Source organism: Phycodurus eques, chromosome 21 (assembly GCF_024500275.1).
Source record: "Phycodurus eques isolate BA_2022a chromosome 21, UOR_Pequ_1.1, whole genome shotgun sequence".
In the NCBI taxonomy this organism is placed as follows: Eukaryota; Metazoa; Chordata; class Actinopteri; order Syngnathiformes; family Syngnathidae; genus Phycodurus; species Phycodurus eques.
In genome coordinates this window covers 1,678,636-1,750,724 of record NC_084545.1, presented here as the reverse complement: position 1 = coordinate 1,750,724, position 72,089 = coordinate 1,678,636, and the positions used below count along the sequence as shown (strand labels likewise).

Below are 72,089 nucleotides of genomic sequence, written 5' to 3'. Positions count from 1 at the left end.
TCAAATAAATATTTCAGGACAGTATAAGGGTTTCAAATTAATGCTTCAACCCTCAGTTTGAGTTTTGAACACAGGTGAGGATTTCAAGTAAAGGTTAGGCTTTTAAAGTAGGGTTTCAAGTGTAGGTTAGGCTTTTAAACAAGGGTTAGGGTTTCAAATCGTTTCAAACCTGTGTTAGGGTTTCAAGTAAGGATTTCAAGACAAACGGGTTAGGGTTTTAAAGAAGGATTAGAGTTTAAAATCAGGGATACGAGACAGAGTTTATCTAAATTTTAGTGTGCGAAGCCCGGGTTAAAGCTTTAAATTAGGGGTTCTAACCTGGGGTCATGTTTTACATTAGGATTAGGTTAAATTAGGGTGTAAAATTTGGGTTTTAGGCCAAACCTTGATTAGGTTTTAAATCAAGGGTTAGGGTTTCAAATTGGGGTTTTAAACAATGGTTAAAATTTGAAGTTCTTGTCAATCAATGCATGCAGCTTTAAATACTATTCTTTTGTTTGACCACAAATGAGATTTGTTTTAAAACATTTTTAATCATTCATCGATTCGCTGGATTATTCATTCTTGATTATATATATATATATATATATATATATATATATATATAAAATGTATATCTATACATCATAATGAAGCACAAGTTCATAGGGGCGTTTTCTTATCATAAACTCGATCTCATTTTAATGTGTCTCCTCCTCAATTAGTAAAATTCTTATTAACAATAACATCACCTTTCAACTCATTTTCATGGACGCACTCATTGCTTAATAAAAATAGATACTACAAGCCTATATTGGGTTTGTAGAAAAAATTATTATGCAAACCTGTGAGTGATCAAAAGTGTGTTCCCTTTATCACAACCCTTTTAATATTGCATAAATTTCCAATGTAATCTTATATCTGCGCGGATGAATGTGCATGCTGCGTGCCACACGTGTATTTGCACTGCTTAGGTGGGATCAAAATAATATCAATAGGTGATAGAGCAGATGCGACCAATCCCACGTCACACGACACTTGGGAATGAAAAATCATAAATGCCATCTTTGCGTTGAGCCATCGAGTGCACATAATGAGAGTAAATATGTAGTTTGTGAAAGTTGGCACGCCGACTTAATTGTGTTCATAAAGTGGACTCACCAAGATGACGACATGCACAAGCCAGCACAAGCCTTGACATTATTTAAAAATAAAAAAGTACTTTTTATCCTTGCATTTCCATAACTGTTATTTGTGGTAGAGTCTCCTATTTATGTTTCTCTGACTATGATAACATCAGACTTCTAAATTTGGCTAATATCTGACGCACAACAGGCCAATATCTGACGAACATGCGGCAAACTTAGGTTAGCATCAGGACGATATCAGGCTAATGCCAGGGTAACATGAAATATCAGGCTAACGCCAGGTTAACATCAGGCTAACAGTGTTCTAATGTTGGACTACTATTGCGCTTACATAAGGATAAAAAAATACGAAAAGAGCTAATATTGCACTAGCATGAGGATAATATCCGGGTAACATCATCACAACATTCAAACATTGGGCTACTGTTGCGCTAAGACCATTCTAAATCGAGCTAACATCAGACCACACCAGGCTAATAGCGTTCTAAAACTGAGCTTTCCTCCGAGCTCCTCCAGCTCAGCATCTCTGCTGCCATTTGCCAGAGGATTTAGAGCTTCCCAATGGGCAGGTCACAGCAGGTGAGTCTGGGGTAAAACTAGCTCATCCACACGCACCATCAGCACTGGGGCCCCCCCAAGGATGTATGCTTTCCCCGCTGCTCTTCTCTCGCTACACTCACGACTGCACTTTTACGCACCCAGCTGTCAAACCTCTGAAGTTTGCAGACGACACCACACTCATCGGCCTCATCAACGACGGCGTCGAGTCCGCATATGGACAGGAAGTCGAGAGGCTGTTGCTCTGGTTCCTGGGAAGTGCAGTCTCTCAGGACCTTAAAAGGGAGGCCGACATCACAGCATTTTGAAAAAGGCCCGTTAGAGCATGTACTTCCTGCGGCAGCTGCAGAAGCACGGCCTGCCACAGGAGCTGTCGAGGAAGTTCTATACAGCGGTCACGGAATCAGTCCTGTGTTCACCCATCACAGTCTGGTTTGGTGCTGCTACAAAGGAGGACAAACTCCAACTGCAACGGACAGTCACGATTGCCGAGAGGATCATCAGTACAACCCTTCCCCATTCTTGAGGTCTTGCACGCTGCAAGAACTAAGACAAGACGTGCCTGATGACCCTACGCATCATTTGCACAATTGTCATGCTATCAGCATTACTACTTTACTGGCACCCTACATTGCTTCATGACTCTCTGTACCTACAGTATGTGTTTATGTCCTAAATGTATATTTAGTTATAGCAGCTTGTTTGCTGTAGTACGAGAGTGGCTACAACTACCGGAGACAAATTCCTTGTGTGTTTTTAACATAATTGGCCAATAAAGATGATTTTGATGCTGAAATTGGGCTAACATTAGGCTAACAGTATTCTAACTTGGGGCTCATATTTAGCTAACATAAGTGTAACACCAGGCTATCATCGTGATAACATTGGGCTACTATTAGGCTAACATCAGGCCCGTATCCGGCCAACATTGGGCTAACAGACAAACATTGGGCTAATATCAAACTATAACCAGTCTAACATTAAGTTACTCTGTGGCTAATATGAGGTCACCTCCAGGCCAATATTAGACTAACGTCAGACTAATATTAGGCTAACATTAGACCAGTATCTTGACATTAATGTACACCAGCCCAATATTGAGCTAATTTAGGCTAACAATTTAGGATACAACCAAGGTTAACTTTAGGCTGACATTGGCTCACATTTCTAAGTGAGAATCCATTCAAAGAAAAACTTTGTCTTCCAAATAAGTGAAGTGAAAGTTGTAAACAAATCATTGCTGGCCTTCACCTCGTCACCGACCAGAAATATTCAGTAGACGGCAGAGGTTGAAGGTGGCATCGACGTGTGGGCGTCGTCTGGCAGCATTTGACAGCTGTCACTCTTCGTCACTCGTTGCCGCATCTCCACGGGATCGAGCCTCAGCTGGGCAGCTGGTGTTTTTATTTTCACCAGCAAATTGATGGACCCGCACCTCACCTGTTCCCTCGGCCTGCCTGGTTAGCACCTTAATGTGATTGCCTGCCTGCAGTGATGCACTGTGATGCCACTCATTAGCGCTAACCGATGTTTTGCTGCAAGTATTGTTACTGTTTGGGCCTTATAGGCAAATATTTTTCAACAATTTTCATATTACAATTTTTAATATGGAAAAGATGCCTTTACCCTCTAAATAAACAGGACTAATAGGAGTTAAATTACTGAAAAAAAAGAGAAATATCTGTAAATAAAAGAAAATGAGAATGTTGGAAAATGGCACATGGTGACAGAAAGAAGAACTTCTGACATTTATGTCATTTGTCTAACAAGCTAACCTTTTCTTGTGTTTCCTCACATTAGTGACTTTCTTAACCAGCTTACTAACCTTAAATCTGCTTTCAAAGTGGACAAACTATAAGAAAAATACGAAACGGAATAAGAAACAACGGCATCAATACAAAGTATTCATAATGCTGTACTTTTTCCACATTTGGTAATGTTACAGCCTTATTTCAAAATTTGTACTCAAAATTCTACATGCAAATATTTAAATCATTATGGGGTAGTCTGTGTAGCAAAGTCAGGAAGAAAATACATTTACTATATTAGACCCTAGTTTATATGGTTGATGTCTTGTTTCATGTTAGCCTACAGACTGTTTGCATGTTTGCGTTTGATCAGCTCTCACTGTAGAGTGGCGCAGCAGAAGCGTGCTAGGCCCATAACCCAGAGGTCGATGGATCGAAACCATCCTCTGCTATCTGGAGCTCGTTCTCTGTTATCGTATGTCCGCTCATAGGATGTTGTGGAACGGCCACTACCCCCTTGAGCCGTCACCTTATCGTGGTGGAGGGGTTTGTGTGTCCCAATGATCCTAGGAGCTAAATTGTCTGGGGCTTTAGGCCCCTGGCAGGGTCACCCATGGCAAACAGGTCCTAGGTGAGGGACCAGACAAAGCACGACTCAAAGACCCCTTATGATGACGACAAAAAAAGGACTCAGGTTTCCCTTGCCCGGGTCACCGGGGCCCCCCTCTGGAGCCAGGCCTGGAGGTGGGGCTCGAAGGCGAGCGCCTGGTGGCCGGGCCTGCACCCATGGGGCCCGGGCGGGCACAGCCCAGAAAGGGTAACGTGGGTCCCCCTTCCCATGGGCTCACCACCTGTGGGAGGGGCCATAGGGGTCGGGTGCAGTGCGAGCTGGGCGTTGGGCGAAGGCGGGGACCTTGGCGATCCGATCCCCGGCTACAGAAGCTGGCTCAAGGGACGTGGAATGTCACCTCTCTGGCAGGGAAGGAGCCCAAGCTGGTGTGTGAGGTCGAGAAGTTCTGACTAGATATAGTCGGACTCGCCTCCACGCACAGCTTGGGCTCTGGTACCAGTCCTCTCGAGAGGGGTTGGACTCTCTTCCACTCTGGAGTTGCCCACGGTGAGAGGCACCAAGCAGGTGGGGATATACTTATTGCTCCCCGGCTCGGCGTCCGTACGTTGGGATTCACCCCCGTGCATGTGAGGGTAGCCTCCCTCCCCCTTCGGGTGGGGGGACGGGTCCTGACTGTTGTTTGACACCCACCCGAGGTCGCAGTTCGATGATCGACTTTGTGGTTGTGACATCGGACTTGCGCGTGCATGTCTAGGACACTCGGGTGAAGAGAGCGGCGGACCTGTCAACTGATCACCACCTGGTGGTGAGTTGGCTCCGATGGTGGGGGAAGATGCCTGTCTGACATGGCAGGCCCAAACGTATTGTGAACTGCTGGTAACGTCTGGCGGAATCCCCTGTCAGAAGGAGCTTCAACTCCCACCTCCGACAGAACTTTGCTCATGTTCCGTTGGAGGAGGGGGAAATCGAGTCCGAGTGGACCACGTTCAGCGCCTCCATTGCTGAGGTGGCCGACTGGAGCTGCGGCCGTAAGGTGGTTGGTGCCTGTCGTGGCGGCAATCCCCGAACCGGTTGGTGTACACCAACGGTGAGGGATGCCGTCAAGTTGAAGAAGGAGTCTTATTGGGATTTTTTGGCCGGTGGGACTCCTGACGCAGCTGACGGGTACCGGCTGGCCAAGCGGAATGCAGCTTTGGTGGAAGCAAAATCTCAGGCATGGGAGGAATTTGGTGAGGCCATGGAGAAAGACCTCCGGACGGCTTTGAGGAAATTTTGGTCCACCATCCGGCATCTCAGAAGGGGGAAGCAGTGCACCATCAACACTGTGTATAGTGGGGATGGGGCGCTGCTGACCTCGACTCGGGACGTTGTGAGCCGGTGGGGAGAATACTTCGAAGACCTCCTCAATTCCACCGACACGCCTTCCCATGACGGAGCAGAGTCTGGGTTCTCTGAGGCGGGCTCTCCTATCGCTGGGGTTGAAGTCACCGAGGTGGTTTAAAAAGCTCCTCGGGGGCAAGGCCCCGGGGGTGAAGCCGAAGGGCGAAGCTCTCGATTTACCGGTCGATCTACGTTCCTACCCTCACCTATGGTCACGAGCTGTGGGTCGTGACTGAAAGAACAAGATCCCGGATACAAGCGGCCGAAATGAGTTTCCTTCGCAGTGTCCGGGCTCTCCCTTTGAGATAGGGCAAGAAGCTCGGTTATCCGGGAGGATCTCAGAGTAGAGCCGCTGCTCCTCCACATCAAGAGGAGCCAGATGAGGTGGCTGGGGCATCTGATTCAGATGCCTCCCGGACGCCTCCCCGGTGAGGTGTTCCGGGCATGTCCCACCGGGAGGAGACCCCGGGGACAACCCAGGACACGCTGGAGAGACTACATCCTTCGGCTGGCCTGGGAACGCCTTGTGATCCCCCCGTAAGAGCTGGAGGAAGTGGCTGGGGAGAGGGAAGTCTGGGCGTCCCTGCTAAAGCTACTGCCCCCGCGACCCGACCTCGGATAAGCGGTAGAAAATTGATGGATGGATGGATGGACAGTTCTCACTACAAATAGTGCTTCATTATACCAAGATAAGATGTAAATATCTTCCTTAGCATTTTCTCTACTCAGGTTGCTATCTTACTGTATCTTAGCATACACACAGTTAGCATGTTAGCATCTGGTGTGTGAGATCCTTTTATATCGTGTTCTTGCTTTCAATATAACAAAATAATACCTCAATGTTTAAAGAACACAACAACGGAACATGACTGAAACTTTCACCTCATTCAAAACTGGTAGGACTCCAAAACAAAAGTTACAAAGCTCTTGCATAGAACAGAGTGAAAAATGCATTCATGAATAACTGGCTTAATGTGATGGTAACAACAATAAAACAATCTTTTGGTTACACACTGTATAATAAGCGTCACTCCTGTTGAATATGTTGTTGTCGGGTAGATTTGTCTTCTCGAAGTGGATCTAGTCATGTTGCTGAGTTTTTTTCGCCGCCTGTTTGTCAAACTAATCTGCATGCTGACCTTTACTTCTTGCGCTTGTCATTCAACGCTGGTTCACATCAGATATGAGAACTACAGCTCTATATTACCTTTTTATATATATTTTCCTCGTGGCTGCATGTGAGTCTCCTGTTGCAGTGTGTTCGCATACAGAAGCCATAGCGTGGATACCATCGTTGGTAATCGGGATATTCTGCCATCGATTATTTGTCAGCTTGTCTTGGGATGCAAAGCAGCCACTTGAAAGGCATTTTCATTAGCCTTTAGCTCGCCGTGCCGTATTCATAAACAAAATATGCAGAGAGCTAATAAGACGTCAAAGTATTCTGCTATTTAAACGCTCGGAAAACTGCTGCCACGTGTCAGATCCTTTGACATGACTCGTTTGAAACACTGCAACAACAAAACGTTAGTCTCAAATCGCATGAGGCTAACATCAAGCCGCAATCAGGCTAATATGAGCTAATATCCAGCTCAGATTAGGCCATCATAAAGCTAAGTCAAAAGTTCCTAAGTGTACAGAACTACAAAGTACCTAACCTACCTACCAAGGTCACTAATATGCTCAAGTGACACCGGACTAATATTAGACCGATGTGGGTGCTATCACTAGGCTAACAAAAGGCTAACATCAGTCATCAACATCAAGGCTGACATGAGGCTAACATCAGGAAAACACAGATCATTATTTTTTCTGTGAGGGGAATGTGAGCGTCACAGCAGCAATAGTCACACCTATTATTTATATAGCACCAATCAACATAGTAAAAACAAATATAAGAGAAGCTTTTATTCAGCATTTCCAGCAACTTAATGTTAACACCAGGCTGACATTGTGCTAATATCAGGCAAAAGTCAGAATTATAAGTAAAGGTACCACTGTAAATTGAGAAAAAAAATAAACATCTACTGCATATGTGCACTTTTTTTTAGTGACATTTTCATTTGGTGATAGTCAATGAGATTTTTTTTCATGTCAAATGTGCCTTGGCTCAATAAAGGTAGGCAAAAATGGATGGCTTCCCGATGGGAAATAAATAGTTTCGAAAATCCGGGAAAGTTGAATTTGCGATGAGGATATTTCCCACTTTGCAAATGACAATCATATCACACATACAAAGCCATACAGATGGACTGAATGTAATAGTGTGTGTTTGCGCCATGACTTGTTGCTCCATTAGATTTGTGCGTCAGGTGCTCGCTGACATTGATGGAACGCGTGTCAAAAAGTCCGCCCGGCATGTGCTCGTCTTCATCAGCCGCTAAGTGCCTTCCTTCATTAGCGGCGTGACAGCGTCCCCGCTCGCTTAGCTAAATTGGATTCCAAATAAATGTCAGCATGACATGTAAAAAATACAAGATTACCGTCAGGTAAGGTTTTTGCGGGTGTGACCTTATGATTTCTTTTTTTTTTTTTAGTTCTCGGCCCTGAACATCTGGCGTGCGGTCAAATTAATTTAGACATCCGTAACCACGGTTGACATTTCACTCAACGTATGGGGCCACATAGGAGAAATAGAGATTGGCAAAAAACAAAAACAAACAAAAAAAGTCAAGATGGAGTGTCAAAGGGAAAATAGGTGCGCAGACAGTCTGAATGAGCAAATATTTGACATCGATGCTTTTGCATTTTGTAAAAAAAAATCCACTCCACGGGACATTTGTGGTTTCGGTACAGTATATGTCAGGGGTGTCAAACTCATTTTGGTCGCGGGCCACATCATAGTTAAGGTTTCTTTTGGAGGGACATTATGACTATGGTCGTCTCATATTATTACATACCATAGACACATCAAATTAATAGATGACTACTTGTGAAATCAGAGGCCAGTAAAATTGTTTGTTCAACTATTATTTAATTCATTTTAAAAGAGGGGTTACAGTAGGGGTTGGTAAACAATAAAAAGTACAAAAACCTCAACATTAATAGCAAAGAAAATTTGCAGTTTTGGTATGCTATCAAGAAATGAAGTCAACGCACATGATTTGCTTTCACGGGCCATATGAAATGATGTGGTGACCCAGATCTGGCCCCCAGGGCTTGAGTTTGACACCTGTTGGATATGTCATTAATGATTGGCAACTTTCACACTGACGTCCCAGCTAATTCATGTAATTGTAGACAGGGGTGGGCAGGCGTGGGTCAAAAAGTGCGATCAGCAGTTAGCCTGATATTAGTCGTAGGAACTTGAACTCTGTTGAAAACCGATTAAAACAATGTGGACTCTTTTACCTTTTTGTAGTATTTTCTTCTGTGCACGTACCTTTCTTATGAACACCAATTAAGGCCTGCGGTCAAGAGCGCGCCGGTATGCCCGGACATGCCTGGTAGCGCCGGGATAATTAGGCGAGCAATACGAGGCAAGCTCGCACGTTGCACCGCCGGCCAGGAGGAATTGACGACGACCTTTTACGGAGGAATAAGAAGACGGTATGAGATTGGCGAGAGCGAGAGAGGTGGACGGAGAGAGAAAAATAAATAAATACATTTTTAAAAAAAACTTTCCCACAGGGCAAAATAGCCACGGGCATCCGATGCCCGTGGCAAGATGCTTTTAAGAAGAAATGGTAATACTCGCACTCTAAAAGTCCATCGACCCCCCGGAAGAGTCTCTTACAGTAAATGGGATCGCAGCTGGGGCTTACATTGACATTTGCTATATTTGTACACTTGCAAAAAGTCAAAGTACGAATGGGGTGACGAGTAAAATCATCAACAAAAATAACCGATGGAAGGATGCACAGATAGACAAGCAGTGTAGAGAATAACATTGCAAAGGGAAGATATTCCAGTAACACTTGCTTTTTATATGAAATGCATACAAAGCCAGTTCAAAACATCATTCAAATCAGAGCCTATAAGTACGTTGCGCCTGTGCGCGTTCTCACTCAGCCAACGTGAATTCCCGCATTCAGATAATCAAATGATGTCAGCATCTGGGAAATTTGCGTGTCAACTTTGACCCCCGTTCCTCATCGGCGGTACCCGTCACGCAGGAGAACGAGGTGGGGAAAAAGGCCGTTTTGACGGGCCGTTTATGCGAGGCGCCCCACAAAAACAACAGTCGCCGAGCGCCCCCCTTGATGGTCAGCGTTCAGCGTGAGGGTCCGAAGGGGCGGGTCCTGGTTCTGTCAGATAAGCGTGTGGCGGCTCGGGGGCGCACCTCTGGGATGTGGGCAAGATGGCGGGTGTTATTATTATTCTTGTTGTGGCTTGAATTATGAGTGAGTGTCAGCTGGATGACAACCAGGCTGCTTGATTACTACTATTTTTCACAGAGGAAAAAAAAAAAAAAAAAACACTATTCTGGTAAGATTCTTACTTTTTCTTGGAGAAAAAAATTAAATCTATTCTCATCAGACACAATTTTTCATGTGGCAAAAAAAAAAAAATTGACTTGGGAAAAAAAGTACTTAAGAGTTAATTCTCCTTTGTTCACCTGTGAACCGACGCAGAATAAAATGAATGCATGGTAAACATTTAAATACTTAAATATTTAAAAAAAAAATTATCTTAAAGACTTTACACTCCTGAGATTGCTTATCTTCTCAAAAAAATAAAGCTTTAGTCTGGTAGGATACATAGTTTTTCCCTAAATGCCTAAAAAGACTTAATTCTTGTAATTAAAAATAAATTCTCTGAAATATTCTTCAAAAATTCTCAGACATTATGGTCCTTCGATTGATGGCAATTTTTTGATCTAAAAATAAAATACAGCTTCAGTCTTTTAACACTATTTTTTGTAGTTTTAAAAAAATATATTCTCCGAGACTTTCTGTTCCAAAGATTGATCGCAATTGTTTTTTTCTTGGGAAAAGAAATACACGCTCTATTACTTTATCTATTTTTTTCAACAGCTTTAATATTGTATATATTTTCTTGAATAGATTCAGACTTTCCATTTTTAAAAATTTTGTTTTTAATTCTCGGACTTTGCTCCTGCGATTGTTTCTTTTCTTCCTGGCCTTTTTTCTTCTGACTACGACTTTCTTGAAAAACAATACAGCTTTTTTTTTTCTATTTCCTCCCCCAAAATTTTGAAAAATAAGAATTTTCCCGCAGCATTTTGAGAGGGTCCGAAGGGGCAGACCCTGCTTCGGGCAGATAAGCGTGGCGGCCGGCCTCTGGGACTTGAGCAAGATGGCGAGTGTTATTGTTATTGTTGGTCTAAACATGAGTGAGCGTCAGCTGGATGCCAACCAGGCTGCTTGATTAAACACCAATATTGGGGGGGTGGGGGGGGGGATGTGGACTACTAATTGGCAGTGTGATGTTGTTCACAGGCGACACGGCGGCGAGACTCACGCGGCATTATCGAGGCGCCCAGGCGGAGGTTGGCGGTCACGCAGCGGCGCCGAACATCGGCGACGCCATCAAAGGCCGAGTCGCCGGGCTGGAAAAGGACCCCGCGGCCGCCTTATCTCCCGCAGCCACTTGGATGCCGGGCCAGCCCGCAGCCGCTGGCCGAACTCTGATGTGAAGACAAGCCAGCTGTGTGCCAAGGTGGGCAGCACAAGAAAGTCAAGCTACTCGGAAAAAAGGGGGGGGGGGGGGGGGGGGGGGGGGTGTCGCGGGCGGGAGGAGGGGCTTGCCGGCTGTGTGGACGAGTGCGTCTTGACCGGATTAACGGCGCTTGCTCCTTTTGCGCGTTTACGGTCGCCACGGCAACGAGTTTGCGGATAAGACGATGCGCAGCCAGGAGGCAGCTGATTAAAGTTGCCCTGATTGACCTCACGCTATTACTTGAGCTAGCACTTAATTAGGTTTTCAATGGCCATTCATTGCATTTAAATCCAATACACGTTTTTCACATCATGGACAAATAGACACATATAGTGTTCTCCTGCATGTTCGTGATTATTTGCAGATTTGTCCTCCATTATTGACTGAAAAATTATCATATGCGCTGTTTTTGTGCTCAGGCCAAAGCCCTGTCAAATATAAAAGTAAATGATTTGGCGCCACCTGTTGGCACCTTAGTGCCAAGGAAGTATGTTGAAGTGACGGAAGGAGCTTCATTGAGTCAGGCCGTAGCCGTGTCTAACAGGAAAGTAGTGCTTCGCCGCCATCTTGTGGCATCTTTAAATTTAAAATGTATTTTAAAACAAAACAAAACATGTACTTAATAAAAGTATTGGGACATAAGGGGACACACTGAAAACAAATGCAATTAAATTACAAGAATGAAGCCATTTTTATTAGTCAAAGAAACTAAACATGAAAATAGTCATTATAATGTATATGTATATAAAAATGTAATATTTTTTTCCAGAATAGGTTATCTCTCTCTTTACATTTCGGCCCTTTCATCATTACAGGGTCTTTCAAATAGAAATTCTTCTTAAATTATTCTTCTGAAAATGAAAAATAACCCTTATTTTGTTCTATATAAACAAGCAGACATTAAATTGCTGGAGGCTAAGTGACTCTCTGTAGTGTGTTTTTATGTCTGAAAAGTGTTTTTTTGTGAAAATGGCTGTCTATTGTGGGACTAGAGCGGCTCCAACTACCAGAGACAAATTCCTTGTGTGTTTTTGATATACTTGGCAAATAAAGAGGATTCTGATTCAGATCTTTCTAAAAAAATATAACTTTATTCTTGAATATACTGATATTAGATGATATGTACTTACTTGTATTATTACGTTGTTTTTTTTTTGTATCACTTTTCTTCCATAAAACAACTATTCTCAAATATGCATGTGATATTACATACAAATATAGCACTTTTGCTTCAAAATATGACTTTTTATTTTTTTTACTATTTGCTGTAAATGTGATCTTACTTAAATAAAGCTGCTCTTTTACAACACAAAGCTTCTCCCTGAGCCGCTGTTTGCCGATTATTCTGATTTAGTGTGTATGCTGGTGTCTGATCATCATCATCATCATCATCATCATCACTGTTTGCAAGTTATTTTTGAAAACATATTTGCTTCATTATGCAGTACCGCGGGAGCCCTTGAGAGCGCGCTGATTAAAAGAGGAGACGTTGGGAAAGAGTCAACACAAACAAGGACAAGAGAAGAGGAGCTGCGACACTTAAAGCTGAGAAGTTTTTCAAAAATGATTGAGTTTACTCACACAATAACCTGGTTGACATAACTAACAGCACGAACGCTCCAAACGGGGGAAGAATGCGGATTAGGCCAATTATGCTTCCCGGTAAGCCGACGCAGGACCTTTGATTTTAGCCTAATTAATCGACGATATAAATGTCAAAAGTGTCATGTTCTTATCAGACTTTTCTCATCGGCCCGTCAATTAGCAGGCGCTCCGTGTGCTAATGAGCGTGCACGTTCTGCAGCTACGCTACGATTAGGCCGCCTTTAAGGCTTCGCTTAGCTGAGGTTTGACTTGAAACCAAATGAAATGTGCGAGCGCGAAGCGTTTTCGCTGTAATTATACGCGGCTAAGAATATCACTCAGACCTCCGCCGAGGCCAAACAAACCCCATTTGTCAAATATTCACAGATACATATACATAACTCCCTGCTTATTTCATGATTTATTTGCGCAAAAACAAATCAAGAACTACTTTTCCAACAAGGGTGTATGTAATTTATACATTTCTTTAACATTCATTCAAACTGTATTTTCTTTCAAATTATACATATGCATTTTGATGACTTTTTCAATGCTTTGTAAACACTTAATGTTTCATCGGAGCAGATTCCCAAAAAGTGAGGCCACATTTAGCTTTCCTGGTTTGACAATCCATTATGTTATGTCTTATATAAAACCTGCCAAATACTGTGCCAACATTTATTGTTGAAAACATTGGGCATTCATAACTGCTAAGGATTCATAGATATTAAATACAAAATGGACTGCTATGCTCCAAATAATAAGCTACATATAAATAATTCCTGATGGTACTCTTATTGTAAAGTGCTACCAAATGTTGTGATGCAAAAAACGCATTTTGTGCTTTGTCCAAAGACATCGTTGCTGAAATAACAATAAAAGATGGCAAAGGGAGGAACAGCGGCGCAAATGCGAGTCGAGAAAAAAAGCAGACGGGTTGAAAAGAAAATGAAGATACTTGCTCTTGTTTCGTCTGAAAAGAGACAAAAAGGAGAAAACGCATCCTTGCCTTTTGTCCACAAGGTGAATCCGAAAGGGTTTTAAGGCACAAACACAACACACGGCTTTTCATTTTTATATTTATGTATTTCCACAGAGGGAGCTGCTGTTAGTTATTAAGAACGCTCGGGGTCGCGACCCCTGCCGAGTGAGTCGCCGGCGCTCGTGTGTTGCTCACAATGCTGAAGGTCAACCCAATCATGGAGGCGGCTAACGGAGGCCACGGAGGAGAGCACCTCGTGAGTTCGTTCTTTTAATTAGTTACTTTAAAAAAACAACAACAACAACAACAACAACAAACATTCTACACACAAAAAAAAACCCTGTAGGAATTTCCTTCACGTTGACACAAATGTAAAATTTGAACCGCTGTTATTTTTCGGGATGTTTGATGACTTTTTTTTTTTTTTTTTTTTTTTTTTTTTCAAACCAGTTCGAATGTTTACGCTTGAGTACTCACCGATCTAACAAGTACTAATACCACTAGTGCATTATTTTATTCTCAGTCAGCGATAACAGGTAAATGTGTAAAGTAAGAATATGAATACATGAAAGTCATTACACCGACCTTGTTGACGTGTAGCGCCAACTACTGGCGAGGAGGACTTGTCTGATCTATTTATCTTTCTTTCTTTTCCTTTCAGTATCGGCAGCCTTCACAGGTACCCATTATATTGAAATGAGGCCGGTACTTGCCGGAGAGGGAGAGTTTTGAAAAAATGTATTATAATTATAATTAGAAGTGAGGCCACATTTAAATCCTATTAGCGGTTTTAAAACTGCAAACTCTCTAATGTATTTTGTATTATTATTATTATAATTTTTATGTATTTTTATTCTTTGTAGTTGAGTTTTATTTACATTATTTGTTAATCAATTTTAATGTTTATTCATCATTTAGTTTTATTTACATTTAGTAGTTTTATTGATCAAATAGTCGCCTTCATATCACGTTTGGTTTCATATTTTGTTTTATTTATAACAAATTAATTTGATTGATTTTAACCATTAGTTTGAATAATATTGAGTTTCTTTTGGGATTTATTTTTTCATATGCTGAATTAAGTTTGATTATCATTGCCTTTGTTGTATGAATGTCACTAATGTAGTTGTGTTAAGGATTGTTGATTTAGTTGGAGTAATATCTTTATTTTGGTTGTATTATTGCGATTAATTGAGTTTTACCAACATGATCAATTGAGTCGTATGAACCACCTTGAACATTCCTCAAAAGCAGGGGAAAAAAAACTAAAAAAAACTGTCTGGCTGTCATCCAACATGAACCGCTGCCTTAATCTCGCTCATCTTCGCTTCATTCCGCCCATTTGTTCCTTGGTTGAGTCTGTTTGCGTCGCGGCAGCCTGTCGCTGTGTGTGAGACGTAAAGAGAAATGATTCGTTTTTATGTTTGCGCATGCAGGCTGTGAACGGCAGAAACGCTTTGCCGTGACATGAAATTACAATCGAGGCGGGCCGGCGCAGATGGGACAATACTAGAGAGTACACACTCATTAATGACTCAATTGGAGAAAAAAATATCTCTCTTTTCAAGAGGGGAAGGGAAAAAATAAGTGAGACAATGAGGTTGCACAAGTGTGCACACCCTCTTCGAACTGGGGATATGGCTGAGCTGAGAATTAATCAATCACATTCAAACTCATGTTAAAAGAGAGACAGGAAATACTTGGCACCATTTAAAGTGCCTCTGATTAACCCCAAATCACATTCAGTTGTTCTAGTAGGCTTTTTTAGCTTTCTTGCAGAAGCCGCCATGCCGGTTGTTTTGCTAACATACTATTTGGAACTGTTCGTAACTCCCTCCGCCTCGCTAAAAAATGAATAATATTTCGGGTTCAGGATTAAGGTTTCTGGTTACTTGGGTGATATACATTCAGATATTTTTTTTTAATCAATTGACATTTTGGCTTCAGTGACACTGACCAAAAAATAAACAGACATTTTTTTTTGTTTAATTACTTTTCATGGACAACCTAGAAGGACATAAAAGTAAAGACGCCGTCTGCGGCAGATTTGGATTTTTCTTCTTCTTTATATCATCATTTCAAATCTTGCACTAAAATGTCACACGGGATGATAGTCAGCGGGGGGCGTCACACTACGCCCATCACGCCGACACAAACCCTGATCCGCCTGATAAAAGTTGAGTGCGGCGGTGAAGTCGTCTCCCGACTTCAAAAGAACTTGCACCATATTTGATCGTGATCTTTTTTAACGAGCTCAGTGGGTGGCACATTAAGACTTTTGCATGTATTTATTTATTTTATTATATTGACAAGTGTGCCTCAGAAGTGCGACTGTAATCCCGTAAACTGAGCCTCGCACTGGACTACTATTTCTAATCCGTCGTGGCAGGTTCCTCACACATGACCTCGGACGCGCTAATCCTCAGCCGGGCGGGTTGTCACGGCGACCAAACCCGAATAGCAACACATGCTACGTGAACATCAGGCCCGACGGAGCGTCAAGCCTGTGTGGGTAATTAATGTGTAATATGCCAAAGATCGATTGCATCCACCTCACATCATTGGAATGACCTTTGGTTGGTCTCTTCTTAATGTTTTGGGTTATTTTGTTTATTAGTATAGTTTAGTTTTGTTATTACATTCATGTTTTGATTTGGAATTGTCCTGTCCATGGCCTTATTGAAGAGAATTGTTCGCCGTTACTGGCTACAAGAAGGATTTGTGGCAAATATACGTTTTGTCTTCTGCCAGCCTAAAACCACTAGCCACTAGCATTAAAAAAATATCCATCTAGTCTGGGAGAAAAAAAAAAAAACCTTACATGTGAGTTGCCCCTTTTTTTTTTTTTTTTTCAGTTCAGCAGTTCAGCATATGCTAATTCATTTCTTTGCAGATTTTTTGAGGAAACCCCTGTCAATTGCTGAAAACCTCGCTCATACGTGTTTTTTTCACCAGGTCCCCGGTTTATTGGCAATTCATTATTTGTATTATTTATTATTTATTGTTTTGAATAGGGATTTTAAGGAGCATCAATTATTTAAATATTCTCACTATTGTCAGTCTGGCTTGGTGCCTTTCCCCACTGTATAAAGCTTTGTAAGCTTGTGCATTTACAAATAAATAGCCCCCGATTGCTATGGTTGTTTATCAATTGTGATAACAGACACAATATCGGTCATACAGAACACAGCAAAATTTAAAGGTTTAAAATGTTGATTAGATGTTTTTTTTAGAGTTGATGACCAGATTTGCAAACAGTCCCCTATGGGAACTTTTTCCATTGACTTGAGGTCTGGAGCGTGACTAGGCCACTCCAGGATTTTAAGATGTTTCTTGTTGTTGCTCTGGTATTATTTTGGGTCATTTTCATGCTGGAAGATATACCCGTGACCCATTTTCAATGTTCTTTTTACAGGACATGGCTTTGTTCATTGGCCCCTCAATGCGGCAATGTGGCCCCGTACGCCTCTGCAGAAAAACAGCCTCAGCCAACATGCAATTATTGCTTGTTTAATCATGTCCGAACCGCAAAGGTGCTCGTCACCTGTGTGTGCAAAGACACAGGTGTGCAACAGTCTTGCACGGGCTTAATAAAACAAGCATCTCGCATCGTTTTCAGGCCGCAAAAATGAATGCTTTGGCTGGCATAAAGCTGGATAAACACAATCCTAATGTCAGCGTTTTTTTGTGTTTTTTTTGGCTCTCCAGTTAAATATAGGACAATCTATTCATTGCCGCTCACTGAAAATGGGTCAGGGCGGCAAGCAAACGCAATATTGTAAAAAATGATGAGGCTCGGGAAATAGATGAGGCGCACAAATAAAACATTAAAAACAGGCAATTTGCCTTGTGCAGCCTACAAAGTAAATGTATGTCCAGGCAAAGTGTAGATTTACACTCATTTGAGACCTTGAACATAAAGTTCAAAACACATCCAACAATTACAACTAAAGTCTTTTGACTAAGGTTTTTCAGTCACTGTTAAACTTGAATTCCATCCCACTTGTTAGATGGTGGAGTAAAAATCAGTGTAGGATCAAAATCTTTTTACATACACTTCATTGAAACCGACCTCTAAAGTGTAATTTAAAGTTTTCTCCATTCATCATTTTTCGGCGACACTCCAAAGAGAAATACTTTAGTCTGCACCATTAAATAAAGAATAATTAAAGCTGCGAGCAAGACATTTGGTCAAGCTATGACCTTGTGACAAAATCATCTCAGACCGCTGAAGTTTCAAAAATTGATGCTAAAATGTCTGCCTTAAACCAAAACGGCATAATTTGTATTTCTTTTCAGGCTTAGCTACTTGAGACTTTTTGTGTGTGTTTTTCTACGCATACTAGACATAAATTCCATGTTAAGGAAAACATTTTGTTTCGTTTTCAACTTGTTAACTTGACTTATTTGAGTTTCATGGCGAGCCATCAAATTTTGCAGCCATGCTTCGCCCACTCGCAATGGCAGGATCTCAAATCCCTGGCAATTTAGTGTCATCCATCTGTCTCGTGTACAAAGTGCAAATTTGGGGAGCAATTGGACACAATCTATTGGCTGAGTCAGTTTTTGAAGGACTCATGGAAATGCCCATCACCACCCTAAAATGGCCGCTTCAAATAAAAATGGCAGACTATCCGTGACTGTTCAGGCTTGGCTTCTTGAGACTCTTTGTGGGTCTACTCATGGTAGACACACCTACTAAATTCATATCGCTGAGTGAAACTTGCTACAGGGGCTCAATTTAGAATAAAATCAAAATGGACACCAACATGACCTTAAAATGGCTGCTTCAAACCAAAGTTGCCGACTTCCTGTGTCTTTTCAAGCTTTGCTTCTTGAGACCTTTTTGTGGGTCTACTCACGATAGATGGTCACACCAACTTTCTTGTTGCCAATTGAAACTGGCTTCAGGGGCTGAATTTTTAGTATCCTTGAAGGATACCTGTACGTAAATGGCCAACATGACCCAAAAATGGCCGCTTCAAATCAAAATGGCAGACATTTTTTTATTTTATTTTGCTAAGTACAACTGGCGTCTTGCTAGGGAGGCCGCATTTTCAAAACAATTGAAGGACACCTGGAAATGGACACCAACATGACCTTAAAATGGCTGCTTCAAACCAAAGTTGCCGACTTCCTGTGTCTATTCAGGCTTTGCTTCTTGAGACTTTTTTGTGGGTCTACTCATTATCGACAGTCACACCAACTTTCTTGTTGCCAATTGAAACTGGCTTCAGGGGCTGAATTTCCAATACGTTTGAAGGACAGTTGGACCTGGCAAACATGACCCTAAAATGGCCGCTTCAAATCAAAATGGCAGACACGGTGTGTCTTTTCAGGCGGGGCTTTTTGAGACTTTTTAGTCTGTCTACTCACGACAGACACGCCAAGCAAATTTCATGTTGCTAAGTCAAACTGGCTTCAGGGGCTGAATTAGAAAACTTTTGCCACATTTGTGTAAGGGAAAGCCCTGAAAATGGTACGTAGCCTGTGAATACTACTACTAATAATAAAGAATCTCAATTTTCAAGAGAGCTAACACATAGTGACAGTGGTGAGAAATGTATGTAGAAGTGGAAGGTGACAGTAAATAGCAGTTATTTAGCGCACGCAGCGGCATTGACCTTTCTAATCAACAGTGTCGTGCACTCTTTGGAGTCTTTCACATGCGCTCCATCAGTGTGTGGTGACTTACATTAAAACTGGTTCATACATACTGTTGGCTAAGTGGAGCCATGTTCTCCTCCTCAAGTTCAAAGTCGCATCATCTACACAATAAGAGAACATCCATTGAGGAAAAGTTTGCAATGATTCATTTATAGATTAATTCAACTTGCCGAGGCCTTTGTTATCAAAGTCTAATGGACTCATTAGAACATTAATTGCATAAATTAATGGTGTGGAGATAGTCGTTAAATGATGAGCCGGCGTTTAAACAAAGAGATTCCTTGGGCGTGCGCTTGAAGACAACAACAACTGCAGCCTGGTGTAACCTTATTGGCGCAGACGCTCATTTGCATACAAACAATGTTACACCCTTTGACACTATTCAATGTTTAATAAATTGATGGCGCTGATGAGCCGGTGACAGCATCAAAACTAATGAGCGCCCGCAAACAGGAAATGGAGGGGGCTTGTCTGAAAAAATGTAGCGTTACATTCAAAACCTGAGGGAGCCAGCTCACTGATGACGGCCATTAGCTACCCTGCCACCCAAAAAAAGAAAGAAAGAAAGAAAATGAAAAAACAACCGCGTCAGCATTTTTGCAGACATAACTGTCATTTCCGCAGATGGATGACTCGCTCGCCTCCTTTGTGCACAAAATAAAATGCTAACGTGGGGTATTAAACAACAAGTACACTGCAATAAGGGGAGAGCTAGGCATTACATTATTCTACTTCAAGATAATACCGTTGTACCTTGACTAATAAGTATAATTCATTCTGTGACCAAGCTCAAAATAGAATTAATCATGTATTAGATCGATTCTTTACATTGAAATGACTTAAAGTGGCATTAATCCGTTCCAGCCCCGCTAAAAAAACACCAAATTTTTTTTGTTACGTGTTTCTAATAAAGAAAAATAGAAGTGCATTGAAAAACATAATAAACCCTAAATTCGTATATTCTCCATGCTCCTTGCGAGTGTTTTCATTTTGCATTTGTGTGTTTGGCTGCTTGTCTGTTCAAGAAAAGGCTGAAAGTGCATAGGTTACGTTTTTTTGTTTTTTTTGTTTGAAGTTGGGGCGGCGGCCGACTGGTTAGAGCGTCAGCCTCACAGTTCTGAGGACCCGGGTTCAATCCCGGGCCCCGCCTGTGTGGAGTTTGCATGTTCTCCCCGTGCCTGCGTGGGTTTTCTCCGGGCACTCCGGTTTCCTCCCACATCCCAAAAACATGCATTAATTGGAGACTCTAAATTGTCCGTAGGCATGACTGTGAGTGCGAATGGTTGTTTGTTTGTTTGTATGTGCCCTGCGATTGGCTGGCAACCAGTTCAGGGTGTACCCCGCCTCCTGCCCGATGACAGCTGGGATAGGCTCCAGCACGCCGGCGACCCTAGTGAGGAGAAGCGGCTCAGAAAATGGATGGATGGATGAAGTTGGGGCACTCGGAAGATGTTAGGTACCACTCAAGATTTGGACAATTTAGCATCAGCCATCTGGCTAGTATTTATTGAAATCAATTTAGTTTTATGTATGCATTTATATTTAATAGGCTTTACATTGTTGATGGTCATTAACTTTGTCAACATTTGAAAGGGTGTAAAACCGATGTTTTGGCAATTCTCATATTAAACATATGAGATTTGTTTGCACAAACTTGGTACAAAGGTGCCTTATTTATCAAAAAAAAAAAAAATGATATTAAGTTCCTAAGAACATAATTTCTAGGGGTTTGTGCCATAGAAAACATTGAGACGCGCCATTCCAAGCCCTTTGAAATCCTGAGCAAATAATGCACATCCATAGTCAATTTACAACTATAATTTTGTGTCACTCATTTCGAAAGGCAATGCTTTGGAAAGTTAAACACCAAAGTGTCAGGGATAAAGCGAGCTAATGAATAAACTGCTTGAGCTTATTGTGGCTGAAACTTTCATTGACTCTTCTCGATTCTACGTTAAGGGGCTTACACAATAGCGCCTTATAGTAACATAATAGGGCGCTGCGTGTGTATGGATGCAAGGCAACAAATCATTTTAATTTATGCAAACAAAGTTTTAGTCCTTTATGGACGGGGAAAAATACCCCACCTTTATTTACACATTGGAGTCAACATTCCAAATTTGTAGCTAAAATTTTAAGTTGCAGTGATATTTGTTCAAAGGTGGTGGACCGTTACCTTAGAAGTCGACCGAAACATTTTCCAAAGATCATTTGAAAAGCTCAACAAGAATCCGGAGCCCGAAAGAAAACGTGTCCCTCACTTCCGATCCAAGCGGCGAACCCGCACCATTCCGCTACGTCGCGCCGCCATCGTAACGCAGATTTTTAACCGATCGTAGCCGTGCGGTCAATGAACAGTAGACGGGCAAAAGATGAACACCAGACGTACAGTAGATTTATTGTCGATTCTGAACGAAGGCTTCACTTTGTCCAATTTAAATAAACTAATCTCGCTTCAGCTCTGATTGACGACAACGGTGATGATGATGACGTTGAAGAGCATTTATTCGCAGACTCCTCCTCTGCCATCGCGCGGGTCTAAAGCACAACGCGCCGTAGATCACCGCGGGCTTGGCAATAATTGATATGCAAATGAGACGCCATCCATGAGCCTCTGGCAGGCGCCTTTTAGATTATTGGAGAAAACACAAGTGACGCCTGCACCTGCTCTTCCTGGAAAGGTTTCCCGCCCTGAAGAAACAAGCGCGGTCGTAAATATTAGCTTTTACGCGCCACCTGGAGATGTTTTCACAGATTTACCCGCACATGTGACACACAACCTGACGCTGTGCTCGTGCCCGACGAGTTAGCGCTGGAATTTCATTAGCAAAGCGCTAAATCTTCTTCAGGCGGAAAACTCATTAACCTAAAGTGGCCTCCAGGGGGCGCACACTTGTCTTGACTCAAATGAACCTTCGTTGACGATGACGTCAAACGTCAGAATGCAGGCGCCTGGGGAGGTATAAAACATTAGCATCCGGCACCAATGTGCCTGATTGACATGCATGCCTTTCATAACGATAAGATGCACGCAATTTAATAATAAGATGTGCTTTGAAGTGGACATTCCCGGGTCATTTTTGGCCTTCAAAGACAAACTTGCCCGAGAGATTTTGTCTGACCGATGCCAAATTTGAAACGCGTAGACACTAAAGTGGCAAAATTGTGAGTTTTCATCATAAGTTGTGGGCGGGGCTTGACGGCAAAGTTGGATGATTCGCCATGAGACACAAAGCGCGGCACAGCTGTTGGCATTAGCCGTAATTAGTCTACTAAACCTTTCATAAAGTGCTTTAATAGCTCTGTTTACAAATGCTCTGCTCTGGTTTGAATTTTGAATGTTGAAATTCTTAACATTTCCAAACTGAATAATTCAACACAGCGTCCGCGAGTACTTAAAGTGTTATGAGGGCCTTCATTCTGAAATCCGTCATTCAGACCCAAAAGAACAACAATGTTGCTATATTTCTTTCTTCCTTTAATTTTGCAGCAGGTAACCTCTTTCAAAGATTTCCTAAATTGGGCATCATTTCCTCTTTTGTTGCTATTGACAACTTATTGATCGACTCAGAAGGCGACCAATGGTTATAAGGCTCAACAATCATCTCTGGTATTGATCCCACAGAAAACCCATCTATGAGTACCTTTTGCCAGCCATCTATCGACGCCATAAAAATGGTTGACAGTGCCGTGACATCATCCAACTCTTGCATTGTCACCGCATTTCAGCCAAAAACATTTCAATCAATTTGCCACAAAGACTTTCGACAGGAAGCGGGGAAATCAGCCTCAAAATCAGCCCGATTATCGGTATGTGTGTACCAGACTTATGGCACATCTGATAAGCCAACCTTTTCTGTCTTTGATCGTAAGGTGGGAATTGGGGTGAAAATTGACCCGATTATTGGTATGAGTGTACCAGGCTTAAGGGGCACCTGATAACTGAGCTTTTGTTGACTTGATAGGGAAGGCTGATAATCGGTCTGATTATCGGTGTGTGTGTGTACCTGATCGAAAAGACAATTGTTTACCGTTACTGAAAAAGTCAGTCAGTCATTTGTAGTCCCATTCGGGCTCGAATGTTAGTCGCGTCTGTCCGACATGTCCGCCAAGTGATTAATATTTTTCTATCAATTCTTCTTAGCAGCAGGAGGAGAGAAAAAGACAAAAGGAAATGCGTCTTGAATTATCTCCTCAGTCGCAGTGATTCATTTAAAAAATCAATTTTCCAGCTTAAACACCCTCTTAGCGCGGCGGGGACAGGAAGCGGAGCAGCTATCCATAACGCTGATTAAAAAGCCGGCAGAGGAAGAGCGAGCGTTCCCATTGTGCGTCTTTATTTCAAGTCAGACGGACGCACAAAAGCCAGCTGCTCACTCGCGGCCGCTTTGTCATCTCTAAGTGCGTTTTTTTTATTGTGCCGCCGTCTATCTTCTTTGGTTTTTTTCGTTTCCTTCCCGGCATACACCTTTGCATGTTTGGCAAGTCTGCTAATTGGGAAAGAATTAATGAAGCATACAGAGAGAGCGTGTCTTCCCTGCAAATCGACTGACGTTTGACTGAGGATCATTTGCGCGTGGGCTTGAAAAATGGTGGAATGGATCAGGTGTGGCTCATTGAGCGCGTCCCGAACGCATCCTTGGCACGGCGACGAGCGGATTTGCTGACTGACGCATTTTCGCAACATGAAACAGCTCAAATCCAGACGGATGCGTTATTGATATTATTCACCACGTTCTGTTTTTAGCAGATAGGAGGGAGGAGTCAACGTCACAATGAAAAGTTGCATTTCATGGGAAATGTACATTCCCGTTCAAAAATTTGGAGTGACTTGGAAATTAAATGGTTATGGAAGATAACCTGTTTATCGTGGGGGATACATTCCAGAACCAGGCATTGTATTGTAGGTGAAAATCCACAATATAGAGACCATATAAAAATATTTTGAATATAGTTGACCCATTCCACACACTTTAAACTTGTTAAAATACACACAACTTTTCAAACAGGAAATATTCGTTAGCACCTGTTCACACTCTCTCGCTGTCAAGAAATGGGAGACTGTCGTATAACGTCACTGGGGAAACGACGACGACGCTTTTGTCGCTCCAAGTGGAAGTGCGCTGTAAAACTCGCAACCGAAAACACACGAGAATCATACATTGTGGTTTTGAACACCAAAATGTTCAATCAAACCGTAGCATTTCATCTAACAAACATCAACTAGCTCAATGCTAACATATAATGTGAAACACCGGAGACGGGCTAACAGAAATGAGCATGGATGTCGCAGTTTAACACACACGGAGCAGCAACACATACAAACGCAGCATACAACAGCGCTCACAAGCATACGTATATTTTCTCTGCGGTGCGGGAACGACAACTTCTTTCTGTTAAGGATGCCGCATCAATCAATCGTTAGCGTTGGTCTCGTAAGTGTGTGAGTACCTTTTGTGCTCTGTCGCTCCATCCAAAAATCTTTTTAGAGTTCCAGAGCGCAGCGGGCGTCTTTTGTGCGGCCGCCCATCACAGCGTTTTATCCCCCGCAAAATGCACCTGCTATTAAGTTGTTTTCTTTATGTGACTTTGCACTTTTGCAATGCTCAAATACTACAGTATAAAGAAAACTCTTATCTTAATATGAGCGCTCTGGGTTTTTTTAATACATAGAAAATTTAAAACATGTGCCTGAGCTCCTTTTTAGTGAATATGCCCGTTTTTAGTTGTTTGTTTGCGTGTATGTGTTTCAAGAGAAAACAAAAGTACATTCAACAAATAAAATCAAAGACTGACTCTGAGAGTCGGGGGGGGGGGGGGGAAATCATATTTAGTTGTCTTTTTCCATCCATTTTCTGAGCCGCTTGTCCTCACTAGGGTCGCGGGCGTGCTGGAGCCTATCCCAGCTGTCGTCGGGCAGGAGGCGGGGTACGCCCTGAACTGGTTGCCAGCCAATCGCAGGGCACATACAAACAAACAACCATTCGCACTCACAGTCATGCCTACGGGCAATTTAGAGTCTCCAATTAATGCATGTCCAAGATAAAATATGTTCTTAACTTTATTTTTTAAAAAAAACAAAAAAAACCCTCAGGTCTTGTATAGAAATTATGTTTTCTTTAGATAAGTTTTTGAGTCCATATTTGGAAAAGAAGTCATTTAAAAAAAAATTCTTGCTGAGCTCTTATTTTAGAAATAAAACCTTCAACTCGTATTGAAAGAGAATGTTTCAGATTTATTTTTTTAAGACAAAAGACTATCTGAACTTTTGTGTTAGAAAATACATAATAATGGAAAAGTACTTTCGAAGTGTGTTTTTTGGTATTTTATTGTGAAAATACAAGTCTGTTTTTCTTATCTCTTTAATTTAAAAACAATGAAACTTCAAATCTTTTTTGGGAAATGAAATCAAGTTTCTTAGTTCTTTTTTGAAAAAATATGTTCTGAGCTCTCTTTTCTAGACAAAATTCCGTCTCTGAGGTTTTTTTGGGGAAAAAAAAACCCAAAACAAACAAAAAAATTCAATTACCGTATGCTTCGTGACTGAGAAGAAAGCACTCGGTCTTGAAGCGGCACATGGCCGGTCAATAATTTCTCACCGATTTAATATTTGAGAGTCGGATTATGAGAATTTAATATTTCAGGGGTTCCCTTCCTTATTCTTACTCACATATATTCAAAACAAGCGCGCACGCACACGCGTACAGTGATATGCGTTGCTTCTAGAAGTCACCAGACCTGTGCTCGTCTCTGAAAGGAATAACAATAAATATACACTATGTGGACACAATTATTGGGGCTAAATGTAATTTTTCTCACATACACATTGTATTGGTATGTAATCAATATTAATCGTTAGGATGCTCGACAAAGGAGACCCAGGGGGAGCTCTTGTTTTTCTTTTAGTGTTGAGTCATTTTGGAGGTTAGTACTCACAGCATTTTTCTCTCATCGGGGGGAACGTTGGCCACACATTCCGTTTCGGGAAGCCTTGAGCTTGTCGTTTGTGTACATGCACGCATCGCATCTTCATTGTCACGTCCTTCCTGTTAACAAACATTTCATCGTCTCAAACAGTCTCGTCATTTTTTCCCCTCCCACTGACTAATATATTAATAATAAGAATAATAAAAACAACAGGCGTCCAAGTTGCCTCGATTCAAACTTTGCAGATGACCATAACCTGGATGACTGACTAACTACACAGATGTAAAGACAAAAAAAATGTTTGCAAGCACATCGTCATATTTTGTATTGATATTATAACAGTAAGTTAAAAACGGCTTAGGCAAATATACGTATTAGGCAAACGTTTTGGTGTAAGTACGCCACATTAGAGGTGTATGGAACATTAAATATGGTGTCAATCTGCGACATCAACAAGTGCCTATGAAATGTAATGCGTATAGAATATTAAATATGGTCTGAATATGCTACATTAGTGGGCTCTCGATTATTAAACAAAATAGTCAGTGCAGTAATGTGGAGGTTCAACGAGGGAATCCAATCCAGGCATACTAAACACTACGGTCTGTAATGTTTAATACTGTATTTATATTGTCACGCATTATTGTTCATTTGCGTGTTGACGCTCATAGAGTTATTTGTGTGCAATATGTTCCATGAGTTGTGCGCATGTAAGTATGTATCACAACTACATGTAAATATACGGTAAAAAAGAAAAACCATTATGTGGAAATTGTGCCATTGGAGATGGAGAGTAAATTAAGCCTTAGAGTGTGAAGGTGTACCTAATGTTGTGACAGAAAGCAAGTATGCTGGGATTTAAAAAAATAAATAAAATAAAAATAAAAAATAAAAAATTCCAGTGCAATCAGCGTGTGACATCGTTTATCAGCATCGCTGTTGATGAAAACACGGCCCGCCTATTGAAGAAAAAGCTTCTTGTCCTGGTTTCCAAGGCTGTGAGTGTGTGCGTGAGACACAAGAATGGAGTTGTTGAGTGTCTGGATGAAAGGTTGTGATCAGTGGAAAGTCTCCAACTATTACTTGTCTGCCTCTGAGTAATGATTGGTTATGTCTGCTGGCCGTGAGTCCTACAGGAATAACAACAGCGTTCAGTGTTGTATATATCTTATCAATATTTAATTGTTTATTACATGGACGTGATAGCCAGGTTTCACGTCGGTGGACATTTTTCTTCACTGGAGATAACTTTTTTTCTTTTGTGTGGGAGCAAACTAGGATGTTATCACTTGTTTGAGCGTGCTGCGTTTTGCACTTTTTGACAGAATGCCACAAACAAGCACTGAAACAGGGAAGTGGAATCCATAATCATTTGATTTCATGGCCTGTAACCTCTATAAATTCTGCCATGGCAACACAATTTCCATGTAATGCTCTGGAGGGAAAGCACACTACCGCCCATGAATAAAAACCAGCAGAAAGGACGAGACGAGAAGATTCCGACACAAACAACAGCATTGTGTCTTTTTTAAAAAAAAGTATTTATTTTTTTTACATTTTATGTTAATTTTTAATGTCGCAGATTATGTTTAGAATCCAAGCCATTTATCATTCAAATCAATGTCATGCACCAATGGGTGATTATTGAATATATATGAATAAGCCATCTTTGACAAATAAATGCAAAAAAAAATAATAATAATTTTTGTTCATTCTTGTTTGGCCTCATTTTCACCAATGAAAGGAAATGCTCTTAAATCTGAGAAGGAAAAAAAAGTATTTGCAGTGAGATCATCGACAAACTATCCGCCTCGTGGTTTATAATCGTTTTAATCTTGAGTCACAGATTTCTTATATTATGTTGATGCTGAACCAGACAAAATAATCAGATCTTGAATTTACGCACATTTTCTAGGAACCTGTAACAACTTTTATGTTGAAAACTCACCAAGATAGTTGAGAGTTTTGCATTGATACAGCGACCAAAGAAATCCGTTGCCGCATTTTCCTGAATTGAGTTGCACCTACTGCGATTACAACTTTGTTGCTATGAAATCAACAAACCAATGAAAATTCTTTTTTTTTTTTTTTTACATTTAGTTTTCCGAGATAACATCAACACTGAGCCTCATTCAACAATTGCAAAAAGCAAAAAAAAAAAAAAAAAAAAAAAAAAAAAAAAAAAATATCGTAAAGCTAATTTATGCACTTTTCAGAGGAAAATGTGGCATGAGCAACTAAACCTCGGCAAAATACTTATGCCGCTTTCGACATGGTTGGCCAAATAATCAGTTGCTGCATTTTCGAGGGGAACTGTCTTCACAGAGGACGGGCTGAGGGAGGTGTCAAGGCTTCAGCTGGGACAGATGCTTCCTCAGGGCTTTTTTTTTCTGTGTGTGGAATCATCAAGCGGCACTTTTCTTCTTCTATTCACAAATGTCACAGAGTGCTAGCGGGGATTAGCGAGTACAAATCATGCTGCAAGCGTGTCCTAAAAGTTACACTTACTAAAATGACCTACTCTACTATGAGCTCCTCGTATTTGGGTAGTGCAGTGGTTTTTATACCAAGTAGCTCCTCAAAAAATACTGCAAAGGACGATTAAATTCATATGCATTGCACGTAAGCGAAATTAACGTTTGAAAACCGCTCACATCAAATGCAAATGTATTTTCCTTCAAAGTTAAATACAACTAAACTGTACTTAACAAATGTAATAAAGTATATTGGATTAAAGTTAATAATAAAGGGGCTTTAAAGGTCTTGCCCCTTCTTCACCGGGCAAACTTTTTCAATCCAGAATCGTTGAGCGACTTTACAGAAAGAACTGGTTGGGAACCAGGAACACCGGTAGAAAAACACTGAAAAACAAGTTAGCGGTGAAAAAGATAGCGGGATCATCGATTTGTACGATCACATTCTCGACATTCAGATGGGCCGGTGCGAACAAAAAACGAAAACGTCTGGGAGTAATACAGGGGAAAAGCAAACCGGTAGATGAGATCAGCAGATGGCAACCGCTGCTGGCTTTAAGAAAACGGCGGTCCAAGTCAACAGGAAACTGACCGAGCTAAAAACGACCACAGGAATCCGACTGAGGACTCAGTAGAAACACGTTTCAAATGCATCTCTTCATCTACCAGCCTCTCTGCGTCGGATGCAAACACTTTGGTGCTTAAGCGAAGACAGTAGGAGGTAGAATACACAAGAGCTATCACAGAGAAGGCCCACATTTGCATTCTAACGACTCAGCGCTCCAGCGCAGCCAAAAGTGTTGGAAACGATGGAGCGCCATCAAACGCTCAGCATCATCATTAATTCACGCAGACCAGAGACTCTCTCGGAATCATGAAGAGAGCAACGCCAAAGATCGAGGTTCCACGAGTAAACCGGCGCTCTCAAGCAAATAAGACCCAAAATTAGAAAAGAGGAAAAACTGCTGTTTCGGCTTTGAGTCTCTCTCTCTTTTTTTTTTTTTTTTTTTTAATAAAGTAGAGAATGTTCAAGAGCTTGCAGAAAAACAAGTTAAAATAATTCAGTTCTTTCCTTCAACAATTGTTTGTCCAATTAGATTTTATGTGACAGCAGAGTATTTATAATTAATGGTAGAATCCAGTAATACGCTATTCTACGAGACGTTAGCGACTTCACTTTCCCTCCGCATGGAATAAAACGCTTGTTTGTCGTCCACGTGTGTTGACGACGTTTTGTCAAATGTGTCGCGTGTTCCATAAAAAGCTCGCACGCATGTTCCATTCATCGCCAAGACGAGCTTTGTTTCCGTCCAGCGTCTCCAAAGACAGAAAACGTTTGCAGAGACAGCCGCCCCCAACGCAACAATGGCAGACTGCACACCTGGACGCTGTGTCTACATTTTGTTCACGACAACGATAAGTGTCCTTGTACACTGGGGGCCTAATGTCATTACCGCAAATCAGGGCATGTGTTGATTATAGCGTTTGCATTGCTTTCTTCTAGAATATTCCATGTTCACAATGTTATGCGAGCAAGTTTATATACTTGTACTTATCCTTGTTATTACGTGTTAGAAATAGACAACAATGGGGACAGACCATGATTTTCGATTTGTGGGGGGAAAAAAAAAAGGAAATTTACCATATTTGGACATGCGGTGACTATATCGGCGATTTTGTGAGTCCGGGACATATCCCGTGTGACTGCAATCAAAAGTTCTGTTCCACCATCAAACACGAAAACAGTCAACACTGGTGCTCCTACATGGCGAAATGTCCATTCAAGTCCACCATCGCCAACTCTGCATGTCGTCACTGTTGTTTACTTTCCAATCAGGCCTCATTCAGATTGAAGCCACCGCGAGATTACACAGCGGCGTCTTACTCCCAAAGCTTCATATCGGAATGTTGATTTCCCCACAAATGAAGCCAATGAGAGATGAACAAAAGCAAAACGTGATAAATTACCTCCCAGCTGCTGTGCTGCGGGACCCTTCATGAGCGCATGCTTAAAAGTCACTCCCGCAATTGTCTTACGTGCATAAACGAAAGGCCCTTGTTGTGCTGGCGTAGCGACAACATTGGGCGGGGGGTTGGCGGGGTGGGGGTGGGGGGGTCGGAGGGGGTAAGAAATCAGAGAGCTAATCAGAGGGCGGAGTGACTGCGGAGGTGAACGGCGGGTGACGCTGATGGCGGCTGACGTGCAGAATTGGGAGAGGATCAGAAGACGGCGGCGTTAAGGAAGCCGTTTCCTCAGCCTGGAAAACTTTGATTTCATTTAATGGAGTCCTCATTAGGAGAAAGAGGGGGATTTGGGGGAGGGGGCGTGGGGTAGCGGGAAGAAGCTTCACTGGAAATCAGACGAGGAGATTGGAATTTACCTCGACTACGTGAGAGTTTCCTCAAACACAAAGTGTGTTACTGTTTGTTTGTCTCGGCGTAATTAACAACCCGTGGGCCTAAATCGCAGGTAAATTCATACTAATTCCAGCAAGAGACACACAATAGATTCACACAAATGCTCATTACTAACCCGAAGATGGGTTTACAACTCTAATTTAAAATCTTAACCCTGGCTTGAAACCCTAACCGAGTCTGGAGAGACCAAGGTGAAAATCCTAGATTACAAACCTTAACCCAAGTTTCAAGCCGAACGTCTTCTTCAAACCCTAATGTCAAACCCTTACCTTCGTTGGAACCCCTAACCCAGGCTTGGAACCCAAATTGAAAGAGGAAGAAGATTTTTGGGGGGGGGGGGCTTGGGAGGTGGACTCGAGATCCCTATGGGAAACCCTATGCCTGGCTTAGAACCCTAATTTGAAACCTCAACCCTGGTTTGAAACCCTAACCCTGGAAACTGAGTCCTCATTGGGAGGAACAGAAGAGAGATTGTTTGTTCGCATTTGTCGGTCGCAGCGTAATTAACGTCGCGCCGGCCTAAAACGCAGGTGAATTTATACTGATTTCACGAAGAGATACGCAAAATGTATTCGATTCAAAAGCACACGTGGATGTAAGTAAACACACCGCGTACCCCCTCTACGCTCGCGACGCTCCCCCTTTTCCCCGTCCTGGAGTCCGCACCGCCATGTAAGCCCACGCAGCTCCGCCTTCTTAATCTGTGCGCAAGGGAGCCAATGATGAAGCGCGAGGACTTGGCTGACTATCAGATGGCGGCCACCTCACGTTAATTACTTTGGCTTGTTTGCATTTTTTTTAATTATTTATCTGCTGCAGCTGATAATCAGGAGCGCAGTACAGACGCTGCCTTGCTTAATTACGCGGCGGCCGAAAGCCCCCCCACCCCCACCTGAGTGGACTTTCAGGGGATGTCATGTCAAGACTGTACGCCATGTTCAAGAAAAGTTTGTTTTTGAACACTATTTGACTGGAAGTGTGAATAAGATATGTAAGGGAAGAAGATATGTCGTCGGGATGAACAAACTAATTGATTAATTGATTGATTTAAGTGATTGTGTGGGGGGGAAATGAATAATTGTCTTTGAAGCAATTGAGGTTAAAAAAAAAAAAAAGAAAAAAAAAAGAATAAAACATTTCCATCACAAACGCATGAAGTAATGACATGATCAGAATCAGTACTTAGTTTCGGCAAGTATTCAAATGTACTCTAAGTACTTGATCTGAAAAATGTATCAATACATCCTTATTTGAAACCCTAATTTGAAACCCTGACACTAGCTTGAAAACTCACGTTTGAAAACCCGAACCCTGCCTCGAAACCCTAATTTGACCCCTGACCATGGCTTGAAACTTTACTTTGAAACACTAACCTCGGCTCTAACTCCCAATTAGAAACCCTAACCTTAGTTTGAAACCCGAGTCTTGTCTTGGAAGCCGAACATAGGTATCGAAATGTGAAATTCTAACCCCAACTTGGAAGCTTAAAAGTAGCTCTCTGAAGCATTAAAGCACTTCTGTCTGCTCTGACTTGTGCTGGTCTAAATAACCTGTTCAGCTGCATATGTATATATTGCATATATGCAGTACATTATATGTGCGCTTGTATGTTTCGTGTGGAAGTCGGCTCACAGTCAAGAGCGCGACCAGCATTCCGGCTCTTTAAAACGCTGGATAAGCATTGCTCTGTGTGTGCGCGCGGCACCGATAAGCGTCCAACGTGAAGCTGACAGCGTGCGTGCGTGTGTGTGTGTGTGTGTGTGTGTGTGTGCGTGCGCGTGAGATGATGATGAAGAGTGCCAAGCGGGCTGCTCCTCATCGCTTGGCTGATTCCAACACGGCGGCCTTCAGCCACGGGAAGCAGATTAGACGAGGACTGGGGAGGCTGTCCGTCAGCCTGTTGATGCAAAAGCGTCCATCTCAGGCTTGAAACCCTAACTTGAAATCCAAACCCAACTGAGAAGTTGTTCAGGTACTGAAACCACAACTTGAGACCCCAAGCCGAACCAGAAACTCCAATTTCGCATGACCGCATCTGTTCATCAGCCCAGTACAGAGACAAGCGTCAATCCCGGCTGAAACCCGAACCCTGGCTTCAAACCCTAACCAATACTTGAAACACTAACCCGAGCTTGAAACCCTGACTTTGCATTAGCCGCATCTGCCGATCAGCCCATTGCACCTTGTGAAAGCCGAAATTAAAACCCTTACCGAGGTTTGAAACCCTAACTTGAAAATGAAATTGAAAGTCTGACTGCCTCATTGTACTTTTTCAAATGATAACATTTGCTGAAACATGAATGCAAGCTGCAGCCCCAGGTGTAGGTGGCGACATATCTCTGAAAGAATCAAGTCACCCAAGACTGAGGGGAAGACTTTTGAGGGACTTCGAGAAACTAGCTGCGTTTGAAGACCACCAGACTGCGAGTTGTGGCTTTGATGTAGCAAAAGAGGTAGATGTTACTCACGGACAACGGGCCGTCAGGTTTTGGTTAGAGGCTCCCGAAGATGTTTGTTCGTCTTCGGCAGCCAAGGGAGCAGTTCTCAGGCAGATGATGCACACAGAAACTGACACGGCCACTACTGATTCGGCCAGTTCCAAGAAATCAGTTTGAAGCAGATGGAGCCAAAACAGTGGGAGCCCAAGCGCCTCAACCAGTGACAGCAGAACCATTTCAAGATCCCGTTGTCTCGGTTACCGTCAGAGCAAGAAAGTCGAGACTACGGGACTATTCGCGGAGCTGCCATGAAACCAAAATGTTTTTTTGTGTGGTCCGCTCGCCAAAAATACAAGTGAGTCATGTTACAACCGACGCGTACAAATGCAATTCTGATCGTCACGCGTCTGTCATGACAGCTTCGGCCAGAGCGTTAGTCCACTCGTTATCGTGCACATTGTCCGCGTACGCTTGGATGTCTTTTTCCAACGGCGGTTCTCTGTTTTCATCATTAAGTATGATTGCCATTTCTCTCGCCATAGGAACGCTGTATCTGTTCACATCATGAATGTTTTTTTCAAAGTATCATTTTTGGGTTCATCGGCATATTTGGTATTTCTTCCAACCTTTGAAAGCCAAAACCAATTTGAAACCCTAGCTTTGCACGACCGCATCTGTCCGTTAGCCCGTCAAGGGGATGCTCGCGTCCACCCCTGCTGAAACCCCAAACAGACACTAACCGAGGTGACGTGAAACCCTAACCCAAGTTCATAACCTGAACCAGGCCTTGCAACCACAACTTCGAACCCTAACCGAGGCTCCGAGCCATAGCGTGAAACCCCAACCCTAGTTCAAAACCTGAACCAGGGCTTGAAACCCTAACCGTACGGATACAAGTGTCCATCCTTGCTCCCTGGCATGTAGGGCAGCACTCTCCACCTCCACCCCTTCTCTCCCTCCTGTGCTTTCTTGACGTCTCTCCCCCCCTCACCCCTTTTGCTTTTCTTTATCGCCAACTTGTCAATGGCAGCCAATCAGGAGCAGAGTCGCCTCAGCTTCGTCCTCTGTGACATCCAGAGCCAAAAGTGATGCTCCGCTACACAGAAAGACACAAGAAGGAGGGGGGGGGAGAGAAGAAAGTACAGGGGAGGGAAACAGGGGGAGAGGCCACAGTGAGGGAGGGAGGAACAGCGCACAAGGAACTCACTCTCTCGCTCTCTCGCTGCCTATTCGCACACATGCATACACACAAACACTCTCGCTCACACGCTCCCAGCAGCTGAGCCGTTGTCAGTCTTGGAATGTCGTCGCCGGCGGCGGGAGTCAGATGCTCGGCTGCTAAGCACCGCTGAGGAGCATCGCGGCATCCTGCAGGTTACGCAAGTAAGACCGCTTGTTTTGTTTTTGTTTGGTTTTTTTTTTTGCTTGTTTGTGATGCCGAATCTTCTTCTTGCTTGCATCGTTGCAGCAATGCAACTTCAAAGAGAGCTCGGATACAAGAATTGTGATTTTGATGTCTCTCGTTCCGAAGTGATTGACTGCAGTCACTGATGGTGTAGTGGTACGCTCGCCTGACTTCGGAGCAGGGGGCACGGGTTCAGTTCCCGCTCAGGGACGATGAATGAATGTTCGTCTGCCTCGGTGTGTGCCTCGTGGGCGTGTAGTTGCCCTTTCGCCCGAAGTCGGTTGGGAAGGGCTCCGGCTCGCTGCCGCTCTCAACAGGATGAATGAAAAACGGATGGTCTCGGACCCGAGTCGCCGGCGGCCCGGCGGTGCACTCGGCTGACTTCGGTGCAGGCAGGCGGCGTGCGTCTCACTTCTCACTCTGTGACAACACGAATAGTCGTCTCTATCTGTACGTGCCCTCACAGTCCAGTCTGCCGTTTGCCCGAAGTCTTCTAGGACAGACTCCAGCTTCCCCGTCATAGGAAACGGAGGGATTGATGATCCCTCGCCACTTACTCTGCGCATGTTGACTTCATGGCTTAGACTTGAGTTTGTGAGGTTTGTTGATCCGATTCAAGATTCCCCCCTCTCTCACCTCCGCAGTTGACAAGACATGAGCCAGCTAACAGCGGAATGCATGCACGTGAGCATCCATCAAACGTCATCTCTTCTGTAGTGGACGGGCAACTAAAATGGATGCAGCCGTCCATGAGGAACAAGTGTGCTCCGCCTCCGGTTTTTCTTTAAATAAGTGGAGAGGATTGTGTGTGTGTGTGTGTGTGTGTCTCAACAAGGAATCGTGCTCGGTGTCACAATATCGCTTTCGAAACACGAGCACGGCTCACTGAGCTCCGGCGGAGGCCTTCCTGCCTGAGAGGGGAAAGGAGGAAGATTCCGGAAGGTCGAGGGCTCCACCAAGTGGAGAAGAGGCGCCGCGGTCCCGCCTCACAATTGCAGGACTTCTACTTTGGTGGTCTTGCATGCGGCGCTCACCAAATATGTGCCACTTGGTCATTAATCGTGACATATTGAAGCGTGTGAAGGATTTCTTAAAGAAATTTGCTTCACGGGGCGAGCTGCTCTTTGACCTTATGTGGACTAACATGTCGTTTTACACGCGCTTATTCATGAACATGCTTGTTAATTATATCATTGCTTGATTGCCATCATGAATAGTATTTTAGGACAAAGTAAGCCAATGGAAGAGAGAAGAATGTTTTAAATTCACTCAAGGCAGTTTTGTGTGTAATAATGTAAATGCCTGTTTTGAAAAGATCGATTGGCTTGATCGTTGCCATGTTAAGTTTTTTGGCGGGGGACAAAGTTTGCCAATGTGAGACACGAACATTCCATTTTGGCTCAAAATGTTCGTTTTACATACATGCAGTAACCGTCGCGCTCGGTTGAGACATGATGACAACGGTGGCTTGTGTTACACTGTTATGTGTGCTTCATATTTTGATATGAATTTCAGACATGAGAAGGTTGTTTTTACGGGCCGCAATTATAGTTTTACATATGTGTACGACGAAGCATGCTTGTTTATGACGTGGCCATTCGTGTAGTTGCTACTCGATTAGCTTCTGTCATTTGTGGAACAGGCCGATGTCGCACTTGAGGACGAAAGTTCGCCAATGTGAGCGATGGAAACGTTTTGTTTTGGCCGGCTTTTGCAGTCTCACATACACGCAATGAGGAACGTACCCGTTTATGACATGATCGTACTTGGGATTATTTGTTAGTCTGCAGAAGATCATGTTTTTGTTCATAATGTAGTTTTAAAAGTGTGTGTGCACTCGTTTGTGCGCCTGTTTAAACAATGAACGCAGTAAAACAATACATAACATATAATATCTCCAGTGCCTATTTGTATATTATGTGAAACACTAAGGTGACTTCTCGGATTGTTTTTTGTTGTTGTAAGATATGAATATTGATGTGTATCAATGACTTCTTTTGTTCCACTTTTATGAAATGTTACAACATTTTGCAAATTTTGGTGCAATGTGAATTATAGACTTTCGAATGACAGATTTTGAGGCGTTGGTGGAGGTCATCTCATTGAGTGCATGAAACATCTAGCAAGGATGTACGTTCATTTCAAGATCCTCACTGAATTGAATAAGCCTTCATGTATAATAATGAATACACAGCATCTAAAATGATTTGATTTGATTTTTACCCCTTTTTCATACGGCGTTCACAGAATAAAACATCCGCTCACACATTAACACACTCTGGACAATTTATTACCATTCATAAACCATAAAGTGCACACTTACTTTTCACGGCATAATCAATTTAAGAGCACGTTGGCAGCCTTTAAAGGTCGTTTTCCCCCAACTTCCTCGCATGTTAAAGCCGCTCCTCAAATGCAACACAGAAAGTCCATAAATTGGGAATATTTAACTGAAAGACTTCCTGGTAATAATCACAGGGAAGAACACGGTGCTGTTTTTAGGGCTAATTACTGCTTAAATGAGGCTTTTCTCCACTATGATAGCTAATTATGCAGGATTGTTAATCATTTATTAAGCGGTTATAAGCATGTCCAGAGGAGTTAACGGCATTATTAATGTGTCATATTTCATGTACGTGCGATCTGTTTATGATGGTATGAAAATGGTGAAATTGGGCTTGGTCATGTTGCCTGGTGTAGATGTTAACGTGACAGATTCAAAATGGGACGAGACCTATGCGATGATACGAATACATTTCCATAATTTTTATTTGGTCATCAATAGTTATGTAATACATACACTGTCTGGCTGCGGCGCTCGTTACACTTGACCAATCGAATGGCAGAGATATTTCTTTTCCAACATGTAACATGCGTGTTACACATGTGGCCGTGTTCTCGTCGAGTCTGGAAGAAAATAGACATTTGGATTCTAAACGAATACGTTCTCTGGCTCCAACGTTGCGTACACACTGACTAATCTAATGACATCAAAAGCTCATATTTTCATTCAAATACTGTACATACTGTACATGTTACACCAAGGTGTGTTCTACTGCACTTGAATTTCTCGATGAAATATGTCTCAGTATTAATGAAGTCTATCTATATGCATTTTGATTTGGTCCTGATTTTTTTTTTTTGTTAAAAGCGTCCATTCTGTGGTCACAACGTTTGGGGTACACCAAAGGAAGATGCATTCAGTTCTATTTACAACATGTTGCATGTATAAAAAAAAATAATAAAAAATACTCTCCCACTCTCATGAATCCGACAGTGTCAATCCGAACTGAAGCATCGCCATCTTTGTGGAGGCAGAATTTTGGATGCCGCAGATTGCGGTGTACCTAATCCTGTGGCTGGAGAGTGGAGGATTAATTCCCCGCCCTATAGTGTTGAGTGACGTTTCAAAAAGTGCTTAGTCGCTTAAAGTTTGCCGTTGCGAGTGAGCGTGTTCAATTACGGGAAGCATACAAAATGCCCGGCGAGGCGTCTCTCTCTCTCTCTCTCTCTCTCTCTCTCTCTCTCGTTCGTGATGAGCAGCTAGTTTACGTCTGATCAAAGAGGTTCTTATTCAGCAAAACAAGAATGTATAATTCTGCAGATTACACAAATGGAGCGGAGCCGAGCGCCTGCCAGGATGCGTTTTAGCACAAGATTAAGGATAACAAGCGCGGGACGCCACTTTAAAAGTGCACTCGCTCTCATTTGGCCCCTTCACATCCCAAGTTTTTCTTTTTCTGCTTTTGACTTAATCTGGTCATAAACAACTTTTTAATACTCCCGCTGATTTTAATAGGCTGAATAAGTTAATGCAGCTTGAGTCCATAGGAACTGGCAAGGCTTCCGCACGCTCGCTTATCCTTTAATAGAGTGTTTGGAAGAATCCCGACGCGTGATAGGCGCACCCCCATCAAGGATTCATATCCAGAATGCTATTAAAGCCCAAGGACGGGCGGGAATGTTAATTAGAAAATGCAATAACAAGCGTCAGCCCAGATTAATTGCCAGGCGGCGTTTTCCTGATCTGGAGAAGGCGTGCGTCACACTCGCGTCCACATAACGGGGAAAATAAAATTAGAAATGGAGACAGGATCATCAAGCCACAACGCGCAGACGATGTCATCTCTGGACGGGAAACACGTTTACCTCGGAAACCCGCACCGCCATCCGCCTTATCGTTTCCGAGACTCCAGGGTGACCTCGACAAAGTAAACACGTTTACGTGTTACTGCTGGGATTCTTCAAGGGTTCTACTCCAGGAATTTAGTTGTGGCGTTCAGGGTTCTTCAGGACATTTGTGTTTGAAATAGACCTTCAGAATTCCACCCCCTCTTATGGATCGTGGCTCCATTCTCACCGGTTGCTATCCATCCATCCATCCATGCATTATTTTACAGTACTCATCTTGTTCAGGGACACATCAAGGTCCGCAGTCTGTCCTGAAAGGTGAAAGACTGGTTGCAAGGCAATCAGAGGTCATGAGTCAGCTGCTGTATGCGTGTACCAAAGCACTACAACGGCCATTCTTTGGCCTTCAATGGTTGAAGGAGCCCTCAAAATTACAGCCTATTCTTTAGACAGATACTGCTTATCCTGTTCAGAGGCACAACAGGGGCTGGATTCTCTCCCGGAAGGTGAACTACACCCCGGATTGGTTGCCAGGCAATCCCAGGTTGATTGTGGATAAAGCCACAAGTGGGATTATTCCCGCAGCCAAGATAAAACGGTCATCTCAGTGCGGCGACATTCCCTCCCATTTTCACATTCTCACCGATTCCTGCAGATAAATATTGTCCGGAACTCCCAAGATTTCATTTATTGTTCTCCAGCCAATCACATCCTCATACAATGTGTGCGTATCGTCCATATAGTGAAAAGCCTCCTTTCACACTGCCTGTCAAAGTCTCTCCCGAGTAGCTGTTAAGTGCGAAAGGCACCGACACGGAATGGGTGGGTCAAAGTCGACCCTTGAGTTTCCTGAGTATTGAGGCAAAACTGCATGAAAGGGAAGAGCGGCCAGCTGTGACCCGGATGTGAAGTTTAACAACCAAGACTCACTTCTCCCTGTGTGGAAATAAATTGTCACTGTCTGACGAGTAATACATAAGTCACGGCGCTTATGTCGTCAGGCAATCATTCACGGCATCGGTGGTACAAATCCTGATACGTCCTGGCTTTGCCGTTACTCTTGACTTTCCCGTTACGTCTCTGATTCACCGATTTTGCACGGAAGTGGCTGTGGTCTTGTGTGTTCCTGGTATTCAAAATTGTGGGCCATCGGTTCCAAGTGGTCCGCTGACCTTTGAGTCCTCGCTGAAGAGCTTAAGTCACGGACTGGTGAGCACCCCTCCAGTGCTGGGCTGGAGATGTGGGGGAACATACAGTACTTAATGAGCTCTTTAAGAAAGAGAGATTTATTACAATTAACTTCATAAAAGACCATCAATTATTCAAGTGCGGGCAAATTACCTATCAGCTCCGAGTCCTGGTGGGGATTCAGAGAGGAAGAAGAGTGCCAATATTAGGAAATACTTTTCATAAACCGGACAGGGTGATTTGTCTTGGATTGCATCGTGGCGTCAAAGGAGCGAAAAAAGGAATCGAAGGGATTGACTGGAAGTAATGAACGCAAGACCAAATTAGCTCTGAAATTCCACCACTGAGCGACACGATTAATCTCAGAGTATCTGACAGAGGAGCTGCGGTGGGATAGTTTGAGGCCACGAACCAAACTCAACTCGCAGACGGACGAATTAGGGCCGTCACTCATCCGATCGCAGGCCCGCTTTGCATCTGGGGACGCATTAGACGAGCGTGGCTTACTTTGCTCAGTAAATACAAGCATCCCGTTTGATGAATGTGTCTGACTCAACACGGTTTGCATGCAAGGTACACTTTCGGGTTTTGTAGCAACACACAATCGACCTCGGTGATACATTTGCACAAGAAGGGAAATTGCAGCATTAATAAAACATTATTTCACGTGGAAATTACTTTTTCCATCATGCTTAATGATATTTGCAGTTCAACAACAACTCATTAACTGGAGGTATCTCCACTCACAATTGTTAGGAACATTAACTTTTGTGATGATGCACTGCAGTACAAAGCAACTCAACTCAAACCAATGCGAACTGTAATCCCAATCCTATATACAGTCGTCCATTTTCCACCGGGCTCGTCCTCAGCGTCACGAGTGAGTCGCAGTCCATCCCAGCTAATTTGGGGAGCGCAAAGGGTTACAAACGTGGACTGGAGTATTTCAACTCCCTGACTGGTCACCATAATCCACATTTTGCTAAATGAATACATCACCCATCCATTTTCTGTACCGCTTATCCTTACTAGTGATGCGGGCGTGCTGACATCACGCATACCTTGAACAGCTTTTTTGTATCGCAATGGGATTTTAAATGTTCTGCGTTTGACATCGCCATGTTTAATTGCACAAACACGATGACGACGCACCAAGCTTTAACGTTGAGTTTACGTTGTAGAAGACGACAGGCCGTCTCGGAAAGTAACATTTGGAATGTTTAATTTTATTAAACAAAAACACATTGTGTAAATGTATAATTAGCAAAACCAGATGACTTCTTCAATCTCATGCTCCCTCTGGAGGGGTAATCTCTTCCCTAAGTGGGCCTTTATCTACTTGCCTATTAAAATACTGCACATACATTTTGGTCAATCTACAAGGGTGCGTTTCCAGTTATCTTTGTCAAAGCATCATTTTTGATAATAGTGTGTGTGGCTAAGCGTCAGTATTCTTGATGTGTGCTTTGAATTTGGAGTACAGTAATCCCCCGCTATATCGCAGTTCACCGATCACGGTCCATCATTTTTCATGTTTAACAGAAAAACGTGTTGAAATATGATTATAGTGTGTTTGAAAATAGTGTAAGTTCCAATATGATTACAGATCCATTTGCAATGAATTTTAAAAGTGTATTTAAATGTTTTTACAGTGTGTGGCATGGGTCATTTAAGTCTTGCAGAAAACCTTTTTACATGGTCTCTATGTTAGAAACAGAAACATCCAATTTATCTTTATTGGTCAAGTATGTTAAAAACACATGAGGAATTAGTCTCCAGTCGTTGGAGTCAGAAGTACTTTCGCAAAAACAGTGACAAAATATACAATTAGGACAATGCAGATTTTTACTTATTAAAAGAGAGTCTGAAACGTAACTCCTGCGGTGAACGGGGGACGGAACCCAAGTTTTTGGGAACATACTGTAGTCCAACGACTCACTGTCCTAAGATGACAGAGTGTTAAAGTCAAAATAAATAGTTTTATGAAAAACACTTTGAGGCTATGCTAAATCAAATACAAAAAAAAGGTTTGGTGCTAACTGAAGGTAAAGTTCATTGCGCGCCATACGTAACCTTGAACACCCGAGGACTCCTTTTAGTGTATTCTGTGCTCGTTCAGATCTACACACGTTTGTAACTCAAGTTTCCCGTTTTCCCGCAGGTGTTTGGCGTCACCGTGAGGAATACAATGCGTGTTGCGCTCACACTACCTAGCAGCCGTCTTCAAGTACCAAGCTCCTCTCCGTAATTCCCAAGTCGTCATCGTTCCGGACTTGTGCCCCCGCTGACTCGGATACCATGCTCATCGGACAGGTGGTCCTGACGCTGTGCTCGCTGTGGCCCGCCACCGCCCTGCCGCTCGCGGCTGGGAATATCGGGAATGCGTTTGGAATGCCCGAGAGCGACGGCAGGATTCTGCAGCGCTCCAAGCGGGGATGGATGTGGAATCAATTCTTTCTGATGGAGGAATACACAGGAAACGACCATCAGTACGTCGGCAAGGTAACATATGTGCCCAAATAGATCGGGTCCAAAGTAATTACCGGAAGCTCCGACAGATTTTTCATTTGTAGAGACAAACCAGGGTAGGTCTGTAGGTGGGTAGGTCTGTTATGAAAAGCCATACGAAAAAGTCCAAGGACTCAGGCACAGGATAGAACGAGGAGTCGTGCATTTTGGTTCGACGCGGCAAGTTTTTGGGTAGATTCCAGGTGTCTTGATTTTAATGAACTCCACTCGGGAAATTCACCCAAATGGAAAGCAGTTGTACGAGATGAGATACTTCCTAGCCTACGTCATTGAATGCGGCCGAAGAATTTGGTGCTTTGGCTTGGAACTAAAAAATAATATCACTGTTCCAATTAGGACCGATCGGGATCAAGACATTCAAATTGGTGTCATCTGGTCGGTAGGCCTACTGAGGGAATTTGTAGTCGTAGGTAGTTTTACTATTGTAGAATAATTGGAACACCTTTTCTATTTTAAAGGCTTTCCAAATTAGCGAGCGAGTTGACATCCATGATTGTCAGCTGCTGAAGTGTGGTATTGAACCTGGCTGACTGCGGAGGTATTTAAAGACTTTTGTTTGACACGGGAACGTGAAGAAGAGGAAGTGCAAGACTGGAGCAGGTAATCAATCACTTGTGACCTATTGATTTTTCAAAATAAAACTTGGTCTCCAGAGAAGCTGCAAAGGTTCCTCCGGCTGCAGGAGAGCTCGTGGAGGGCAGCTCGCATTCGATTTTCAGAGTTTGTTAGCAAGTGCGTCCGAGCAACCGACACAATGAGGTCTCGGGCCAACTGCGCCGGTCTTAAGGATCCGGAGATTGATTCCACCCAGCAGCTTGCGGCTCGGCGTGGAAATGCGAGCAAGACGAGTCTCGGCGCTTCCTAAACTGCAGCGCAACGCATTTCCCGTCAGAAAATGATGAGCTGTGGGACATTCGCGCTCCTACCGGATCGGAGAGGGGGCTGCTGTCAGCCGGGCCGGGGCTGGCGCAATAAAGACAGGTGTGATGAGCAAAGAAACGCTACACTTATCAACTCCGGCGAGGCAAATGTGGTGACTGTCGACAGCCAATTTTCTCGGAGGAGGCCGCCTTTCATCACACACCTTATCCTCGGCGGTAAACAAGTGACAACTTCTTTGCTATCACACTGGAAGCACACACACAAATGGAATGGCGGGGAGCAGGAAGAAGAAAGCATATCAATCAGCCAGGCGGATGAAATGCACCTTGTTGTGTTATGTGATGTGGCAGCAAAGTAAATGCCAAGTGTGAGGCGGGTTATCTGTTGATGCGTCGGCTGCCACGTGCCTCGCCTTGATGTTCCCTGCAGCTGCGTGACAGCACTGGCTTCATTTCTGCTATCCAATATCCTTCATTATTCCGCTGTCAGAAAAAACATGCGGCCGTAATGAATTGCTGAGGGTGAGGGGGGTGGGGTGGGTGTCATTGGTGTCGAGGGGGAGGTGCTCACGTATCACTAATTCCGTCTCTTTGAGACCGAGGCGACAAGGGACGCGGAAAGCACTTAATGGCGCTTCCTTGATGGTCCAACTCGTAAAGATCATTTCTTGGCATCGGCGACGGGAGGCCTTGTTTGTTTCATGTTCAATCAAACCTCGTGATTCGGCCCTCCGCGCGCTCGCTTAAAAGGTTGATTTCTCGATTGCGGCAATCAAATGCCATGCAAAGAAAAGACAGAGTTTGTGCACTTCTTTCACGAACACGAAGGCGCTGGTTTTCAGCCCACTGGCACCACAGGTGGCAAAAGTACACCCTGAACAGAGAGCTGTGATGTAGCAAGAGTCTGGCCAAGTGTTGTTTGCCTTTTTCGCCACTCTGTCCTCACGTTCAGCAGATTTTCCATCTTTCCGTGGACAGAGGTCCGCAGTTGAGAAATTATTTCAAACACCCTTGGCGAGTGTCAAAGCCTTTATCCATTAGGATTTAGTGTTGTACATACAGTAACTTTCCCAATTAGACTACAAGTACTACTACAAGTGAACCTCGCTCATGTTTTTTTAAGATTTCAAGTTTTAATCTAATGGACATAATCTGTTTCTTCATCTCAGCGTTCACTTTCTTAGGACTGTTATGACTCTTTAGATGATGAATTGGAAAGGAGATAAAAACACAACAATAAAAAGATGAAGCCAGAGTTTGTCTATGCCTAAAAGAAAAAAAGATTTTATTGAACAACAGAAAGCTGCTAATACAGGAACACAATAGCGGAGGAGTGTGGGACGAGGCGGTTGTGCCAAATAAACTGAAAAACAGAATAAAATTGGACCTGATCTGACACTGGACTTGAAACAAAACACAAACAAAAATCAGAGTCTAAACTATCCTCACAACTGTACTCCACAAGGCTTGAATTTTAATAAAAAGGCTGACTCAATTAGTTTAAGTACAAGAACATACAACCCGCAGCTCACGCAGGCAACGAGCAGAGAGACAAAATGACTGCAGGCAGTTTTTTGTTTTGTTTTGTTTTTTTAAAGACAGGAGCACTGGATGCTAAGCCAGCTGGTCTCCACAGGTGCAGATCAATTATAAGATGATGGTGCCTGAGAGCAAAAGAGAAGACCTGAAGGCAAACACATCCAAATCGTGTTCCCCTTTAACAGGATCCATGGTTCGAAAAAAGACATTTTGTTTTTACAAAATGCCTGTAAAAAAAAAAAAAAAAAAAAGGAAATTGTGAGCACAAGAAACAATAGTACCTGCAATTTCACTGTAATGTAACTATGTCAACAGATGGTGGAGGGATGTTAATGATGATGATACAATACATATACATACTCTGTTCAAATGCAAGGTGCAAACTTGCCTAAACTAAACTTGTCTGACTTCCAGCAGGTTAGCATTTCTCAACCTCATAATTGACTTGACACGGTGAGATTCATTCGCTAATCTTTATCTTCTACTCAAATGCTATCTGATCTCAAATCCAAAGCGATGCAATGCGGCCATCTACAGGGATCTCTTAGTCATTACAGCAGTTTATAAACCAGAATTTCACAGACAAGCTGGGCAAGAACCTTTTCCACGTGTACCCTTCGAAAAACCTTTAACGAATATACACGTCAGTTGGATTCCAGTTGACAGTTACAAACATCCGTAGCAGTGAATGAATTAAGTACAGTAACGATGTATTTGTACTTGTTACTTGCCACCACTTCCTGGCAGTGATGCGGTGGCAGCGCACGGATGGAAAGCATAAACCCATCCAATCCCATTTGAAGTGACTTTCACAGGGCGGCTAATAAGTGCGATGGCTGACTGTGTGCAGCTGCGGCAGCCCACTTCTAAAGCCGGCGAACACTTGCAATGCTGAGCAATACATCCACAAACTTCACGCGAGCGGGGGCGAGTGGGGAGCAAAATCCCATTAAGGCGCTGGCACCTTCCATTGTGCCCTGGCTCATAAAACCCTTGCCTTCATAAGAATTATTACCGTTTCATTTTGGCTGTGTTCATATTTTTTGCCAGCCTTGAGATGTGGCGGTGGCCTCGCTCACCACTTGAAAGAAATATAATATAAAGAAAGCAGCCTACAGCTACCGTGCGGTCCGAGTCGGACCTGCAGAAAACGCACTATATGCTGCTGCACTGTTTTAACGGTAAAGACACAGCGAGAGCGGGCGGAAGAGTAATTATTCCGTCTCCATTCTGTTCCGCTATCTCCTCGTTGCAGCAGCGAGCGACGTGGCGCGGAGGGCTGACAAGAATTGCCAATGATTTCCTTGCTTTGCAGACAATTCCTTAGTGTTTGTGCGAGGCAATTTCACTCATCAAGGCTCTCCTCTGTGCTTGTGTTGTATGGCCATGAAAAGGCGTTTTTTTTTTTTTCCAAGCGGAGCCACCAAATGTGCGCAAATACACTGTTACCGTGCAAGCATTTGATTTTGCGAAAGCCGCGTGGAGACGCTTCATGTAAGGATTTGTAAGAGGCTGCAACAACGTGTTTCTTGTACTCTGCTGCCTGCTTGTGACGCACAACTGAGCCTGGCTCAACACAATTATTTTTAGATTCCTTGCCACACTCCTTGTTTGCACAATCTGCACGGCTACAGGAGGGGAAAGACGTTTGGTTTTGGAAGTTCAATAATTAGCACATATGTTAAAGATTAGGTCCTCGGTGCAAGTTTACAGACAATCGAAGTGTCAGGAGCTTATTTCAAATGTACAGGGCTTTTCGGAAAGTCCTTCATGCCACACCCTGCTTAACTTTTGTTGGAATACGTCAGGGGGTCAAGGAGAGATGGCTCCGAGGACGAAATGTTTTTTTTTTTAATTTTCATTTAAAAAGTCATCTGTTGTTTGATGGCGAATCATCAAACCTCACAGTCATGCTCAATCCACATTAAATGACAGGAACTATAATGTGCCACAATTTAGCTTCTTCCATCAGTCTAGTATAGCCTATGTGGTACAATATTGGTAATCAGATGAAATCTCAGGGATAGGTTAATCTTTGAGGGTTACCTGGAAACGGTCAAATCAGATCGAGAATTGCTATTGAAACCAAAACTGAAATGCGTTTTGAGGTTTGGCTTCTTAAGACTTTTTTGTGGGTCTATTCACAATACACGTTGTTGTTCAGGGAAACTGGCCTTCGGAGTGGAACTTTAAAAAAAGTCTGTTGATTGACTTGTTAGAGTTTCATGTTTTATGGCAAGTCATGAAACGTCGCAAGCCATGCTTCGACCGCAAGCAACGACAAGAACGGTAATTTAGCAACATGCATCTGTCTAGTTTGCATGGTTCAAATTTGGTAGCAATCGGCCAAAATCTCTAGCACAATTTCATCTTTGAAGTACGGCTGGAAATGGCCAACTTGGACCAAAAATGTAAGCCTTCTTGCGTCTTTTCAGGCATGGCCTCTTGAGACTAGACATGCCAAGCGAATTCCACGTTGGTAAAGACACAGCACGTTAGGCTGTAAACAGCCTGGCGGCGTAGCTTCCCATTACGGAAATAAGCCGATGACAGCTGATGGAAAATGCTACGAGCTCCTGTCGACAATAACGATAAAAATGTTGTCCTGGGAGTCGATTGTTGCGCGGCGCCCTGCAGGTCGTAACAAGGTGCGGGCGGTTCATGGTAAGCGCACACGTGGAAGCCCATTTAGATGCAAACAAATTCCTGCGAACAGCTCGTCGGCATAAAGCTGTCACTCACAGGCCCCGCCTTTGCGTCTCTAAGGCCTTGTAAATCCGACGTCCTTCCACACTCGCAAATCAGGCGAGTAGAAGTTCTAGCTGGCAACCACGATACTTTTCAACTCATTTTTCATCACCGAGTGACAGAATCCTATTCCTCCCCCCCACACACACACAAAGTTTACACCTACATTCCGCATGGTCAAAACAAACTTGAGCCGTTGACATCAGTCTTCTAGCCAGCTAACAAATAATTAGCTTCCTCACAGCGTTGCAACATTAATATTAATACGTCTTACAGCGACGTACAATGACTTGTCATTGAACGCACGAGACGAGCGCTCTAAAAATAGCAGCTGACAGATCCACGGGTGTAATGAGCTTGAATCAAGCGTCTGTCACCCTCTCCTAGAAGGTGATGGATAGGTCAAAGGCGACTAATTTTAGCTGCCGCCGCAGCCGCAGGTCAGCTTCTAGTTGTTCCTCAACCGTGCAATTTGGAAGACAAATCCAACACCGTGCTTCGCGAAATATGTCACAGGAACTGGCGGGACGTTTTAGCGTGTCTCGCCTGTTTTGGGGAAGAAAAATCGAGAGTCGTGAGGACTTCTGTCACGACAAGACACATTGAAATGTGAGCTAAATGTAATTAAACTATGATACATGCTAGTGACAAAAACTGCTAAAAGCTGATAAAGCGACAAAAGGTTGCTGGATTTGACGAATCGGCATTGGTTTGGAACCAAAAATATAAGCGATCTCCAATTAAAATAAGAAACAAACTAGTGACTAGTCGATGGGAGAAAACTAGTTCCTATGATGTTGCTGTAAGGGTTTCAAGTAAGAGTTAAGGTTTAAAATGAGGATTTCAAGACAAGGTTAGTGTTAAAAATTAGGGTTCAAGAGTTTTGTGATGTCATTAGCCATCAAAGGGAGCCACCAAAGAATCTCTATAACGTAAGTAAAAAAAAAATAATACAAAACTTGTAAGCCATAAATATACACACAGGAAAAGGAATCTCGCATTTTTCGGTGATCTATGTGGAAAATGTTCTACAAACAGCACATACTACAATACATCAGAGCCTCGTCATCAGCCATAAACAACCACCGAGAAGTAGTGTTCCATGTCCTTGAGCAAGATGTGCTAATAAGACAAAATAGGAGACACATTAGATCAGAGCTCCTGCTTGAAAAGAAGAAAGGAGAAGTGGAGCATAAAAAGGTCTTCTGTGGGATTTTATGGGACGTAATGTGCGCTTAATGTGCCGCCGCTGCATCGATTTGGTCGGACGCAGTCGTCCGATACAAAAAAAAATAAAATAATGACTTGAATGTTCAAGCGCTGCAAATTAGTTAGAAGAATCGCACTTAAAAACGCTTTTGAATGCAGCTTTGGAGCGTAAGTTGTGTTTTGCAACCTGACTGCTGAGGTGCAATCGTAGCTCAAAGGGCTTCTTCTCCAAACAGAAAAAACAGGCCAAGGCTAAAAATCTTTATATCCATATCTATTTCTAAAATACTCTGCGTTTATTTCCCAGATACACTCCAACATGGACAAAGACGACGGCACCGTCAAGTACGTCCTGACGGGAGACGGCGCCGGCGCGCTATTTCTGATAGACGAAAAGTCGGGCGATATCCACGCCACCAAGAAGCTGGACCGCGAGGAGAAGGCCATGTACACGCTCCACGCCAAGGTACTGGATCGCATCACCAACGAAGAGCTGGAACCCGACACAGAGTTCAACATCAAGATCCACGACATCAACGACAACGCGCCCAAGTTTGAGCGGGACATCTACTTCGCCAGTGTGCCAGAGATGTCAGATGTCGGTGAGGGGACATTGATTTTGAGAAAAGTGCAGATATTCTGTAAGTGGAAGTGAACCAGCACTGAGTTGGACCAAAAATGTAAGCTAGATGGCAACTGAATTAAATGTCAACCAAGCAGTTGATGAAGAACCAGGGATGGTTTGGACCAAAAATATAAGTGAGACTAGTACACATCTCAAGATAGTTGACATGAGTAGCAGTTGCTAGAATTTTCAGCCTCTATTTGAATTCAAAATGACGAATTGAGCCAACTACATGCTCGCTATGAAGTACAATAGAAGCGCATTTGATGTTGCTTAAGTCAGCAAAAGTTGCCAAAGAATCAGCGTTGGTTTGGACCAAAAATACAAGTGAGACACAATCGGGCTAAGCTACATAATAGTAACAAAGTTGCCAATGTAAAGCATATACTGTACATATGTTTGATTAGCATTTGATAAAATATGCTAACCTTGACAAAGAATAAGCGTTTATTTGGACAAAAAAAAAAGATGAGATGAGATGTTAGCTCAGCAGCATGTCAGTCAGCCATTAAAAAAAAGAAAGAAAGAAAAAGGCTAGCTGTTGTTATGACGCTACTTTGACCTTCTACTGTTGTGTCTAAAAGAGAGATCAAGTCAACAAAGATTCGTTTGTTTGGACCAAAAATATAAATGAGATCCAATCAAAATACGTTTTGAAAATTTCTAATTTCAGTTCCTGAAATTGACAAAAATTCTGCTTTGGTTTGGACCAAAAATATAAGCAAGCTAAGCTGCATAGTAGCGACTAGTTGATAAACTATAATAGCAGTTGCTGTTATGTCACTAAAGTTGACAGGTTGCTCAAGTTGACAAGAAATCAGTATATGTTTTTTACTAAAAATACAAGTGACATCGAGTCGGACTATAATACAAACTAGCAACAAAGAATACCAGTAGCTAAAAGCTGCTTAGGTCCAGGTAATTGAGCTAAGCTACATACTAGCGACTCGTCGATAAAGAAGTATACCCGTTGCTATGAGCTTATATTTTGTCTTTTGCTGCCTGATCCAAAATGTTCATTTGTGTGTATTAAATTTATTGCAGCTCAACAAACAGAAAGTGCAAATCCAAAGCGTCTGAAACGGCAGTCGATGCAAATATTTAAAGTACTTTCCAGTGAATTAGAGAGCGAGAAGCGTCACGTCTGATAAGCAGTCCATTCGTTCGTGTTCATTCATTAAATCGCGATGATAAATAGAACACACAGCGGCAGCGGTGGCGCTCGTTTAGTCGTCACGTGATGTTGTATTCTCGTGATTTGTGTTTGGTCAGACTCATTAAACATTCACAACAAGCCATGTAATTTTCCATTTTTAATAGGCGCTCCACACGCTTTATGTTTTGATTGTCACTCTCTCCAATTAAGGATTTGCTTGGCCGCATTTATTTCATTCCGTTCAGAGTATAAATAAACCAAATGGCCTGAATATAAGCGCTATGCCTATAAAGCATAATCCAATGCCAGTTGGGGAAAAAAACAACACTCAATTACGTGGTCACAAATTAATACAATTGAGCAATCAGGGGGTGAATCAAAAGCCAATTATCTGCGTGGCAAATAACAAAAAGGCTTGTTTGGGGGATTCATGATGCTGAGTAAATATGGGTCAGGGTCGCCGTTAGTCATCGGGCCGACTAATAAACCGTTTGGAGTGAACACCGCGCTTCATCAAGTCAGCCGGCCATGAAGAGGCAGCAGCCATCGGTTCTGGCACTAAGTGGGACAGATGTTCAAGGCTTCGTTGGTAGGCGGCCAGACTCGGCGACCTGAACGGTACGCGGCAGCGGAGGTCTCCTGAATGCCAAGGACGCCATTTGCGGCCTGGCCTTGTGAAGGATATGGAACAGCAACAGGACGCCTCTCTCTCTGTCTCTCTCTCACTTACTCTCTTTTTTATTTTATTTTTTATTCCCCCCCCCCCCCTCCGCAATAGACAGCCTTCATTATTGCTCCGACCGTGACATTTCACCGCAATAAGCGCAATAAAGTGGCGTTATCATTCAACCGCAATGTTATGCAGAGCCGACATTTAACGGCCTGTTTACGAGGTTATTTAAGGGCAAAATATTGCAAGGTGGTGTCTGCCTGACTAAAGGGGTATATATATATTTTTTGTTTAGGTGTTTCATTTTTAACATTTCAAGAAACAAACACAGAGCGCCCTCTTGTGGATCAAATGTACACTGCAGGTGCAAGTAATCCTCCAGATTGATTGCATTTGCGGCGTTTTCCCGCCACCGTCCATTTTCTATCACGTTTCGTGCCAGCGAATCACACGGCACAAACAGACAGACAGACAATCATTCACATTCACACTCATGGACAATTTAGAGTATTTTTTTCCCTCACCTCTTTCTTACAACTCTCGGTGTTAGCCAGTGTTTATTAATGACCAAGTTAGTGCTTGGGATGAAAAATTGAGTAAAGTCAACCTACTACGTATACAAAATGAGCACAATGGGGCCTAGCTTTAATAGAGGCCTCCGCTTCAGGCTCACAGCTTCCTGCTTCTCTTCTCTTACAGGTACTTCTGTGGCTACCGTGACGGCAACGGACGCCGACGACCAAACGTACGGCAACAGCGCCAAGCTGGTCTACAGCATTCTGCAGGGACAGCCTTACTTCTCTGTGGATTCTGAGAACGGTATGCTGAGCAAAGCAACCCCCGCCTTAACAGTGAGCCCCCTGCTCGTATGCAGTCTGCAAAAAGGTCTCGTTAAGAGTGTGACGGAACATTAAACAGCATCCCGTGGAATGAGGATTTCTTTCTCCCCGTTCTTAAGCACCGCTAAAGACACGTTTTCCGCTACTAACCCTGCAAATCCGTCTCTTAAAACACTAAGCTAATTAGGAGAAAGACGACTTAAAGCAGGGAAGAGAATGTGTCAGTCGTTCTTTTTCTTCTCAGGAACCATCAAGACAGCACTGCCCGGCATGGACAGGGAGGTCAAGGAGAACTACCAGGTGGTGATCCAGGCTAAGGACATGGCCGGACAGATGGGGGGCCTCTCGGGGACCACCACGGTCAGCATTACCCTCTCTGACGTCAATGACAGCCCGCCGCGCTTTGCCAATCGTAAGCATCTCCTTCGTTAACCCTTAGATATTACAGACCTTTTCAAAAGGTACATGTTTTTACACGGGCAGACCTAGCGCCTGTGTAAAGGACCCTCTGACCTCCGTCTGTTCCTTATGTTTAGTGCGATCATTATGTTCTTTTACACTTTCGAGATTCCCCCATGACCCTTCAAAGACCAACAGGCGCATGTTTCAAAGACAGACAGTTTCTCGGGACCGTTTCACATTCACTCTTGGCCACTGCTAGCAATGTGCCATGAAAAATACTATATTTTCTGGCATGTACATTTTCACAGTTTCCACCATTACAACCATCTTCCTTGATTTAACACACACACAGATGAATCTAAAATTCATTTTATAATGTGTCCAGTAGCACAGCCTCAGTGTACACTGTATAGGAAAAAGTCAGAAAGTCATTGAAGGTATTTTCATTGCTGTTAATTGTCAAAACGGGTGAAAAACGACCTGAACAGATGACCTCGAGTTAATCACACAACCCACTCCAATGACCCCTTTCAGACTCCTTCCGCATCACCGCCGTGGAGTCCACGGAGATCGGCAGCGCCGTCGGCCGCATCAAAGCCGACGACCCGGACGTGGGCCGCAACGCCGAGATGGAGTACAGCGTGGTGGGAGGCCACGACAACTTCAATATCGTCACAGACAAAACCACGCAGGAGGGCGTCGTCCTCATCAAAAGGGTGAGTTGGTGTTTTGATGGCACGTGTCAAAATCGAGGCAGATTGGGCCCGCCGCGTCCTTTTTTGCGGCAAATCAAGTGCGCGTATTTCGTGTTTCTTGCTAAAATTATGTTCTTTTAATTTTGGCAGAAAATCTGCAACAAAATTGCATATGACGTCCCTTCTTCACATAAATTGAACCATCATTTTTATAGTTGGTTGTCTCTATTTTCTATGTCTACTTTCAATCTCAATTTGTGGTTAAAAATATGCATAGTAACAATGAAATGCAGAGTCAATTGATGTGGTGACTATACATTTATGTCATGTTCTCAGTCCTAACGGCTCTCTTAAGGTGCACCATAACTGCAATGTGACCTGTGAGTTCGACACCCGTTTTATGGCATTTGGTATGATCTGCAGTGAGCACTTCCCATCTGCGAGAAACGTCTGGCACCGAAACGTAGAGCGCCACACAGATTAATGTGGCTGAGACACATTAAACCCCACAAGAAGATCTGCCTAATTCACTCCCCCCCCCCCCCCGAATGAATCCTGAACCACTGCCCGATTAAAAAAAAAAAAAAACTGCTTTTGTTATCACGCTTTCTCGCTGCATTACCTTGTCACTTTTTAAGTTCCTGGATGGAGTGAAACTGAGCGTATTTCCTGTGTGCTTTCATTTAACTGAACTTTTATCAGCTTTTACGTCTCATAGTGAGTAACTTCAACGCACAATCGCAGCGTTTTGGATTAGAGAGTGCTGTCTGATAAGGTTCATTCACATGAGAAAGGATAAATGACAGAATTTGCTTTGGAGAGGGACGTATAAAACCAGCTATATCCTGAGCCTTTGAAACGAATAATATCAAAGGAGTCTTTTGCCAGAAACTCATCATTTTCCCCCAAGATCTTCCCGATCAGCATTCCTCACTCTGACTTGCAGCTTCCAATTGAGAGCGCTGTTGAGATAAAGGCCGGCAAATGGAATACGCTGAAGTGCGTATTACAGTCCTGCGGTGAGATTCCTGATGCTGATCCCTCTCATCTGCAGGCGCTCGATTATGAAAGCAAGCGGGACTACGAGTTCAGGGTCGAGGTGAGAAACACGTACCTGGACGCCAGGTACATCCAGGGTCTGCAGTTCAAGGACTTCGCCACCGTCAAGGTCACGGTGGAAGACGTGGACGAGCCCCCCGTTTTCACACGCAACCCTTACATCATCGAGGTGCACGAGGACACGGCCGCCGGTAGCTTCGTGGGCGTGGTGTCGGCCCGGGACCCCGACGCCGACAACAAGATGGTCAAGTACGCAATAATTTACACTCGAAAACTAAGTGACATTAAAGAGGGGCAGCACATAAAGGAGTGATTTATTTTATTTACTTTCAATTCAGAGGAAGTTCGTCACCTCTTAAAAACCCATCATTCCATGTACGAATCGAGAGTCCTGATGGAAGCCGTCAGTGAAGTGTATAGAGAGGCGGTTTATGTCCCAGAAGGCTGCGAATCCTCTGCGGTCAGGCATGCAAAGTGAACGGGTCTTATTAGTGGTATTGATTGACGCAGCTCAGCAAATACGGAGTGCTACAGTCTGCTAACACTGCATGGTGTACTTTACCATACGTTTGGATGATTAGAACAGTGAAAAACTGTAAAGGAATGGAAGACCGGTAGTACACACACACACACACACACACACAAACACACACACGTGAGTTACAAACGAACCGTCGTGACTGTTACGCTCAAATCTTTTTAGAATTGATTATCCTATAGATATTTAATCGAATATGAGTAATCGAGTAAAGTATATATAAAAAAAAAAAAAAAAAAAACGCTGACGACCATGCACACTTGTTATGTCATGTTATATGTACATTACACATCTAATAGTGTCCTAAAAATCACTTACAGACGTTCCTCTGCCGTTTTTGGAAAAGTTTATCAGTTGTCCTGGCGGAGCTTCCAGGCAGAAATTCTGCGTCGACCTATTTTTGAAGTCAACTTAGTTATTGGATTTTTTTTCCCTAGCCCGAGTTGCAGCCCTGCAGATCTTTCTTGTCTGGCAACATTACGAAAAACTACTGGCAGTAGATTACGTGCAGACGCTTGCAGCATACAATAACAAAATATTTACATCTGGCAAGCCTCGAAAGCGAAAGATCCAGCATGCGATGCTGGTAGAAAATTTGGCAGCACTGATGAGATGCTTTGGCGACTTGGTGCAGATACTCCATTGATCGTCACACCGACCTCGAGAGGCTCTTTAACATCGATTCTTCAAATGGCACCATTACAACCCGGAAAGCTTTGGATAGAGAAATGTCCAAATGGCACAACATCTCCGTGATGGCTGCAGAAATAAGTACAACGTTCAATTTTTACCCGTTGGTTATTAGCGTGTACTACCAGTACCGACAAACTAACAATTTTAACCCCTCTGTTTGTGGTAGACAACCCACGTCAGATTGCCCGTGTGCCAGTATTTATCAAAGTGCTGGATGTGAATGACAACGCCCCGGAGTTTGCCATGTCCTATGACACGTTCGTCTGCGAGAACGTCAAAGCAGGACAGGTACGTAGCTAATACTAAACTAATGAGTGCAATTTAATATGAATTGCAAAGTGAAACGCGGAGAGGTGGTAAGGAATGATAACTACTCCGTTCCACAGTTCACATTTTATGACTACAGCTCAAAGACAAGTCATTGATCTTTATATTGCACATTGAATACCCAACTCGCTTACCCAATGAGGAAAAAGTAAAGTTGAGAGAACAAACAGCAATCCAAACCATCATTGGGCAAAGTACCAGACGACTTGGCAGCAAAACCGGTCTCTCGCTGACATTGAGAGAGGAAGAAGGTTGCTGTTAGCACGTTAGCGCCGCACAGTCGCACGTCTGTGTCGCCATCCAAGAGTTGTTGTCGTTCACAGCAGAGCCAAACGAGAGAATGCTAATTCTTTAATTAGCTCATTTGCAGATCATTGTGATTCCTGTAATCTTTCGATCATTTTAATTCCCCGAACTAGCTCCACATTGCTAATTCTTTTTTTCAACTCTCAAACAGTTGATTCAAACTATTAGTGCTGTGGATACAGACGAGCCCCTGGTTGGACATAAGTTTGTCTTCAGTATTAAGGCAGACAATCCAAACTTCACCATTAGTGACCGGGAAGGTGAGCAAATTTTGTTACTTTTGCACAGGTTCCCCTGCGAGTGTAATTAAAACTTTTTGCATGCGGTGACTTCTACAAAAATATTAGCAGTCCAGTCTTGCTACAAGTTTTGACAAGGTTATCAAAAGGTTGGTCGTCACCATTCATTGTTCTCTCTCCTCTTCCTGCAGATAACACCGCCAATATCCTGACCCGGCGGGGAAGCTTCAGCCGGCGCGAGATGAGCGTCTATTTTCTGCCTGTGGTAATTTCAGACAACGACTACCCCATCCAGAGCAGTACCAGCACGCTGATCGTGCGCGTTTGCGCCTGCGACAGCCGTGGCAACATGCAGTCGTGCAGCCCCGAGGTGCTGCCCTTTTCTGATGGACTCACCACCGGCGCCCTGGTGGCCATATTGCTCTGCGTCATCATTCTGCTCAGTAAGTTCTGCCGTGTGGGACCGTGATAACGCTGTTTGGAACCATGAAAAGACAGGTGTCCAATCAACTGAATTCACCACAGGTATACTTACAGTATATTAAACCAAAGAAACCAGATGAGCTCAATTTTGAGCTTCATGGCAAAGGCTGTGAGTACTGATGTACATGATTTACTTTTTTAATTTATTAATTATTTTCATACATATGAACAAAAATCAGAAAATAAATTATAAAGTCATTATATGGTGTCGTGTGTAAAATTGTGAGGAAAAAAATGAATACAATCCATTTTGGAATAAGGCTGAAACAGGAACAAAATTTGACTAGTTTCCGGATGCACTGTTTGGTGGGGCCAAAAGCTTGGAGGGATTTGCTGATAATAAGGTTCAGAGTACACAAACTTGATTGGGATCCAGTGAATGTGCGAAAGGGCGGGGGTAATGTGCTGCCAGGGCTTTGAGCGGGTAAAATTCTGGCAGCACAGTTCTGGGCATACTGTATTGGAGCCTGTCCATGGACTTGCAAGGCACCCCAGATACAGCAATCCGTTGCAGTAGACTCGAAAATAAGAGATAATCAAAGGTCTCGGCGACAGTCAGTGATGGGGCAAGTCTTGGATTGCTTTTCGGGAAGAAGGCTAGCTGAATTGATGGATTTGAGAGGGTGGATGGAGTTGATGCTAAGAGAGATGCTTCGAACCTAGCACTTCACGAGCTCCATCTTCTCCATGTTGAGTTTGAGTTTCACCAGCTTTCATTGACTTTGTTTCAGAGTGCGTAGCTGCATACCAATCTCTCGCTTTCAGAACAGAAACTGACAGAACTCCTGACAGAACTGTCCATGAAATTTGAGGGGTTAGGTTAGGAAAATACTGAAGATTCAGGGTCATCTAAGGGATCTAGTACACTCCTTGATTGAGTCACCAATCCCCAGCTTCCACACTCCAGCGAGAACTTTCCGTGAGGATTTGAAGGTTCGGTTAGGAAGAAGCACTATGATCCAAGGCCATCTAAGGGGTGTAGTCGACCATGATTGAGTCGTCGTTTGTCATCCAAACGTTTTGCCAAAGCGTCTATGGTGTACTGACAGTTTAACCCAATCATTCTCCTCGCCAGCAAACCATCGCGACATCTGCTCTCCATCTAACGGGTTTCGCGCTTGACAAAAGATCACACTGGCCTCAGCTTGCGTCCATTAGTTGAACATCAGCATTGTGTGTGTCCTCCTCACTGCGCCCACTCTGTCACGTCCCAGAACGCGGCAGCCAATCCGTCAGAAATGATCACAGGGCGCCACTCAAACAGCCACCTTGCACCCCCGTCCGACCCCGCGTGCGCCACATTGTAATTAGCACTCGGCCGGGAAGCGAGTGGACCACCACGCCACCCGCAGTGAGGACAGAAAAGGTGAAGGACTCGTGCTTGTCAAAAATTCAAAGATTGTTTTTCACTCTCACTCGGTAACCACTAACTGCGTCGCCGCAGCTAAAAGAATGAAAGGAGATTTGAGAGGTTGTGTGCCGGCCAGCAATAAAAGTATCCTCAGTGCAAGGTACATTTTATACAGTCAACGTGCCATTCAAGGGAAAAGAAAGAAAAAGCTCTCTCATTGAAACTTTAATAATAGAAGAGGAATGCCCGAGGCAGCGTTGAGAATTCATCAGTGGCAGCAAATATGTTTTCCACTGCACTTAAGCTCCCTGGCGCTTGGTAATGCCTTCTACATGTTAGCATGAACGCCCCTTACCCCCCCCCCCCCACACCTTTTTAAAAAAATATTTTTTTAATATAGATGCAGCATTCACAGGACTATTAGACACGTACAGAAAGGTACAAGTGTCAATTACAGAACAAACTAAAATAAGGAAGACAAACAAAGGCTGGGGGTGGTGGGTGGAGTTGTGCTTTGGGGTGTTTAGCAGGCATATTGAGGGTGTTGAATTTGTTGGGAAGAGAAAAGAAAAGAATGAAAAAAACAGTGTGGAGAACGTTAGGAGGAATCAGCTCTGGATAAATTGCATGAACCAGTTGTCGACTTTGTTTACAATGTATTTTAAAAGTGGGTTTAAATAAGTTCAAATGTGTTTAAAAAGTGTGATTTGGTTTAAACTTAAATTTTTTTTTGTTTGTTTGAATGTTTTTATGTGGTCTCTCTATATTGCCGATGTTCACCGATTGCAGGGGTTGGGGGGGGGGGGGGGTTGGTGGGGGCGGTGAATGGGAACATTTATTGTAAATGTAAGTTTTTTTCCAAATTTGACTGTGCAGTTATACCAATGCTGTAGTGATACAGTGAACCTCCACATATTCGCAGTTAGGCATTCACGAATCTGCAGATTTTTGGTGGGAAACCTATCCTCCGTTACTGGGGAAAATAAATAAATAAATCACCGAATCAGCGTTTTTGTGCTCAGGCCAAAGCCATGTGTAATGGAAATATCTTGGTTTGGTGCCAACTTGTGGCATGCACTATGATTAAATTATGTGAAGAGCTTCACTTAGGCCATAACGATGTCGAATAGAAAACAATTGCTTTGCTGCCATCTTCTAGCAATATAATAACAGCATGGGTTCACTGTAACTTTGTTGGGCCTTTCCAGTATAATTTTTTGGGCCACGTACCCTCTCTTTCGCAATGTTTTTGTGCGCAGTGATTGTGGTTTTGTTCGCCGCCCTGAAGAGGCAGAGGAAGAAAGAGCCTCTGATCATCTCCAAAGATGACGTCCGGGACAACGTGGTCAGCTACAACGACGAGGGCGGTGGCGAGGAGGACACGCAGGCCTTCGACATCGGAACGTTACGCAACCCCGAGGTGATGGATGCTAACAAGTTACGCAGGGACATCATCCCCGAAATGCTGTTTTCCTTTCGGAGGACATCACCCATAAAGGATAACACGGACGTCAGAGACTTCATTAACGGGAGGCTTCAAGAGAACGATAGCGACCCGACTGCGCCCCCTTATGACTCGTTGGCCACGTACGCTTACGAAGGCAGCGGCTCTCTGGCGGAATCGCTCAGTTCGCTGGAGTCCTCCGCCACAGAGGGGGACCAGGAGTACGATTACCTCAGCAGCTGGGGACCGCAGTTCAAGAAGCTAGCGGAAATGTACATCGGGAGAAGCCCCGATCGGGAGACCTAGAAAGAACCCGATCCCGTTTTTCCAGTCGGTCTGTTTGTTAGCGAGCTAGCCAGGCCCACTCTTCGTCCCGCTAGCCTGCGAGCTAGCAAGTCTACCGTCAGCCTACCTATGTATCAAGCTTATTATCTGTTCATGTCCGTTGCGCGAGCTAGTGCGCTAGTCCACTAGTTGTCTGCTTGACTCTCACACGTGCACTCACGCGCGCTGAAGGCTGACGAGGATTAGAACTTGACCAGGACACTCCGATTCTCAAAGTTTTACTGTTTTTGGTCATCATAAGTAAATAAGTAAAGATGCCTTTTGACTTTTAGGACTTTTTTGTGAACAATGGCGTGGAAATGTGTTTTGTAATTGAGCAGAGCAATAGCAGTATTGTATACCCTCAATGTTTAATGGCACTGGATTGTGTTTGGGAGCGCAGTCACTCCATGGAAAACTGTACATGTACAAAGTGTTTTTAAACACCGTATATACTCTTTGCTATTATTTGTCTGATCGGCAATGTCCATGTGAACGGTTGGTGCAGTTAATTTTTTTCAAACTGGAATCATTTCATCATGTAGGCGTAACATGTAACCAGAAAGTGTACGTTGTAGGAAAACACTGGATTCATGCTGCTTGAATGCTGAGTCATATTGTTTTATATTTATATTTTTATACTTAGTTTCATAATAAAATGAAGAAAAAGTTGCTTTCTATGTTTCTGAGGGCTGTTTATTTCTGTTATTTTAAGTCTAAGAACTAAAACACTAACTGTGGGAAGCAAGATTGATCCAAGTGCCGTTAATAAGGTCCAACAAATGGACCTCAGTTCCAACTAATTGGACCTCAGTGGCCAACGCTGAGCTTTAAAAAGAGAAGGGAAAAAAAGCGTCTGTGTCTCCTCAGGGTTTCTATCTGGACGCACCATGTGAGTGCATGATTAAGCAGAACATGTCGCTTTTGATCTAAGAAAGGCATTTGCATGTCACATGGAATAAAACATGACACATGACCCCCAATGGTAAAGCAGCTGAGGGATGTAGGAGCAGCGGTGCTGGCCCACATTAGCAATAACTTTGCTTGATGAGATCAAGACTCTTCTTTATTCATCTGTAACCTCCCATCAGGCATTTCCATTTGCTCTTGCAAGAGACCTCAAAGGTTCAACTTCAACCTAGCAAACATTTCGGTCGCTGTAGCATCATACCCGAGAACAGCCACTTGAAAATGTAAAATGTTTTTATGCCCCCTGCGGACTCACCGGAAATGAGCTTTTAGCTTGGTTATTCGGGACGGGTCTTGTTGTGCTTTCACGCTACTAAAATATGCAAAGTGAAATATCGCAATGGAGCCCACCTGCAGTGCTTGTTCATGTCTTGTACCAGAGCTATTTTAAAGGACAGAAAGACAACATTTCCTCAGCAGCTTTCATCTGACATGGAATTGGAGCCATTGTAACGTCTGAAAATGTATGAAAGATGCATTTACAAGTTGAAAGGTTGAGCCTCACTAACTGATCATGAATGCATTGAGTGGTTAGCACTGCTGCCTCACACCAAGTCCCTGGTTTGATTCCAGTTTGGGCCACGAACTTCTGTGTGGTGTTTGCATTTTTGTCATCACCCCTGCATGGATTTTCTCCAGTTGTGTTCCAGTTTTCCCAACAACCAAAAACCTTTCCAGTCAGGTCCTAGATTAAGGCACCAACACAATAACTGAATTCTCGACATGTTTGTTGCCCATTGCTCCTCAGTGATGGGTTGGATGCAGCAAAATTCATTTCGCTGTACCTCGTACACGGGATATAAAGTAACTTTGCCTGTAACTTACCTATGTCCTTTGAGCAGATGTCAGAATGATGAGACAGGCAGGATACTATCAGGAATTGTTAAATCCAAAAATCCATTCAAGAGTCCCAAAACGAACATCACAATTCTTCTGAGAATTTACTTCGAACAGAGTGTGTCTTTACCAAGTGAAGAAACTATCCAAATGACAATTAAATCGGTTGATCCTTTACATCATAGTCCAGGTCTTTTGGCTCTTGGGTTCGGGGGCATCTGCTCCATCTGCAAGTCACCAAGTGTCCTGACACCTTTCTACCGCAAGCAGCGTCGAGGTTTTCAGGAGGTCGGAGTCCCGGGTGGGACAGGAGCAGACGGCATTGGCCTTCACACCTGCACATGCATTACTGAAGCTCCATCAGCCATGTGTTCACACTGCGCTTTTAGGACTTCCTGCCGGCTCCTGATAATTTGTACAAGCAGAAGAAGCCAATTGTGTATGTGTTTGTTGTTTATTTCCTGCTGTGCGTCGTCTTGAAAAGGCTTACAGTTAGCAGGTCAGCCATCTTGTGCTCTGCTCGAGCGACTTGCGGCAAGGGACCATGGACAGAAACCATGACTGTGAGGCGTAGCGGAATTGTGGAGTGTTGAAGTGTAAGTCATCCTCACCGCGCCTCTGATACTCCCATCTCGCCTTCATCTTTAACCCGAGTATGAATCCAAAGAATGACATTTTTAGTGTGGCGACAGGAAGCAAATTATTGGTTTGACAAAATGTTAGGGTTTAGATGTCACACTAAGATAATGTCATAGTAAATACATATAGAAACAGTTGAAGTATTGAGGTCAGCGTGCCTGTTAATAGAAAACTAATTCTATAAGACCATGCATTAGGGTCACCGGTGAGCTGGAGCCCATCCCAGCAGAAGTTTTGTACAGCCTGGACTATTTAAAAGCATCTTGCGGCATCGGAATCATCCGTATTGGTCAAGTATGTTAAAACACACAAGGAATTTTTCTCTGGCAGTTGGAGTCACACTTGTGGCAAAAAAATAAAATAAAAAATACACTCCAACAAAATATATACCTAGACCTAGAGACAAATGTACAAATTTCAGACTGTCGTCAAACACTACCAAGTGTCCAATAGTGCAGTAATCCTAACAATAAATGTGAAAATGACACAGACTGACGGCGCTACAATTATTAATCAAGTAATAATATCATGGATAGATAGCAAATTGGCAGTGTCACTATGAAATTACGAATCAACAGTTTAAGAACTTGCTGGTATGTCAGCTGGTTTTGGTGTGCATCAAGACAAACAACAGTTCACAATCAAATTCCTGCCTAGGGACAATAGGTTAGTGCGATTGGCTGGCAACCAGTCGCCTCTCGCCCGAAGTTAGCTGGGACAGGCTCCAGCTCACCCACGACCCTAATGAGGATAAGCAGAATAGCAAATGGATAAAAGGACAGACAATTACAGTCTTCAATGAAGCTACAGTTTTTGGAATGCCGAACCCTAGAACTTGTACTGTACTCGTATAGTAGATTTTCGACATTTGTCGTTTCAGTTTGGGGATGCTCCAGTTCTGTTCCCAATGCACAAAGTAAGGTTCATCAGGACAAATGGGCAGACATTTCCACACTCCAAACAATCTTGAAGAAAATCTTCCCAGAAGAGTGAAAGCAGTTCTTGAAACAACTCCAACATTTTTATTCCCGTCTGTGAGATGGGCTTGTGCCACAATACTTTTGCCCACATGGTATATTCACATGCACGTTCTTGACAGCACAGGTGGAGCGCAGCCTCCCCATCGGTAAGCAGGACGGCGTGAAAGGGAGTAAATCCGAGCGGTCCAGATGGCCTTGCAGGGTGTGACTTAAAACCGCATGAAGAGCAACCTGTCCGTGGCGGAGGTCAGCGTCCCGAAAGCAGCCTGCGAGCATTAACGCGTGCCAGGATGATCATCATCTCGCAACTTATATTTTGCAAATATACTCGACTAGCCTTCATGTTTCTTGGCGCCTCGCTCTCGGGTTCAAAGCAATTTCAGTGAACAGACGTGGCAAGAACCTTAAAGAGCGAGAGAAACACAAGGCAGCCCATTCCCTTCAGGCGAGTCAAATGACTTGGGGAGCACAAAGGGAATGCATCAATGGCGTGGCGCCTAGTTTATTATAATTACGTGCAAAAGCAATTGTGAATTGGCATCTTAACGAGCAAACAAATTGTTGCACGTTCTCAGCCCGTCTGGATCATTTTCTATGGGGAAATGTAAGTGCCGAACTGAAATGGGCAACAACAAAAAATAACATATCGGATGCATATTGTTGCTCCCTTTCCCCCCCGCTTGGATATTATTCTGTCAGATTGAATCAAATCCAGGTAACGTAGGCCAGTTTGCTCCTCTGTGTCTGTCAATTCAACTCTAATGGACAATAAAAGCTCAGACTGAGAGAGCATTTTTGCCCTAAATATATGTGGCCTTTTGGGTCCTGCAACGTAACCTCACGTGTTGAACACCAGCTAATTCCTCTATTGACTATCTGGCTCCATCTCCTGGAAGATTAAAACCACAACAGATCCGTTCTGGGTTCCCTATCTTGAAATACTGAAGCCCCGAACCCTTGTTGGAAACCCTGCTTGAAAACCCTAATGTGAAGCCTCGACCTATACTTGAAACCCAAACTGCTAATCCCTAACCCCAAGGTATGAAACGCTAAACAAGGCTTGAAAATCTGACTTGAAAACCCAACCTTGGTTTGAAACCCAAACACTTGTTTGAAACCGTGGCTTGAAACCATAAATGGAAGCCTTAACCTAGACTTGAAACCCTAACTTCAAGCACTTAATCTGTCTTGAAACCCAAACCAAGACTGGAATTGGAAGCCTTAACCTAGACTTCAAAGCCAAACTGGAAAACAGAACCCTGGCTTGAAACCTTAATTTGAAGTCTAAACCTTGACTCGAACCCCAAACTGGAAAACCTAACCTTGATCCTAATGTTGTTATTCTGATGTTTCTACTACTTTAAAAAAAAAAAAAATTTGTAACCAATTTCATTTGTTTCTATTCTTGCAAGGTAAGCATGAGAGTAAGAATTTTATTGCATTGTATTTATTTACTTAAATCATATGGAAATGACAATAAACCCCTTGAATCTTAATTTTTCATCAAGGCTGGAAACCAGACAAGTTTTTGACAGATTTTACAGTTCGATATTCACCAGCAGAGGGAAGCAAAGCTCTTTCGACATTTTGCATCGCTTCTCGTGACCGGGAAGAATACACATTAGCTCTAAATGTCTGAACGTAGATGTTCATTGGCTTTGACTTCATCAGTAATATGATGACAGTAAATAGCACTCGATGTCCTCCATTATGCAGCCTTGACTTTAAAGGTAACAAACTATAAAGTCACCCTTAAAATAAAAGTTTTTGTTTTGTTTTTTTTTTTACCCCGTGCCAGATTTATAACTCATACTTCTGGAGATTATCTCATTTCTTTTGGAAGGTTAAAAGAACAGAAAATACATTTGCGAAAGTAACGGGCCCACACAGCCCAAATAATATGACCTTGGGGCCCAAGAAGCGGTTTAAAAAGAAATACAAGAAACACAAATGAGAAGATTGTGACGCCACTTGGAAGGAAGAAACCCTTGGACGAGAGTGGATTACAGTTGTACAGTAGTCATTCATGAGGTTGTGATATTTGTTGTTCGAAAAACACTGGTTCTCAAATATTTTACACCAAGTTCCACCTCAAAAAATATGTTGCTATCCAAGCACCACCACATTAAAACACAGTAGTGTCGTGAGGCCAAGTGCTCATCAAAAACAAGGCAGAAGAAAAGAACAGTTAAAATACTTAAAAAAAGAAGCGTCACAGCTCAATTGTTTGAACGAGATCTCGGGTGCACTTTAGCTCCACGGCTGGAAATCGTGCCTATCCCTTATCGCGGGGGTTACGTTCCAGACCACTCCGCAATAGACGAATTCTGCCAAGCATCGCCCAAGTATTTCTTGTATTACTTTTACTGTATATACAGCATTTTGAAGACTCGTGCATACGTTACACTGTATTACCGGCAATAAGTATGTGCATGTAAGGGGAAGGTGTTATTTTTGTCCACTTGGGGTCACCAACATCACATTCTACACTGCAGTTACTGGGACGTTCAATGTGTGCCTGCCTTTAAACTCTTTCCCTGCCATTGACAAATAAATTCGTCAATTTGAAAAACAAACGTTCCCGGCCAATGACGAGAAAACTCGTCAATTACGTTTTTCTGTGGGGAGGTTTTTCAACAGAGTAGGCCGCTCAGAAAACGGCTGGCAGTGAAAGATTTAAAAGGCGTGTCTGGCCTGTTGAGTGATGTGGACGTGACCGTATGAGGGCGTACAGATGGTTGGCTGTTTACTGGCTTTCGCGTTTGTCACTTTGTGTGTAAAGCGACGGCCTCAACTCGGCTGAGAATATGCTTGTCTTTACTGCATTTTGTTACCGTTTGTTCAACAAAACAATTGAAAGTGCATCAGCGGCTGTTTCCATTCTACGTCTATCCAAAACACCTGTTATGGATTACAATCTGTTTTAACTTGCCATTTATTGCAGTTGTGTAATTTAAAACAGTTGTACTTTCCAATAGGCACATTGCACTTTAGCTTCTTTTAGTAAGTGTGAGACAGTCTGTATGGATAATGATCACTGCCACATTCTGTGAGCGAGTGAATAATCCAATGTATGAAAAATGAATTGAAATACAGTAAAATAATCTGATCTGCATCAGTAACTCTCTCCATACTGTACTGTGGGAAGCACACCTAACAGGTTTGTTGAAAATGTACCACAGCGAACTACTGTACTGCATATTTGCAGTTTGGTATTTGCAAATTTGCGTATTCAAAAAACTGCTTTTTGTACCATCTCTTAGCCAAGGCAACATGATTAAATCAAGGAGAGAAGCTTAATTTAGTCAGGCCCTAGCCTTGTGTTGTCGGGGACCTTTTTGAGTGAGCGTCAATTACTCGCTGGTAACATTGTAGCAACCAAGCCGACTTCTTGCCAAACTTGAAAGAATTACTCTATTGTGTTGACATGTCACACTGTTTGGGGTGTTTTTCGGGTGTCTTCCAGAGGTCATTCTCCGGCTAATCTCCCGTCCAGCGCCTCAGTTAAGCGCCATTCGACTAAGCGTGTCAGAAAGGGGTGATTTCGTGTTCAATTAGGCAGGGCAGACACAGAACATTCAACACAATGTCAATGAGACGTCGTTCAGTTGACGGGCAGTCAAAGAGGTGCGTAATAAGATGTTGTACCAGTGGCACCCGAGGCCACGGAGACCATTGAATTGTAAGTCACAGCTCATCGCTCGCGGATGGCCGAGAGCAGCTCGTGTAATTGTGCGTCCTTCGCAAAGCCCAGGTAAAGACACCCGCCGGGCCGCACAAAGCACTGCGTAGTCCTCAAGCAATAGGCCAGCGAGCGCAATAGCGTGAGGGATGAAAGGCACATGCACGGCGTGCTTGGGTGTCGCGCGGAGAGCCACGTATATGACCGGCGCGGCGCCAGGCGGCCGGGCACAAAAGGACGCGGTGCTCGGGGACCCCCATCCGGCCAGGTTGCACGCTCTGATAAAAAGCTCAGCTGCTCTCCTGTGGCGCCGCGTAGACGTCCCAAAATGCAACAGTGGATTCAGGTCAGATTGTGATGCTCGGGATAATACTTTCATTCCAGAATTTGAAAGCAATTTTGCATGCCAACATTTAAACAAAAACAAACAAAACAAAAAAACAAACAGACCGTTTTAGAATTTTGCGGGTCTGTGTATACTATATAGGTCGTGGTGTTTTTTTATGGTTGCTTTTGTTTTGTTTGTTGTAGCTGATCTTTTTTTTGAAGATACTTATATTATTAGTATTATTGTATTAGTGGATATAGAAATAAGGATGTGTATATATTAATAATTATGCCTTATTGTTATTGTATTATCATTATTATAGCACTATATTGATGTTCTACAGGATTATAAGAAAGTAGAGATAAGGGTAGGGGTAAATAAGTTTTACTTCTTCCTACTGCTTTTCAAATATGTATAATTTAACTTATTTTTTTGTTCAAATCTTTTTGTTTTTCTGTTACCTTTTTACTTTTTCACGTTCCAAACCCAAGTAATAAACTGTTATATAATTTGAATTTTTAAGAAATATTTAACTTGTGTTTTGCGCAACCCTAAGAGACACTAAAGAACCTGTAAAAAAGTTGTTGTTTTTTTTTTAAATAGTGCAGAATAATTAAGAGTGAAATTTTAATTGAAAACAAATTTAATGTTTGATAATACGCAGGGACGCTTACCCCGCTGCTCCAATTTCAGATTTGTGCTCAAGAGTACATGCTAGCTGTGTTAGCTGTAATGCTAACTGGTCAAGAACAATCTTAGCAATATAATTTCAAAAAAAGTTCGTTTTGATAATATGAGTAAGTGTTGCATTGGTTTGAGTGACACGCTTGACGATATCACTTGTGCTGAGTCGTTTAGCTCGCTTTTTTTCCCTTCCCCCAAATGGCTCAAACGTTTTTAGGTGTTGTCTGAACGTTGCAAGCGACTTCAAAGCATAATAAGTACTACGATTTGAAATAGCTCCGTGATCAAAATAAATATTTTAACAATTAAAGTGCATGTTTCTCTATTGTGTGTGCGGATTATTTTATATTTCGTTTGGGGGGGGTGGGGGGTGGGGGTGGACAGAAAATGTCCTCCAATTCTGAAATTAACCTCTCCAGATATAAAAAATTAAAATGGCAAGGAAGATTTGACACTTTCATTGGGAGTCGATTTAAGGCCAGCTAACGATTTGCTGATTTTTATTTAGCTGCTCGCTTCTTTTGTGGATGAAATTCGTTTGAGAACAAAACCCAGGCGCTGGCCTTCAAGGTCCACATGCAGACAATCTGGAGGCCCCACATGAATCACACCTAATTTATTTTATCAGAATCGGAATCATCTTTATTTGCCAAGTATGTCCAAAAAAACCACAAGGAATTTGTCTCTGGTAGTTGGAGCCGCTCTCGTACAACAACAGACAGTCACTGGGCAGAGAATACTTTTGGGACATAAAGACATTGAGAAAAACAGTCACTGAGCCATAAAGGGTTGCTAGTTATCTGGTAATGCTGGTACATTTTTTATTATTTTTTTTGACAATTGTGCAAAAAGATCCAGAGTCCTCTCGCACTTAGAGCACTTCGAATGACGAATATAGCAATAGTCTGGTGCAATGACCATTGTGCAAAGGGCGCCGGGACTTCAAGGAGTATATGCAGTTTAAAGTGACTAAAAGCGCGATAATCTGGGACAATGTTGATTGTGCAAATGTTGCAGATACTCCTCAGTCAGTGTGCAAGTGGCGCAGATGCTACTCTGGCATGAAAGTGTCCTTTTCAAATCTGCAGTAAAAGGTATTCAAGTCGTTGGCTAGTGTGCTCTTGTTTTCAGCTTGGGGTGTTCGTCACTTGTAATTGGTCAGCGATTGGAATGCATGCCAGACTGATTTAGAGTTGTTAGCGCTAAACGGTTTTTCCAACTTTGCTGCATATTCCTCTTTGCAATGTTAATTTCTTTAGTCAGCTGGTTTACTAGTTCGATTATAGAGGGCCCTGTCCCCGCTCTGATATGCGCCCTCCTTAGTTTGGCGCATTTGCTTAAGTTTGGTAGTGAACCACGGCTTGTTGTTATTGAATGTGCGAAATGACGATGTTGGTACACACACATCTTCACAGAAACTAATATAGGATGTGACAGTGTCCGTATATTCATCCAGGCTGCCAGCTGGATTTTCAAAGACACTCCAGTCTGTGCAGTCTAAACAGCTTTGAAGTTCTATCTTTGCTTCATTGGTCCACTTTTTCACTGTAGGCTTCAGCCATTTAAATTCTTGCCTGTATGTCGGCATTAAGTGAATTAAGCAGTGAGGATTTCCGTGTTACCGTCAATAAAATACCAGATTTTATTTAGAGACCTGTTTGCTATCTTGAAATCCGAAGTTATTTCTGGAGTTCTTGAAGGAACGCAAGGTCGTGTCCTAACACATGACACAATTGGCTGATTCACGTCTGTTGAAAGATGACACGCCGCAGTTTCTGTCTTTCAATGAGCGCATGTCAGCAATGGCCACTTGTTTAAAAACTTCCTTTGAAACCCGAAGACAACTTGAGCCCACGCAGGGAACAATAATCCCTATTTGAAACCCTAATTTGAAACCTTAATTTCAAACCCTCCACTTTACTTGAAAGCCTCACCCTGTCTTGAAATCCAGTATTTGAAACCCTAACCGAGCATTGAAACCCCAATTTGAAACCTTAAGCACTCTGTGAAACGCTAAACCTGGTTTGAAACTCTCATATGATACTTTCAACCAAACCTAATTTAAAACCCGAACCTAGACTTGAAACCCTAAAGGAGACTTCAACCCCAATTAAAATACCTGAGGCTTGTTTCAAAACCTAACCCATGTTTGAAAGCATAGTTGGAAACCTTAACCCTTGTTTGGAACCCTAACTCTAGCTTGACGCCCAAATTTGAGACCCTAACAAGAACTTGAAACCTTACTTCAAACCCTCACCCTCAACCTGACTTGAAACAATTGGTTGAAACTGGAGTTTGAAACCCCAATCTGAACCCCTAAATCTTGTTTGAAACCCTATTACAGACTCGACCATAATTTTAAACCCCAATCCCTGTTTGAAACAATGACCTTGTTTTTAAATCATAATTTGAAACCCTTACCTTGGCTTTAAACACAAATTTGAAACTTGTCTGAAACCTGGCTTGAAACCTTAACTTGAAGCCTTAACCTGGACTTGAAAACCCAACCCTGGCTTGAAACCCTAAATTTAAACTCTGACCCTCGCTTGGCCTGGCCCACGAAGTCGACAATATTGATCTAGATTTCTGACTCAGGTTATTTAAACAGCAAAAGTCGCCTTATCCATATTTAATAACGAATCAAAAAGTACATCTAACAAAGACGAGGTATCTGCTTTCAATGTCACGTGACCCCCAAACGTAGCGAGAGGACGTTCTTCCGCTCGTGTGCCGCTGACAGGTGCCAGCGTGGCTGCCCCTCGCCAATACGCTTCACATCTTTCATACTCATAACCCGCCTTGCATTATTTAGGCCGCCCAAGACAGTCCATTGAATCCAGATGACGCCTGGCCACCTTTCTAAGGAGACATACTACTGTATGTTATACAGTGGCACCTTGACTGACAAGTTGTTCTGTGACCAAGCTTGTAACGAAAGTTACCTACATACACAGTATGTACATCGAATCACTAAATGAATGGAAATGCCATTAATCTGTTACAACCTTCCCAAAAACATCACATTTTGATCATCAGTCTGCTTTCAGAGGACTACAGAAATGTGAGAAAGTTAAAAGTTAAAGTTAAACAAGTTCTCTAAACGTGCGTGTGTGTGTGCGTGTGTGTGTGTGTGTGTGTGTGTGTGTGTGTGTGTGTAAAATGCTTCACAAGTTGGATTGGATAAACGATTATCAAGATATTTGTTGATTAATCTGCTAATCGATTGTTGTTGCACCTCTAGATACAGTACATTTAAGCACTAGAAATTGGAAATGAATACATATGAGAAAAGTTCCCACCCACCCTCGGGACGTGTCAGGTGGTTAAAAGGGCTTCGGCCAATCACGCGGCTCCTATGCCGGGATTCACCTCCACTCCACCGAGTCCTTTCAATAACCATGTCAACAGATTGACCCAAAGCTGTTTGGAGCCTCTGTCCTTTGTTTAACATTAAAGCTTCATGAATGTTTAATAGCGGCGTGTTTCGCGCAGCCGGGGGAGGTTACAGCCAAGTAATATAACCTTCACGTGTCACATCTGAAGACCTGTCAATAGAACATCCGGATCAGCACTTCGGACGACGACGACAAGCGCATCCCTCCCTCTCGAGCTGTCTGTCCATTTATACGGCGTTTGGTGAAGGCTATCAGCGCCGGGACACGATAAGAGCGTGTCGATACAAGATTTATTGAG

At 43.1% G+C, this 72,089-nt stretch overlaps 1 protein-coding gene across 1 annotated transcript; it reads left to right on the top strand.

Moving 5' to 3' along the window:
* The first annotated feature begins 34,784 nt into the window (after nt 1–34,784).
* cdh10a (cadherin 10, type 2a (T2-cadherin)) lies at nt 34,785–60,881 on the top strand. Its single transcript, XM_061666484.1, has 12 exons — nt 34,785–34,879; nt 42,382–42,722; nt 49,434–49,728; nt 52,277–52,396; nt 52,661–52,828; nt 53,353–53,534; nt 54,568–54,821; nt 55,745–55,881; nt 55,970–56,091; nt 56,588–56,696; nt 56,867–57,118; nt 59,769–60,881. The coding sequence occupies exons 2-12, from the start codon at nt 42,519–42,521 to the stop codon at nt 60,257–60,259; spliced, it is 2,334 nt and encodes a 777-aa protein (XP_061522468.1). The 5' UTR covers nt 34,785–34,879; nt 42,382–42,518; the 3' UTR covers nt 60,260–60,881.
* Nucleotides 60,882–72,089: the final 11,208 nt, after the last annotated feature.

Excerpts from the sequence above, each read along its gene's own strand:
- cdh10a (XM_061666484.1), top strand. The coding sequence starts at position 42,519 with ATGCTCATCGGACAGGTGGTCCTGACGCTGTGCTCGCTGTGGCCCGCC. Across the intron at positions 55,882-55,969 it reads CGTGATGGCTGCAGAAATAA|ACAACCCACGTCAGATTGCC; the intron begins GTACAACGTTCA and ends TGTTTGTGGTAG. Across the intron at positions 56,697-56,866 it reads CACCATTAGTGACCGGGAAG|ATAACACCGCCAATATCCTG; the intron begins GTGAGCAAATTT and ends CTCTTCCTGCAG.